The sequence below is a fragment of the Saccostrea cucullata genome, unplaced genomic scaffold (assembly GCF_032062105.1).
Source record: "Saccostrea cucullata isolate Sc308-1 unplaced genomic scaffold, CSIRO_AGI_Scuc_v1 ctg3755, whole genome shotgun sequence".
In the NCBI taxonomy this organism is placed as follows: Eukaryota; Metazoa; Mollusca; class Bivalvia; order Ostreida; family Ostreidae; genus Saccostrea; species Saccostrea cuccullata.
Genome location: NW_026932352.1, coordinates 1 through 51498, shown reverse-complemented (window position 1 = coordinate 51498; position 51498 = coordinate 1). Strand labels below are relative to the sequence as shown.

The 51498-nt window shown below is 33.4% G+C and overlaps 2 protein-coding genes across 2 annotated transcripts; one reads left to right on the top strand and one right to left on the bottom strand.

Annotated features, from left to right (window-relative positions):
- Positions 1-4812: 4812 nt before the first annotated feature.
- On the bottom strand, positions 4813-18279 carry LOC134234931 (UDP-xylose and UDP-N-acetylglucosamine transporter-like). The gene is made up of 10 exons (XM_062716974.1): positions 18161-18279; positions 15787-15900; positions 15286-15388; positions 14851-14900; positions 14604-14709; positions 13966-14032; positions 9991-10100; positions 9225-9300; positions 8653-8725; positions 4813-5169 (listed from the first exon to the last, which is right to left on the bottom strand). The coding sequence occupies exons 1-10, from the start codon at positions 18235-18237 to the stop codon at positions 4938-4940; spliced, it is 1008 nt and encodes a 335-aa protein (XP_062572958.1). The 5' UTR covers positions 18238-18279; the 3' UTR covers positions 4813-4937.
- A 17514-nt stretch (positions 18280-35793) lies between these two features.
- On the top strand, positions 35794-51397 carry LOC134234930 (cyclin-dependent kinase 16-like; the record flags this gene model as incomplete). The annotated part of the gene is made up of 6 exons (XM_062716973.1): positions 35794-36284; positions 38680-38801; positions 39654-39731; positions 46937-47053; positions 50584-50640; positions 51283-51397. Coding segments are annotated over exons 1-6 (754 nt in total), but the record flags the coding sequence as incomplete, so codon positions are not given.
- Between the last annotated feature and the right edge of the window lie 101 nt (positions 51398-51498).

Sequence of the window (51498 nt, the reverse complement as noted above, 5' to 3'; positions counted from 1 at the left end):
AAACAAGAATCATTCTTAATTTTTACGAGTGAAAGCAAGATTTCATTCACCAATGCAATTTTTATTTGTAAAAATATACACAATCTTTATTTATTTTATTGAAATACAATGAGATAAAAATTCATTTTTTTATAACATGTTTGCAATACAGATAATTAATTAATTATAATCAAGCTGAAATTTTTTGCATCGAAATGGCTTCCTTATTGCGATGGTAATTTAGCGGTAAACATCAGAAGACCGAAAGTTAAAGGCAGAGATTTTAAGCACCGCCTTCAAAAATTCCTGGCCTGGGTGTCCCTGTCAATCAAGTGCGTGAAGGTCCATCATTGGATGCTGGAACTTGATTGACAGTTTCTTACTTGTCCCTGTGTATACCCTGTACACATTGATCGGGAATCGTGGTGACCCTCTAATTAACTTTGACCCTTTGATGTTTACGGAACATGGTTTTATTGAAACTGTATTACTATTAAAATTTTTACATTGATGATATATAATTAAATATACCTGTAATATTTGAAAAGATAATAATATAATATATGCATTTTTTTTATTTACCTTTGGTTCATAAATTTTTTTTCTCAAATGAAATTTCGATATTATTTTTAATATGCTAAATGGTAAACCTGAGGTGGAAATGTTATTGATAAAGTACAGAGCAGCACTGTGTGAAATAATTAAATAAAAAAAGAATGTTTCTGATCATGGGTCACTTACATTTTCTTTTTTTATTCAGATAAGAATTTACAAGCAATCTTTTTAGCATGCTTAATGGTGACAAAGCCTTATTAAGGACAGGAACTTAGGATAAACCTATACAGTGCAGACAGTTTTTGTGAAATGTAGCTCTCTTTTCATTAATTAATTAATAGATGGGATCCTGTGGATGAATGAATTAAGTCTAATTTGGTTGTTACAGAAGTTGTTTCTTTTTTAATTACACTCACACCTAAAACAATCTTTGTTTTAATATTTGAATTTATAGTATGATATCATAATAATTTTTTTAATGGGTAGGGGTGTTTTCAAACAGTCAAAAATAAATCAATATATAATTGAAAATTCTTTTTACTACTAATTTTAAAATTCTCAAAATCCCCAAAACAGGTAAAGTTTGACACTTGGGATATATCACTGTGTATTAAATCACTTCCTGTGTATAGTGATTAGGAGACAGATGACCACAGGTAGACTGCTAGCCCCCAAGGCATTCACACCTGTACAAAATAAGCCACTCCCTCACCTGGAATTTACCACCCGATAAAAAATCTCTGCCTTTAATTTGATGGTGGCCACGCATGTCAAACAAGGTGAAAGAGATATACAAAGGGACTAGAAGCTAACTGTCAATCAATTTCAAGTACCCAATGATGAACCTTAATTTATTTGATTGACAGGGGGATACAGACCAGGTAAATCTGAAAGCGGTGCTTATTATCTCGGGCTTTAAAGGTACTTGGACACAGATTTGAAGTTAATTTTTTCTGCATAATATCATGAATTATATATTTTGAGTTAAAATTTGTGAAAGTGCAAGGATGTGTCAATCAAACCCGCCAAAAAAATTAAAATTTTAATAACTTTTAAATGAAATAAGATTTTTAATTAATTTTTGTGTGAATTGCTATTAAAATATATGTCGTAATATTATAGAGAAAAAATTAACTTCAAATCTGTGTCCAAGTACCTTTAAGTAAAATATCCAAATATGGAACAGATGTGTCCGACTCTGTGGTATCTTATACCTAAAGTTCACTAGAATATATCATATCGACATACATGTAAGAATGGAAATTACCATTATTAATTGACAATAATTGGTTGATATATCTAAATGTTGAGTGGAAGGCCACAGCAAGTGTTTTCTTTTTTTCCCACATCAGATTTTATACAAATTCTGCTTCATATAAAAACAAAAATAGGTCTGCTAGAAACGGGACGCAATTGGTACCAATGGGAATTCCAATTGATTGTTGGAAGACCGGGTCTCCAAAAAACGACATATAGTCAGCAACTCAAGCATTTTTTCGATGTCAACTTCAGAGTAGTTGTGCATCTAATCAACTGGAAAACATTAACCCCTTCTGTGGGTGATAAGGATATATTGGTACGTGAGTAAAGAAAGTCGACAATAGAAAAATTAATCGAAGTCATCACTTTTATCACAATGTTTTGTTGTTAAGGTACCATTAGTTTTTTTTAAGTGAAATATCCAATGACGTTTAAAAGCCTGTAATTTTATTCGTGTGGTATGAATTACTTATACAGCGAAGTTATTTCACTGGTCCCAGTGACTTCGCTATAACCAAACTTTACTGTACTGTGAAATCACTAATATTTCGAGGTTTCCGAGGCATGAAGGGACTCAGGAATTTATGTTCATCATGAAATGTAATTTTTCACAGATATTATTTGTCCCACAAAAACATTGTCTTTTCTCAAATCACAAAAATTTGCCCCCATGAAAATATGTGATTTTACAATGACTCGCGTCAAATGTTGTCTTTCAGTAACAAGTCAATTGTGTCAGTGTCTTGAAGCTTGTATAAAAAAAAAATAATAAATATGGAAACTTATGTATATGTATTATCAAGACTTTTATTATGTTTTCAATTTCAAACATATTCAAAATATAAATAATTCAAAGTAAGTATCTAGTTTATTGGGGGTATATGGTGAACGTAAGATTACAGGAAAAACACGTACAAGAAAAGGAAATTCTTGTTTAAACACCCATTTGTCATTCATATGAGTTTTCATATGTTTTAATCAACCCATAGATTTCTCCAAACAAAACAATGGGACTATGATAAAAATAATTGTATGTTACATCCTTTATAAAAAGACAAAGAAAACATTTTAAAATTTTTGTGTCATTTTTTTTTCTTCAAAAAATTCATTAAGGGGTTTTAGATAGAGACTTGAAGAAAATGATACACAAGACTAGAAGAAAATAATACACAAAACATACATAGATCTGTTAATATAGTCCAACCTTGACATCTGGAACCCAATGGATAGAATGAAAAGTTTGAGATACAGTAGTAGACTTGAGATATTCAGATTAAATGTATATCTGCATGTAAATGAGAAGTGGAGACATTCAACCCATTTTGTCTTATCCATGGTATTCCAGATATCCAAGGTTATCGATAACAAAGTTCAATTGTCTCCTTACTTTAATCAAGGTTTTTTTCTTACAATTTATTTTTCTAAAGATGAAAAGTTCTACAATTATGCCAGTAAACACACTAAGCTTTGAAAAAAAGTGCAATTTCTTGTCATTAAATTATTTACTGAGTGAATTGTGAATGACTTATCAATACCCTGAAAAAAAACATGCTAACATATACAGTGTGGCCAAAAGGGACTCCAGAATATAAAGTTATAATATTGCATGAGTAATCAATAAAAATGAAAAATTAATTTTAAAAACACTGACCCTGAATCAAAATCTATGATAAAAAAGATTTAACCTCCTTTTCTAAAAATGTTTTTTCATTAAAAATTTACATAAATGATTGTCAAACAATAGCCCGCAGCACATGCTTAGTGCCCTTGAACACTTAATAATTGTAATACGCCATTTTATGTAAACATTTGCTGCTCTACGTTCTTGCAGAAGTCCATGAATCTGGACAGTATTTAAGCCCATAATTGATTAAACTGAAGAACTATATGCGGTATATTGCATATATTTACCCCCACAAAAGTCAAATTTTGAAAACTTCCTGAAATGTGCTGAATTCAATAAATTGTATTCACAATTTTTGTTTTTATGACATCACAAACTAGTCCGATTTTATATCCTTTTTCAGAAAGAGGACAAAATGGACAAAATTTCAACAATTTTAGCTTTAAAATTTATAGAGCGCAAGTTTGTTCAGGAACAATATTGACATATTTCATTGATATTATCATTCTACACATTATATCCAAATATTGATCCAGAACACACATGCGCTCGGTGACTTTTACTCAAAATATAGACGAAATATGTAAATTTTTCTGTAAAATTCATAAAAAAACTGAAATTTACGTCATGTTTGTGACGTCATTACGTACATATGGCGTCATTACTTATGAAAATATTCAGTAATTTGAAGTCAGCATATACTCCCCTGTTTAAGAACTTAATTAAATATATCTCCATCAAAGTTTGATTTGGGGGGCAAATATTGGTTATTACCGAATAAAGTTCTTTAAGCCTTAATTTTAAATATTTTACCCCTAATAAAATATGCTAACTCTAACCTAACCCAAATTCCCAGGGTGGTGTGAGACTAACCCTAATCAGTCAAATAGTGTATGAGGATATTCTAATCTCATATAATATTGATGCAAAACTAATTCTAATCAGTTGACTAATTTAGCAAAAACAAAAGCGTATCTGATCTCTCAGGTTGGCTCAAGACATTTACAATGTAATTCTTATCAGTGTAGTGCAAGACTAACCAATAATACTGGATTTATGTAAATTTTACGTCATAGTGCAATGAATTTTTTAAAGGAGCCTCAAGAATTACTTGTGATAAAGCAAACTGTAAATGATACCCACATATAGATCTAGCCTAGCTATAAAAATGATTAAAATTGGTCAAAATCATATAAGCTTTACCTCTCTAAACACATGTACATTCAGTCATGTATACCTAATGCTACACAAGGTGAAAAGAAATTAAAACAAAGGGACAAAATCATTAAACCTTTCCATTTCTATGTACATTCATTTTTGTATAATATATTGTACTTCATTTGAAATAAATAAAAAAAAAAATCTGACAAGCTTTTGACTTCTTAATTCATTCATTAATACAAACCCATAAATTATTCCCAAGTGAAAAAAAAATCAAATTCAAAACTACTAGACAAAATAAAACAATTTATCCACTCATAAATACATTCAATGACACATTAATTTTAAATACTAATACTTATTCGGTCTTCTTCTTTGGCATTAGCCCCGGTATATGGACAATTTCCGTAAATAACATGACCCCAATAAAGGTTAAAATAGTTCCAATCCAGTGAAGTGAAGTAAAAGGATTGTTGAAGTAAAAAATGGAGAGAATCAAACTGACAAACTTCCTTAAGGTGACGATTAAGGTGACTGTTAAGGCCGTACACTCCGTCGTCAAGATAAACACACTCCGTATACAGATGTATCTGATTGGTCGTCAAGGAATAAACAAGACTCACTTAAATCTGACAGTAACAAACATTTTGTGACTTTTTTAAAATAACTACCAGTTTCAATTATTAAGTACCCCTGGTATTACACTGGTTGCACATATATTTTTCAGATCAATATGACAAAAGAAACAAGAGGCCCATGGGCCACATCGCTCACCTGAGTAACTTGGGTGATGCAGTTCTTTACCAGATTCCCCCTCTTGCTATACCTATCATGCCCCACTACCCCCTTCCCTTTTATGATTTTAAACTTAAGAATCTACACTACCCCAGGATGCTTCCATATAAGTTTCAGCTTTTCTGGCCCAGTGGTTCTTGAAAAGAAGATTTTTAAAGATTTGTTCTATATATTTCTATGTAAAACTTGGATTCCCTATTGTGGCCCCGCCCTACCCCAGGGGTCATGATTTTAACAATTTAATATCTACACTACCCAAGGATGTTTCCACATAAGTTTCAGCTTTCCTGGCCCAGTGGTTCTTGAGAAGAAGATTTTTAAAGATTTGTTCTATATATTTCTATGTAAAACTTGGATTCCCTATTGTGGCCCCGCCCTACCCCTGGGGGACATGGTTTTAACAATTTAATACCTACACTACCCAAGGATACTTCCACATAAGTTTCAGCTTTCCTGGCCCAGTGGTTCTTGAGAAGAAGATTTTTAAAGATTTGTTCTATATATTTCTATGTAAAACTTCTATTCCCTATTGTGGCCCCGCCCTACCCCTGGGGGACATGGTTTTAACAATTTAATATCTACACTACCCAAAGAACCTTCCACATAAGTTTCAGCTTTCCTGGCCCAGTGGTTCTTGAGAAGAAGATTTTTAAAGATTTGTTCTATATATTTCTTTGTAAAACTTGGATTTCCTATTGTGGCCCTGTCCAAACCCTAGGGGTCATGATTTTAACAATTTAATATCTACACTACCCAAGGATGCGTCCACATAAGTTTCAGCTTTCCTGGCCCAGTGGTTCTTGAGAAGAAGATTTTTAAAGATTTGTTCTATATATTTCTATGTAAAACTTCTATTCCCTATTGTGGCCCCGCCCTACCCCCGGGGGTCATGATGTTAACAATTTAATATCTACACTACCCAAGGATGCTTCCATAAAAGTTTCAGCTTTCCTGGTCCAGTAGTTCTTGAGAGGAAGGTTTTTAAAGATTTGTTCTATATATTTCTTTGTAAAACTTGGATTTCCTATTGTGGCCCCGCCCTACCCTTGGGGGTCATGATTTTAACAATTTAATATCTACACTACCCAAGGATGCGTCCACATAAGTTTCAGCTTTCCTGGCCGAGTGGTTCTTGAGAAGAAGATTTTTAAAGATTTGTTCTATATATTTCTTTGTAAAACTTGGATTTCCTATTGTGGCCCCGCCCTACCCCTGGGGGTCTTGATTTTAAAGGGGGAGGAAATAAGCACCTCCTTCAAAATTACCTGGTCTTAGAACCCCTGTCAATCATCTGAAAATAAGCTTGGGATTGGATACTTTGATTTGATTGACATTTAGTTTGCTGCTGTTGTGTATATCTTGTGTACCTTGTCTGGAGATCGTACCAACCATCGAATTAACTTTCAGGCTTTTGATGCCTACCGCACATGCCAACGTGATAAAGAAGCAATCAAATTGTTCTTTTCTTTTTTAATACATAAGAATATGCCATAAATATAATCAATCTATCAAATAATTAAATAAATGACAAGAAAAATCATGACTTTATAATATATATTATAAATTTAATTTTAAAAGGGAGGATTTCATATCACGATTACAATCGATGATTTTTTATTTTTGTGTCAGAACATGAAGGTACAATTATTCCTCGATTAATTAACAAAATGAACCGACCTGCGTTTGAAGCTAGTATCATGAAATAAATAAAATTATTTTTTAAAACAAGTATGTCAACATTGTAACCTTGTTTATGAGTCAAGCGAATTTATATTTATAAGACAAACCTGTACATGCTGTACGTGTCGCTTTCCCTCAAGACATGGTGACGAAGTTACGATTTAAAAATAAGTTTAAGTTTATAACTGAAGAGAAATGACTCGGAATATAACATCTTGCTTTGTTTGATGTTTGAAATTAATAATGAATCCCAAAAGAAAAAAAAAACGATGCAGATGATTCCATTCCCGTTTCATAGCTGTCGGGGAATCAACCCCGGTCCAAAGCCCTGCCATTTTAACCGACCATGCGTTATGGGAAAATCAAGTAGGCTTTATCTTAAAAAGATTTTTATTTAGACAATGATATTTCTACTTCAACATTTTATTCTCAAAATATCGTTTCTAAGTTTCATTGTTATTTACCGAGAGACTGTTTTATGATTCACTTTCTTCTTTCGTTTTGCGTAGAAGATGTGTAATTTGAATTACTTCCCTTTTTGTCGCCAGATTACAACGACAGATTTTGGTGCTAAATGTATTTTCGTTATAACACTTCATTAAGAAACACACTGTATATAAAAAATGCCGAATTATTAAAAGTATCAATTATTTTCAAAGAAAAAAATTGAGAAGGATTCTGTCTGCAACAAGAAATGCTTTATTTCACATTTCAATTCATGAGCTAAACATGAAAAAAAAAACGTCCTCGGTTTACGAAGTCGTAGGAAAACACATACAGGTAATACACTCAGGGGCTCAGGTACCACCCTGTGTATATAGGTAGTATACACAAGTCAGCGTCATTCCCTCAGGGCTTCTCAGCCGCTTCTATTAAGCTACACTCCACACCAAACTTACCTGAGGAAAACCATACGGTTGAAAACCTCGGCCTTTAACAATTTAATATCTACACTACCCAAGGATGCTTCCACATAAGTTTCAGCTTTCCTGGCCCAGTGGTTCTTGAGAAGATTTTTTAGTGACCCCACCCTATTTTTGTCTTTTCTTGATTATCTCCCCTTGTAAGGGGACTTGGACCTTCATTTTAACAACTTAAACTCCCCTTCACGGTTCACCCAAGGATGCTTTGTACCAAGTTTGGTTAAAATTGGCCCATTGGTCCTTGAGAAGAAGTCGAAAATGTGAAAAGTTTACAGACGGACGGACGGACGGCTAGACGGACGGACAGCTAGACGGACGACGGACAAAATGTGATCAGAAAAGCTCACTTGAGCCTTCGGCTCAGGTGAGCTAAAAAGGTACTCTAACTTAATCTCTAAAAAAGAATGAGTTGTTTTTTTTTTTTCAAGGTAATTTGCAGATTCATTTGCAAAAGCACAATTGCATGAGTACACACACAGTTCCTAAATTTATATTTTATTAACACTTGCCTGATAATAAAGACTAAAGCTTCTACATTTTGCTCTGGTTCAATATGAACATAAATTTTATCTGTACTATTAATGATGTCTTTCAAATCAAACATTTCTTATTCTGCTATTAACTGGATTTTTTCTCAAAGTGCAGTTTATTTTGATGAGAATTTTCAAAGGATACTGGGTAAGTATATTGCCTGCAAGAAAGAGCCACATCTGAGGGACAGAAAATCCCAGGCCTAAACTGACTGGGGCTGAAAAAAGAATCAGAAATATTTAAAATATTAGTCAATACAATGAATACACTTTAAATTATTTTATGACAGAATTCGTTTTAATATGAACTTTCTATAACTGATTCTTTAGCCAAAAGCAAAGGGAAGTAATTCATGTCAGTCAGATGGATCTGAATGCCTGTTGTCAAAAAATACAGTCAGAAGAGCACCTGACAAGGGGTGTTTCAGGGGACTCAGGTTCTAGTCCTGGTCTGGTCCATCAGACCTTTCCCTCACCGATTACAGATTAATAACATAGTGGTCTATTTTTCTTCCACTTATATATCTGATAAATAAAGGTTATTCAAATATCTTCATTTACATGTACATAGAATGAAACAAATTAAAAGAGCCTTTTTTATGATGTGTTGTTGGGTCAAGTTTTAGGTTTTCTCTCTGTTTTTCACACTGCATTTATTGAATGGAGTATCACAGAGAAAAACACAAGAGTTCAGATGATGCACCATTCTTGACTTACTTGTTTGATTAAAAAGTGACACATGATGAGAAATATCAGAAGCTAGAAACACAAATCCTGGTAGAGGAAGGAAGTGCTGAAAAAAAATAAATCTTTGCTGTTTAAAATCAACAGAGCACAGGGAGGCAACTGGTGTTAGTTTAAACAATAACAGAAATTATGTCATATAAATGAATAGTGGCAAATCTAATGTTGTTAGTACATCCTCAACAGATAAGGACAATGCACATTAATTTTACTCTAAATTCCCATCTACTGCTTTCAGGATATTAAACATTATTTTACACTGATTTCTGTAAAATTTAGCCCAAACATTTATTAGCGAGTCCAGCTCTCTTTCTATTGACAATTCCCATTTTATAAAAATTTATAAAAATATTTATATACATTAAAAGAAATCATGGGTTATAATTTTCAAAAATTGACCAGTACAGTGCAAGAAGACAGAGAAATAATAAACTGTTTTAATATTTGCAGTTCTTTGCAGGACCTATAATGCTATTGAATTCAAAACATTTTTCTGTAAACTTGTCCATCTTGTGAGTTAGGTGAGAAGTTTTTTTTCAACAATATCCACTTTCAATTTCTATAACTTTGTTGATAGTCTTTCAGAACTTTTAAAGTTGATCCCAAAGAATGACTAGGGATTAAAGGCTCTGAGTTATTCAGGAGGTTTCTACTTACATTATAGAAGAGAGATTCTTTGGGGTGTTTTCCGTACTTACATTATAGAAGAGAGATTCTTTGGGGTGTTTTCTGTACTTACATTATAGAAGAGAGATTCTTTGGGGTGTTTTCCGTACTGGCCATAAATCTTCTCCTGGAGGATCCCCATTCCTGCCGTCAGGAACAGGGCCACAGTCAACATCACAAGACCTGTCAACATAAAATAAGTAAATGTCAACATTACAAGACCTGTCAATATAAAATAAGTAAACGTCAACATCACAAGACCTGTCAACATAAAATAAGTAAATGTCAACATCACCAGACCTGTCAATATAAAATAAGTAAATGTCAACATCACAAGACCTGTCAACATAAAATAAGTAAATGTCAACATCACCAGACCTGTCATCATAAAATAAGTAAATGTCAACATCACCAGACCTGTCATCATAAAATAAGTAAATGTCAACATCACCAGACCTGTCATCATAATATAAGTAAATGTTAACATCACAAGATCTGTCAATCAAAAATAAGTAAATGTCAACATCACATAGTGAAAAATAAGTAAATGTCAACATTACAAGATCTGTCATTGAAAAATAAGTAAATGTCAACATCACAAGATCTGTCAATGAAAAATAAGTTAATGTCAACATCACAAGACCTGTAAAAATAGGACCACTGTCAACATCACAAAACTAGTACAAGAAAAAAAAACAAAGGCATTAACAACAAGACCTGTTCAACAATGAATCAAAAGGGCCACTGTCTACAACACAAGATAACAGTTCACGATACTAAATCCTTATATAGAGTCCACAACACCAGATACTTGCCTAGACTCCACATGATCTTAACTTAACATCGAATTCTTACAGACCTAAACCGTGCTACTACACCACTCGAACGGTACGGTTCGGTACGCTTTGTGCACGGAACGGTATGCTTTGTGAACGGAACGGTTCGTTTTGTGAACGGTACGGTACGCTTTCTGCACGGAACGGTTCGCTTTGTGCACGGAACGGTACGCTTTGTGGACGGTACGTTTCGTTTCTTGCACGGAACGGTTCATTTTGTGAACGGTACGCTTTGGGAAACGGTATGCAAATGAAGTGGGCGGAGCCTGTTAGCTTTAATTCTTGATTGGCTGCTAAAAATTAATTCATTTTAAATGACTTTTGAAGTACTTAATGCACTTTGGCATTATGTATAGATATGTATTAATATACATAGAACTCGTAAATATTTCCGTGCTTATTTTTTACGCTTGCTGGACCTTCATTTTAAAAAGGAAAAAAAATTAAATGAAATATTTCTTCACTTTAAAATAAAGTTGTAACATAATTAAAAGGAATTAATATATACCGGGTATATACTTGTTTTATACATATAACGCTACGCACATAAATAAATTATTTTTAATTGATTGATTTATAGAAATAAATATGACTATCCCTGCTTCAATTTTATTCCTTGTAATTAGATAATTATGTACATTGTTTTTCATTTTTAAAATTGTAGATCTATTGTTTAAACGTTTGCTTCAGAAGAGGAATATCAGTAAACAAAATAAATACGATAATCAGCAGCAGAAAAACAAAATCAATACAATAACTTCCGAGTGCTTTCTGATGTAACAGAAAACATTCTTTTCACAGACAAGTACATGTATTTATGTTTTCAATAATCCTTTCAATGTAATAAGCAATTATTTTAATAAGTTTTTCTTTATTTTATTAAGTTATTTATTCTTGTAAAGTCTGTAAAAACGATGTTGTGAATGAGAGAGAGAGAGGGGGGATAAGGAGAGAGAGATGCAACCCCTTAATACATTATCTGTAAAAAAATTAATAACTTGTATTTATTCTCATTCTTCGTTTTATTTACATCGCCAAAGTCACAATTAATCAGTCTATGATTCTATTTAATCAACCCATTTACAACTGTTATGCAATGAATAATCCGTTCTCTGTACATGCATGCTGCACGCATGAAATCCTCGTGCATCCCTGTCAATCAAAATGGCATGACGCTAGGTGACTCTGAAAGTCTGTTTACGCAGGAAGAATTTCTCCTGTGATTTGAAACATTCTTCTGGTCAGTTCTTAGTTTACACCTGTTTAAAAAAAATATTGGGTCACAGCCGGAGGGGCGGGGGCGCCGTGTGTTTAACACACCTTTCAAATTATTTAGTTCGGACCACATCAAAGGTATTTAATCACTCAACTGACATCCAGCAAACTCATCTTCCAGGTTTCACCACAACACTGATTACAAATTTACTTCCTAAATTATCCTTTTTCAGACAAAAATAAATAAGCATGTATCCCTAAATTTTAATTTTCTTTCTTTTTTTTTTTTTTTATATTTTTTTTAAATTTTTTTTTTTTACAAAAGCACAATTTAAAGTCATAAAATTGTATAACTATCGCCTTCTAGAGAAGGGGGAGGGTAACAAACATAACTCGTATGGCTTGAAAGAGGATTGATATCTTTTTTAATTTCATTTTATTTAGTAAATTATCTTTTTTCAGACACTAATGAGGATGTTTCTTTTATTTACAACGTACCATTTTGCAGACTTATAAAGAACTTTTAACCAGCTAATTCGTATTGCTTTCTAGAAAGGGGATGGAGGTACAGTGTAACAAACCTTATAATATCTTTTTTTTTTCATTTTTCATGAGATGTATTTCAGAATGAAGTTATATTTATACTGCAGTTTGCACATTTTATTTGCAAGAAATTCGGCTGGCGATTTTTGTATGCAGCGTGAAATTGATCACAGTTTTATTAGTAAGATTATCATCCTTGTCAGTTCAGTAGAAATCTTCACGTTTACCGCATGTAATATTTTCATCCATATTTTACATGATTACAGATTTTCAGTGTAAGTATAACTGCACCAATGATTCGCCTATGGTAAAAATCTTATCAGAATTAATGTAAGAGTCTAATACTGTTCTTTTTTAAATTTTACTTTAGACAGTTTATATATGTTTTAAAATTCTTACAAAATAATTCATAAGTAAAATCAAGCATCTGATATGTACTACATATAAACATACTTACGACAAAAACAATCTTGTATCCGATAAGATTTAATAATTTAAATGAGCAAAATTAAAATCAAAAGTAGAGACAACCAGGGAATTAATTCATGAAAGCGTGCTCTATCTTAGTGGTATTATAGTCTATTGAACCTATTTTTATGTCAAATAAAATTATAGGATTATGAAACATGAATGTACATGTACACATTAAAAAAGGATTTTTTCCCCGGGCACGAGCACGATTATATTGAATTTTGAGGCATCTAATAATATTAGTTTAAATATCTGTATAGTTAAATTACGAATATTTAAATACAACTAATATTTCAAAGGAAATTGATTTAATTTGCTAATATAAAGAAAAAGAAAGACTTCAAAGACGCCGACATTGTTCGAGGTCCACTGTGCCCCGTACGTGTTTTGCGGGAAAACTCGTGGCCTGTACTGTACCTTTGACCACAAACACAACCAGTTGATCTAATTTATAGCAAGTAAGAAATCGTCTCACACTCTGTCTAGTTGTTTTAAAGCTGAAGTTTGCTTCGAGTAGTTTCCTTATTTTTACAGTTGAAGGTCCAGACGCATGATACTTGATAATGGTGTTTCGATCAGGCAGACACAACCTCCGTCCTCCTTTCACAGGCGCCGTAGCGAGAAATAAACCAAAATGACTTATTTGGTCATTACACGATTCAAAAATCATTGGGGGCGTGGTTTGCATAATTAACCAAAGAACGGTACGGTTCGCTTTGTGCACGGTACAATACACTTTGTGCACGGAACGGTTCGCTTTGTGCACGGAATGGTACGCTTTGTGAACGGAACGGTTCGCTTTGTGCACGGAACGGTACGCTTTGTTCACGGTACGGTACGGTTTCTGCACGGAACGGTACGGTTCGTTTCTGAGGTGTAGTAGCACGGTTTAGGGTCTGTACCTAAAGTCCACAAAATCAAATTCTTATCTAAAGTCCACAAAATCAAATTCTTACCTAAAGTCCACAAAATCAAATTCTTACCTAAAGTCCACAACACCAGATCCTTGAATACATTTTCAGCCTCTGTCTCGGGGTCTTTAGATAACTCCTACAATATAAGTCTCCAATGAATTTGACCTTTTTGAACAGTATTGAAACAAAAATATCCAGATAGTGTACAATTGCTTATTTTTGTACTGTCAAATTTTAGTGGTTTGAGGGTACAGTATTCATTTGTGGGGATCTAATTTGGTGGTCAGAAAGTTCTATATGAAATAATTTTTCTGCCTTTAAACAGCTGGCAAAGTAAAATATAAATACAAGACCTTCTTACGTTGTCTGAATTATTGACGTGTAAATCACGCAGACCTGAATGCAGGCATATTTTTCATGAAGTGTGTGTTATAAACAGTATTATATACATAATTTATATTATTATAAATGACTGTGTGGCATTGTTAAAAAAAATATTAAATTTGTTTATTAACTTAAATGGAATTACTATTTTGCAAAGCTAAGTAAATTTAAGGCTAGTCTTTGTGGATTCTTTCAATTCTTTCAAAAGATCATACATTAGGTGAGTGATTTCAACATCTGTAATCCACAGTGACATTGTTTCTAACAATTGGCAGCACACTATTTTACTTCTGGAATATACACTGGTTCTATTAATAGCTTACCTTATCTTCGTGTACATATTTGACCTCTTGTTGAGCTGAGGTTATTGTACAAATGGCAATACCTGCCGTAACCAAGGCAACAGACAAATATTTAGCTCTTGAATACCTATGAAAAAATATCAATTGAATAGATCAAAAACTGTTCCATTATGTAAATAATATATCTTTTTCAATAATTTTATAAATGATAGCTTTTTATTCTTACTGCCTTCTTTATACTTATCTAGAGCTATACTAATTTACATACTTTCTTTTCAGGATAAGTACACCTAGCATCAAACTGGGGATCATGGAACCCTGGAAAACATGTCAACTCGTTCAATTAAGTCAGTGAAAAATATGCTTATCTTTAATACTTGACAATTTCCCACAAAATTTACTTTTTCCTCATTATTACAAAACATGGTATAATTCACCATATTCATTCATCCAATACATTTTAGAATTTATACCCAAGATGCATGTAACCAGTTTAATAAATAATGTCTTAATTATGCTCTGAATTAGATTTTTATAGCTATAATATATAGACACACAAAACATGTGGAATACATAACATTTTAAACTTTTTCCATAAAAACTTATTTCCATTAATTTCTATAAAACGAAGTTAAAAAATCTCACTAATCCAGATCTTAGGCTTCAGATGCAACTAATTATTTTGATAAATATAATAACTTACTGCTCTGAATATCATTTGTAGAGGTATAGAAACACGGAACATATAGGCTGCATTGTTTGCCACTTGGACTAGGAAAAAGTACACCACCATGCCAAAATACTGCCTGTATAATATAATACAATAATATAATGAAAACTGTACACTCTGTTACTCAGTACACAGTAAAATATTCCAGAAGGCTATTGAATTCAAATTCAACATTTCGTAATCAGTTCCTGACCAGTCTCTTTTTCTTTTTCAAAATCATTTTAAAGTTCCACATATTCCTTTCACACAGCGCATTTATAAACATTTAGTGATTTACATACATATATATCATCATCAGTTACTATATTATTTTAGCTGAACACAACTTCTCAACAATCACAATTACCTTATAAAGTAAAAGAGTATCATGGCTGTATTTTTTTTTTTCATTTAAATAAATATCATAATTTTCTCATTCGTGGTATCATCTAAACCACCTGGTCTTTGATGATTGGAAAGAACAGGGCCACTAACCTGAGAGGTATCTTGGGGGTAACTGTGAAAAACTTGGAAGTAGTTATGAGGCCCTCACAGGAAATGAATAAGAACTGTGAGAATGTTATCAGATTCCCAGAAGTTGGAAAAGCACTGAAAAAACATAAAGTTCTGCAACTCAAAAGCACTCAAAACAAAATCTTCACTGGATTTTACAACAGATTCCCTTTGATAATTATTATTGATAAAATTACTTTGAAACTAAACAATTCATTTTGAAAAGGATTTCAGATATACAGTTGCACAATTTGATATATTCATTTATTAGTTAAGAGCTCTGGCACAATGTCTTGAGTAAGTTCTAAAATTTTGGGGCTATTAATGAGTGCTTCTTGAATGAAATTATAAAGGTCAGTTTTGGTCAACAGGATAATTGATTGGTAATAGTTCCACACGTTGTGACTCTTTGTTTATTTTTACAAGAATGTTTTTGTAAAAAGACTGTATTTAAAAAGCACTTTTTATCAAGCTATTTTGAATACCTTAATAAAGTATAGCTATTTCAATCTATATAGCTTAATCAAGAGATTGTGCTTGACCTGGTTTTTCAGGGTAATGAAAATTATTTTTGATGCACTGTATTAAATAGATGTTTTCTTTTAATTCACATTATTTTCCTCACACCTTTATACACCAGTACGATACATCAGAAAACCTGATCTGTTCTTTTTGAACAGGTTGGGACCAATCGCCCAAATGGGATATAATAGTCTGTTTGGGACATAATATCCCAAATGGGCTATAAATACGCATCAGTACACTTAAAAAGGAATAACATTTGGTTGACAAGTTTTCTTGTATGCCCATTGTTAAGGAGATTGATCCCTCAGAAGTTCCTTAGCTTCTTGGGGATCAATCTTAAAAACAGTAGGGTTGCAGAAAAACTTACTTACCAAAAGTTATTCCTTTTTAAGTGTTTTGATGCGGAATTATGATATATATTGCCAAAATAAAAAATTTCAATTTTTGCACTGTAAATTTATAGCCCATTTGGGATATTATATCCCAAACGGGCTATTATATCCTATTTGGGCGATTGGTCACAACCACAGGTGCTTGAGGACAGGACCCCCCCCCCCCCCCCCCCCCCCGCAATATAGACCCCCCGGGCCTGTTAGACTTTTTTCACATAAATTATATATGGATGACACATTTGTGATATAATCTATCCTATCCATTCGGAAAATTTGCTTAAATAAACATTTTATAAAAATTTCTACCCCACTCTCTATATATAAATTAACAAGGTTGCCAACTTCGTTTGCAAACCGAGAGGCACAGCCGAGAATTTTGGTTGAATGGTCTCATAAATCTAAACAAAGCCCTAAAATCAACAACTCATATTGTAAATTGAATAATCTTTTCATTAACCACCAACTCTCATGAAGGTTAAGGCACTTTAACAGTCGTTATGGTCAGTTTTCCAAAAGGATGTCAGGCTACAGTCAGCGTTTCAGCTTAATGAACGGAAGTGACGAGGAGACGACTTTTTACCGAAATACACAGTTCTGCAGAAAGTCTGAAACACTGTTTTGAAATAAACATTTGAAGAAATTTGGTTGATTTACATTTTAAAAAATGTCTTTCAAATGTATTGGAAGAAGAGAGTTCTAAACTGCTGATGTAAATGAAATATTTTTAATTATTTTTAAATACCTGATTTGCATGTATCGGTTTTGAGAGTTATGCCCTTTTAAAAATACAATTTATTAAAATACCTTCTTTTCCGTAAATATTTCGTGTAAAATCTACAAAACATTTGAAAATAATATCTTTATGAAGAATTCGTTCAAAAACACAAGAATATATCCATTGTTGATTTCTTACACGCATACTTGGTTATATGGGGTACATGGGTAATTAGTCCTCTCCTCATCACTTCCGTTCGATAAGCTTTTTACGGAGTTGGCAACCTTGTTGATTTTTATATACAATGTAGGGCAGATTTTATAGAACGTTTGTTTTAGGTAATTCTTCGATTTGTTGGTATAGATCTTATCACAAATATGTCAATGAAAGATTATTTCTGAGAAAAAAGTCGAAAAAGCCCATGGGTCTATTTCGAAGGGGGGGGGGGGGGTCCTGTCCTCAAGCACCTGTGGTCACACCTGTTGAAAGAAGTTCATCAGGTCCCGCACAATCTCTTGATTAAGCTATATAGCTTGATTTAGCTATATATAGCTTCATTTTAAAAGCTCTTCGGAATAGCTTGATTAAGCTATTTTATCAGACTTTTTTCTCAAATGTGTTATTTTTTAAGCATGTGCTTAATCAAGAGATTGTGCTGGACCAGTTCATTGGACAAAACAAAATGGCTCAGAGCCACCAGTGGCTGTAATTTGCTTATCATTACCTAATTAAATACTCAAGGAATATCATGTTACAACAGCATCCTATGAAGACGAACGCTATAGCTATTGCTGGATTCATTTTTATCAGTTTAAAGCAATCCACTGGTGTTTTTTTGAATCGTCGGCTTAAAAATGTTTTACTTCCGGTGTGTAATTTCGGTTAACTCGAACATCAACCAATTCGTACTTTAGATGGATATTGAACTTTTAAAGAAGATTGGCAAGGAAGTTAAGCGGAATGCTTATAGGCCTACAATAAAGGTGAAAAATTAAATCTCAAATCTTTTATATTTCATCAATCGATACCTCAAAAGGGGGGATCCAACTTCTTCCAGTCCCATTTTTCATTAATATTTTCAGAACATTTTCTATATAGGCCTAATAAAATCTTTAAAGAAGTTGGGGTCACCCACCCACCCAACCGACCGTGAACCCCCCCCCCTCTCTCTCTCTCTCTCTCTAAAATCACACAGCAGTGTATTTGTGGAATTTCAATTTAATTTTCTTTTGCACTATTATTCATTAATTAAAGGATATCTAAAAATCTGATATTTTTCAAAGTGAATTTGTATATCATAAAAATGATTTTGAGAACAATTAGACCTATTAAAAATCCATAATTTTCAATAATGATAAAATTTTGAACTGGGAAACGAAAATGGACTATTAAGTGAATATTCATTAATAATATGTAATTTAATTAAATAAATCCTCATTTTAATTAAAAATATAAGTAAATTAACTTACTAATTTAATAAGATTTTAGTGTGTTTATAATCATCTTAAATAGCGAGCGTCAAGTGTCTAAGCAACTTATAGAACACGAGTTAGTCCATGTACAAATTAGCTCGATTCTCTAACCCCTTATATCACCAAGAAAATAAAATACTTGATTATTGTTTTTAATAACATCTTAAATGATTGCATGAAATTAAACTTGAATTATTTAATCAATAAGGATTTTTGTGATAAAATCAAAAAATAATTGAGTGAAAAAGTATTCTTAATGTTTGATGTGTTGAGGTAAGCGGCCAACTTTAGAACACAATGGAAGATGGAAGATGACCGAAATTGTCTAAGCCTTTGGTAAGGAATTATTTGATACTAAACCAGTTAATTGTTTTGTGGGAAATAAGCAGCAATTTGATTGTGTATCTGTGTTTATTTTATGCACATTGTGTGAAAACAAAGAGCCTGATTTTTTTAAGTACTCTCAGAAGATCTGCAAAGTTGTCAAGGTCTGTGCTAGAAACTTAGTAAATATTTACTTTTTGGATTCTTTAAACAGACAATTTTACTGATTTAATTTTTAATCAACTTATGTCCTATGTTATTCTTATTGTTCAAATTTGCAGTATGAATGATTAGCTAGGTGGTCTGAAAAAAATCAGGAATGGTCATGACAAGAGCTTTAGTGCTGTCTACAAAAAATATTAAAGCTATATATGGCGTATCTGAGGTAAAAAAAAAAATACGAGATTAAGCAGAGATTTACGCGATATTTGTTATAAATTTACATTCAAATTAAAATTTTCACCTATCTTGAACATAAATATCCCCTCGTTTCTATTACTTAAATTGACTTAAAAATAAGTCTGTTATTTATTTCCGAGTCGGAAATAATTCTATTATTGTTCTAAAGTCTGTGATAACTTTGAAACGCAATTGATTTAAATTGTGTAATTTACAGGAAAGTCTTCTCTTTATATAAAGTAACAAAACAAATAGAAAGATCTTTTTAATTTAAGATAGTCAGAACTTATCAAAAATACGCCATATATCACTTTAAGTTTGGTAAATGAACATAGACATTCTTAGACAACCAAATTTCCGAAATATTGGTTGTTAACAAAGTTGTGAACTTGCCTCTGAATCGGACTCTGAGACAGAGGATATTTATGATGTCACAGCCTTCCCCAAATTTTCTAAAATCCCATGATGACAGCATTGTATCAAAATATTACATCAGATCAGTGTAATAAAGTCTTCGTCGAATCTTTTTTTCAGCACATGCCCTTCGGGCAGGTGTAACCACCAATTATGCTTGTCCAAACAAATATTTACATGCCCAGAACTTGATCAAATTATTTTACTCTTTCTTGCCTTTGCATGCCAAGGAAATTATCCAAAATCCATTCTATTGATCTATTGTCCATTAATATCGTTTTCAACCTGTATACTTTTTGCATCTCCTTTGCAAAAGAGTTCCTTGGCAGAAATCTTTTTTTCGCTGTCAGTCATTTGGAATGACTGCCATGCGAGGTTTGTCAGTCCAGACAGATTTCTATCAGTCCAAAAAAAATTCAATAAAAAGATGAAAACTGTATTTGAATTTTAATATCAAGACATTGTGCACCAAGCGTCAATAAACAATGCACACTTCATGCAGATTTCGATCGTCAAATAACAACTTTCTTTTAATTCTCGTTGGGGTCCATTTTCCTCACAAGTTTTTATTAATCTACTTTTCATGTAGTTTGATTTTCTCACCTGGCTTACCTTAGCACCGTCAACAAACTAGTTTACCAATGATAGTTTGGTACTTGTGTTCATCGAAAAAGCCATTACAAGATACAGAAAAGCGTTTGAAAGATTACGATCTGTCAGTTATAGGGAATTTGTACAAAATTTGGTCGGATTGTCGAAGTTCCTCTGTCAACACTTACTTGTCATGAATGTTTTTATCGGTTTTGCGGACAGGACCGAAAGATTTCAAGAACTCTGCCTTGGAAATCACGGCAGAATAAACTGTCCTTAAAATTTTGTGCTTCTTTAAGATCTATAGATGGAAAATCAAACACTTTTAAGTACATTTAATGTTATAGGTCTTATTTAATGTGATTATACAGTCGAGGCTAATATGGCTCAGAATTTACATGCCCTTCAGGCTTGTTAGTGTACAGTTTCCACATGCCTGCTTCCAATTTTACCAGGTCACGGGCTTTGGACTCCCGGGATTTTTCAAAGACTAGTAATATAAAAATTTATATTATAATTAATATTAATGATATGATTTTTAATTAGCACATATTTGTCTTCTAGAATTTGTTTGAAAGTATGTAAATTTGATCATAATACTGATGATAATAGACATGATAGAGAAGAAATTTCTCAGACCTTTATAATGGACGGTCAACTATTAAAATTTTGAAAGTCTTACTGTCTAGAGATAAAAAAAGATTGTGCATTCTTCTGACAGAACATGAATTTTCAACATTGTACTCTGTGTGCTGGGGTTGGTTGATAAAAGTTAGTGTTGAAAGAGCCAAGACAAAAAAAATCATTTTATACTTAGAAAATGGTTATGTTTCTTCTTTATAATTTACCTGTTTTCAGTTGTTTATTGTAGATTTATTTTATTTTTCAATTATGCTCAATTATTATTGTGTTAATAATCAATCATTGATTATAAAATATTGATTCCCATCTCTACAGTTTAGTGATATGTCAAGAACTGAATCAATTTAAGCTGTGTACACATTTACACCGCATTCAATGCTTGTGTAGTATGTGTTATGCAGTGCCTGTTATGTGGAAATGTATAATGGATGTGACATGTCTTTTATAAACAGAAAACTGCATATAAAGTTTTTAAAAAGCACCATTACAAAAAACACTTTTTACTTCATTTGTAAATATTGTTTCTATGAAGTATTTTTATGACAGATATAGGAGATATATATATAATATATATGTATTCTATGTTGTTTGCTTGGTGTGATTTCTAATGTCTAAATCCGGCATCAGAATTTGAGGATCAGTGGGATTTTGCATATATCACTTTACTGTCCGATCCCCCTCCTACTGCAGGAGAATGGAGGATGGGCTTAATCAGACTTTTTCCTAAGTCTATCTCTCCCAGTTGCTAGACTCTCCGTATTCCTTAATGACAGGCTCAGCAACATCCACCACCACCCCTCCCCCTAGCAAATATAAAATATTTGACCGGCGCGCCTGCAATCTACTACTGAATTCCCAGTTAAGAAAGTCACCAATGTTCACAATTTTGTGATAGATATTCCTATTTGACAGAGTTTATTTACTAGGACTAACAAGCAACTCGATCTGTACAATTTCTTTTTAAAGAATGAGGGGAAAATATGAAACAATCCATCCATTAACCAAAATCTGTTGTTAAGAAATGTCCTTTTAACATTATTTCTGAAAGCAGTAAACTTTTTTTTGTACTTAAAAAAGATATAAATTATAATCAATACTGTATTTTAACTTTTTCATCTCTTGTCTTTAGTGGTTCTGAATGAAATTGTTTTAAATGCAACCTTGTTATTTGAACTCCTACTATTCCAATTTATTTGAAAAATGTTGCATTTATACTTAGCTATTGCACAATTATAGTTTGGATGCTGCAGGCATGTTTTCTAGTTCAGTTATCAGATTGAATATTGGGGACACGCCTTGCTTCCAAATGATTATATTTATCAAAGTAATTACTTGCATTGATGCAAAATTCAGTCAAGTGTGAAAGCTTCCATTGTAAGCTTTCTTAACTGCTTGTGATCAAGAAATTCATATAAGTAAGGATTATTGAACAAAACAAAAATAGGGGAAATCTTACATAAATGAAAAGGATATAGACCTTTTATAGCTTTATTTAATGAGAAGACAATCTCTCTAGTTGTTGAATGCATATTTGATACAGATTACAGTGAAATTGATGTGACTTCCAGTGTTCGTATTATGAAGATAATGAACAATTTCAGAAGTCTACTGAAACTTTATATATATTGTAAGCAGAGCAAAGGCAGACCTCCAAAAAACATCAGAGGTGGGATCAGGTGCCATGGAGGAGTAAGCATCCATTGACTCCAACTGTGTGTATCTTGTCATGATCAGGAGATCGGAAAAATCTTTGGACAATACATGTGATTCTAAAGAAATTTACATTATTGATTTACTTATAGTAGAAAGAGGGTATAATTTGATATCCATTTGTTTTCTCTGGGAAATAAAGTTTTTTTTTATAGACTTGTTTGATTCCTGTGTTAGTGATAAAAGAGAGCAGTATCCTTAATTAAAAGTGATCTATATTAATTAACATACAGAAATAGATCAAGGATTAAGACTAAAGTATTGCCCTGCATGGCAGCACCAATGTAAGCTATCATCTGTACAAACTGTACATGACTATGATACTTGTATACCACTGCCTAATGAAGATCCGTCATCAGCCGACACTGCTCTAGAGAAGTGAAAAGTGCAAGGTCAAAAAATCTCCTAGCTTCAGTAAACAGTTCGGAAGAGCCAGCTTACCAGGTCTGATATTGTATGGATTATTTTGGGTCATTCAAAACCAGAAATGCAAATTGATATCGCACATCTCTAGAATATAAATTCTGTGTTGCATAAAATGTTTTTGTTCCTCTTCAAAAGAGAGAGAGAGAGCTTGTTTTGACGTTTCAAGGTGTCAGTGCATGACTTTTTAATGGGACGAGGTGACAATTAACTTTGACGGGAAATGATCCGCATGTTTGATTAGCAGACAAATTAGAAGACGATGGAGGTCTTCACGAGAATTGATCGGCGGGCACACGTGACCTATTTTCAGTTTTTTTTATCCATCAGACAATACACAGTCTGAAGATAGACGAAGAATGCAGTGTGCATATTTAAGTTGGTTGAGGGATTTGAAATCAATATTGCTCAAGCATCTTTGACAGTGCAGTTTGGAAAGAAATGGTGTCCTATTTTTTGAAGGGTATACCATGACTTGGAGACAATTTGTGATAATATAGCTTGAAATAAGATATTTTTAAATCAACATCATTATTATCATAAAGAAACTTCCCAATTCCTAAATTTTTTTTCTTGGATTACAAGTTTCAAATTGAGTAGGATTTAAAATGACATTCCTTGCAGAATTGATTTTTTTTAATGCACTTTAAAATAAACTTAGAAAAGTATTGGTTGAAGAAAGGTGTCATACATATATAAAACAGGAAGGTACATTACATGGTCGTACTTTTGCGTAACATGAGTTACATGACATTTTCTATCTGTTCTCTGTCCCACAAACTTGGATAGTTCATTGACAAGCACTGAACATTGATTTGAATGCAGAGGATTTGTCTTTCTGATATGATATACTGGTGGGTGATATATTCCACATTAATCAAGGCTATATAAATTTTTATATTCAAGGTCAGATTAGCCAAGATGGTTTGAGGGACTAATGATTTTAAGTGGAGAATTAACCTTAAAAAATGTAATCTACATGTTATTGTTTACAGTAACACTGAACATATAGAAATCTGGAAAGGGGGTCCAAGAATAATTGATACTAAAAAGGAATTTTATTCACAGTTTAAAATATTCAAATTTTTCACTTTCGAAATGAAGAGGTCATTTATGTACATATCCTCATTACCAAAAACCTTTTTCATAGCTTTCAATAATTTTGAAATGAAGAGGTCTATTTATTTATTATTTGGAGAGGTTGTTTTTTTAGAAATTACCAGTCCCGGTTCATGCTGCTGATGCAAATCCAATAATTTATTTTTCTTAAATGATAAAATTTGAAGCAGGAAATTCCAATCATTTAAAATGGTTAAAATTGCAGCTTTCCGCCTCCATTAACTGAAAAACCTGCTTCAAAATAAACACAGGAAATACTTTTATCATTTTCTTGTATATATATGTTTGTTGATTTAATTAGCACAATAATTAATAACCCTGACCTTGGAGCCCCTTTAAATGAGCTCCCTCTATTAATCTGTTCCCCCGCAGTCACTAAACGTTCAGCCTTTTCATAGAGTCTTGTGTCAAAGAGACCTTTAATTCTGGCACATGTTGTAACCTATCAAGAAAAAAGATGAAATCAATTACCAACAAGATCAGTCAGCTGATGTGTGCGGAGTGGAAGTAATGCTGGGCAAATCCAGGAACAGGAAACGGACGGGTATATTGTAATTTGTCCAAATGTGGAAGCGATTGATGTGATTCAGTTTTCTCTTTTCAAATCAAGGGATTCTTTTATTACAGTGTTGTTAAATTGTGAGCTGATCTATTTTTGAGGATTTACTTTTTGCTGTTGCTGCACACTGTTGTGTTCTTTGCAGTAAGTTTAAAAATCTTCACTTATGTAATTTTTACCTGCACTGAAAAATTCTTGCTCATCTTTTCCTTTGGATAGGTTCAGTGATTACAATGTTAATCCTATATATGCCCCAAAATACACACTAATGCCCATGTTTGTTAGCAAATTATAGTTTAATACTTTGATGCTTTCTTTACAAACCACCCCTGCCAAAAAGGGGCTTTGTCCTCCCTGATCCTTGACCATTGCCTGCTGAGTCATTCTGACCACTAATTTACTCTCTCCTCAAGGTCACAGTGCTTTCTCTCAGTGGGGCTTGTGGTCAAGGAAATAAAATTGCACATGATATATTCAGTAACATGGAAGTGGTACCTGGTCTGTATAGGTCAGTGAAGCAAATAGGCATCAGGGGTCGTATTAGTGTGTGTACATGCTTTTAATGAGTTGTGCATGCTGAATATAATTATGATTTACTGCATGTGTGGTCTTAAACTCATTGTACAGTGCACCACTCTCAGCTGGGCCCAGGTGCAGTTTGTTTTCTGTGTTGGTCAGTGTGGTTTCAGGGGTAGGGGTCAGAAACTAAGACACAGGGATTTGATGGCTGGTTTTGTGGACATCAATCCTAACTTAATATCATCACCTGGGTCCCTGAAGAGCTGGACAAATAGATTATGTGGACAAATGAATAAACATTTCTATTTCCTGTGTTCTCTAGGGTGTTTGAAAGTGAAATGAATTTTATAAGTGAAAATGGATTTGTTGAATGGAAATCAATTTTTATCCTGTTTGAATCCTTTTGATGAAATCCTTCTGGAGACAATTAAGGTATGATTGTATTAAATCAGGGTCTGTCAGGAATTTAATATCCTGCGGAAAAAAACTTTTTTTACTTTAAATTCATATGATACAGCATAAATCCTTATAAGGATTTTCTTTCCTTAATTCACATATTTTTCTTAAAATGCTGAATCTGCATGTGTATCAGTTGTGTTACTCGATTTATGTCCTTATGTTTTTAAACTTAATTTAAATAGTGCATGGGTCAAGAAGATTGAGGGGATAAAGCTAAAAATATGTTTAATTTGCAACATTTTCCTGGAATTACTTTTAATGATATATTTTGTGTAGGAGGATAAATCTAGCAGCAATTCAAAGAAGTATATCACACACACATGACAAGATAATTACTGTAAACTGAAATCTCGGAGTTCTATCTGATTATGGTACATCTGATTTCAGAGGGGGTCAGGAACAAAGCAGATGGGGGCATTCCTTGATCTTTGTTGTTATACTGAATCAGATGGCTGCTTTATCTGGGTATTACACAATGCTGGGGTTAGATATATCATGTATATACTCTGTTGTAGTGGCTAGGGTCACATAGCTACAGAGGCTGTATCAGACATATATACTCAGGATCAGGGATGTATTAGATTGCAGGGCTGATATTCATGATATTAATTCTTAATTCCAAATTGCTGCAGTTCAGTTGAGTTGCAGATGCAGGGGTTTTGTCAGATGTGGGTTATTTTGTTGTGTAATAAGGGGGCGTGGTGCTGTTAAACTATACAAAGACATTGAATCCAGACAATTAACAATAAACAGTAGGGCTCAGAAAATGGAGCATTGTAACAGTTTTTAATTTTTTATGAAAACATCTGCATTTATTTCCCTTATTTTTGATGGATGTTTGAGATTTATCCTTGAATAAATGAATGGCTTTTGTGGTCAGAATAAAATCCTGTATTATATGATATACAGTGAATGAGCAGTGATACATTATCCAGCATTTTATGATTGATTGACCAGGCTTTATTTAAGGTCCTTGAAATATCAATATAAGTTGTAGAATTTATTCACAAGGAATATAGAGTACATGTCAATGTACCCCAGTACTCATGGAGACAGTCCAGCAAATTAGTAGGAAGTGGAACACTGGCTTTTTACGACCTAAAACTAATCAAAGGATCATAACGTTCATATTATAGTATATATAGTATATATTAACCATATCTATTGTGTACATTTTTATAGGTATTTCATTGCCAAAGTTATGTTCTTTTTCACCAATAAAACCTTCCAGACTTATATGAGAATCAATAGTTTGGGATGTAAAATGTTGGGCCTTATGATGGTAACAATCTTAAGTCGCCAGAGTCCTAGAGCGGGCTGTGAAATTTCAATCACAGCGAAGTGAGAATTACAGGATTATTTTCATCAGTAACAGAATATTGGATTCTGAGATTGACAAATACATATATGTTCTTGATGAGATTTCTCTTCCTGCTCTCGGGGTGCACAAGAAATTATATTTCGTATGTAATATCTGTTTTGGAGAGGTCTTAACTACAAAAAAATATTAATTAACTGATACACAAACAGTCAGGACGCGAAAAGCAGGATCTATAAATCCCTTACATGTTGACGGATGACAGAGAATGATGATGTAATTGTTATATTGTCATTTTGTTTCATGCTGTTGATATTGTGATTTATTTTTTTCAGAAATGGTACCCAAATTTCGAATAGGAGTGACTTCTTACAACACAGGTAAGAATCTGATTCATTTAAGTCATTATAAGAGTTATCTCCCTCTTCACCTTTGAGCCATACATCTATATAAATTTGTATTTTTTCTTATCAAAGAGAGGTATTTACATTCATTCTGATATTGAAAAGGTAAAATATATTAATATTTTAGCAAATCACTGTTCTTTTTGTACATGTAGCATATAAGTATAAAAACATGTTACTTTATGATTTGATATTTGACATTTATTATTAAGTGTATTGACAGATTTCAGTATTTCTTGAAAACCAGTCATTAATTATTTTTTTGCAGAAGTCCCATGTTTCCCAGTGGTCTGGTAACCTTGGAAACGTAAGACAATGATCAAGCGTCTGAAGAGGCGCCTGTCTCTTACGTTCCGGGGGGAGTCCAGCATCGAGGACGGCTTCGCGGAACTGTCCATCGACGAGGGAACCAACGGGGTGAAGGAAAACGGAGCAGGTAAGGAAATACTGAAAAGATAGACTATGGAAGGTCAAGGACTTTTAAAATAAAATGAGGTCAAGGTCAGTTGATTCTATAAAAAAAATCTACTATGAGGTCAGGGTAAGTTGATTTTATATATAATTAGAGTATTTTACTACTCTGAGTTAAGAAATTAAGAAATTTTTAGAAAGGAGTTATTATTGAGTGTGTCCATATATATGTTGAAGACAGAACTTAGGGAATGCAGCTCTGTGAGTGTAGGAAATGGACTGTTGTGCAAATAACAAATAATGTTTGAAGGAGTTGTAGGAAAGAGAGGTAAGTCATTTGAAGACAAATAGAAAGTTAAAACGTATGAAAGACCTTCGGAATATGAACCCTAGGAGATAGCATTACCTTCAATGTTGACAGCTGATATGAATACCAAGAGAAAATCAACAGACAAGAGGAAAAACTTGACATTAAATTGTGCAGTTTGACTCCATAGAAAGATCAGAAATGTGGTGCATCATTTATTTCCATCAGGAGCATAAAAAAAATTGGTAGTGAAAAGCGGGATGTCAAGACAATCAGCAGAATTAGGCGACTGAGGCTGGAAATTACAGCAGTAATCGGAGAAGCTAGATTTCCTCTGAGTGTCATTGTAATGCGAGGATTGTAAAAGACAGAGAGATTATTGTATTGATGTTCCAACTAAGAACTTCCTGCATGCAAATCCTGAATATGACTTGTGGTGATGACATGTAATAGAACTTTGAGTGTCAAGAGACTCTGGGTTTTTATATCCCCTCGCAATGAAGTTTGAAGGTATTAAGTAATGTGCTTGTGGGTGGGTGGGTGAGTGCACAGAAGTTACACAAGTGATATTTATATCAAAACTATTGTCTTCTTTTGCAAGGGGATGCTCTGATCTGCTGTGCTTTTTTTTCATATTTCTAAGTCAAATAGAGAGGAGCATATTTTGTTTGATCTGTGGTACCCTTTATACTTGCTTTGAACGTTAAACTTCATTGCTTCAATCTAATGTTGAAAGGTAACTTGCACTCTTTTTAACATCAAGATCCAATCTCTGACTAGAGTTTATGATAATCTTTACCAATCCTGTAATTTTTTAGTAGCAAAAAGAAAATGTTCCTAATTGGGTACTGTTATTATAGATTAAACCTTTGCAATTAGGAGTCTTGTAATTTTTTTTTTTGGTAGTTAAAAGAAAATTTCCATAATTGAGTATTGGTATTTTTCTGCAGAAAATGTTATGGCCTGTCTCCTCAGGGCTAATTGATATAAAATCAAAGAGTAGATACACCATACCAGTAAAATTACTAAATAGAATCCGAATCCTGACAGATTAATAAACTTACTTTAATCTGAAAATTTCATTTTTAAGCTTTAAAAAGAAAAAAAAATGGACGTAGAAACCTTTTGGATGGTTTTGTTACAGGATTGATGGCTATATGTACTTCAAAGATGGTGCTGTGGTTAGACAATTCTGGGTTCAGCAATATAGCCTTAAAAAGTGTTCTGAACTATTTTTCTCACGGAGAAAAGCAGAGGGTCATCTGTCTACTTTTCCATAGTTTCTGACAGAATGTGTCTCTAGAAAATACAGCGTTAAGACAATAACAGAAACTTTTACCTAATGTAATATAAAGCCATTGTTAGCTCTCAGTATGGCCTCTCACTCTCCTCAGCAGAAAGACGGGAATTCTTATAATTACATTGAGCTCTTATTTCAACCATTAGTGAACTTTCTGCCTAAGCTAGCCCTGTAAAAGAAAGCAGTTCTTAATGTAAATTGTCAGTTTTAATTAAGTTACATTGATTTCTACAGAAAATTGTATTATGTAATTTCACAAACGCTGAAAACTGATACAAGGCAATTAAACTTAATCAGTTGGAGCCTTGCTGCTCATTTTCGTTAATTTGTTTTTGTTGAAATGCAGCGCTTTTTCTTCAATGGATAATTTTCAAACGCTTATGTTTTATTACCAGTTACATTTTCTTCCCTTCCCTCTATAAGTGAGTACTTGTGCTAAACAGTTTATGTCTTAAAATTAATGTGTTTCTGTTAAAAACCTCAAGTGATCTTTACAAACTATCTTAAATTTTAATTGATTTCTTTTTCACAAACTGTGATTAAAAGTTAATTAAAGAAGAAAATCATTACCGTACGACATTGATATTTTCCAGTTTAAATATCATAATGTTAGATAATCATTGAATGAATCAGATAATAAATTTAAAAAAAAAAAAAAAACGGGATAAAAGATTTTTGCAGAGTTGCTTGAAGAGAAAGAATGAAAGATAACTCTTGCTAAGATTAGAGTTTTCAGTGGTAGGAGTTGTCTCCCTTAGCATTGTTTGCTCAGATGAAATGTTAACCTTCTTTGTGGTCGTTTGTGTCATTGAGTTTCAGGATGATGTCAATATCTCTGAGTTTATTGACCTGCTTTCTGGTTATGTAACTGTCTGTATGTAGGCTGATGATATCTTAGTTAGATCCCACTCATCCTCAGTCTGTCAAGTCCTGAAGTCTCACAGCTGGAAAGCACTGCAGTACTGACTTACAGAACTTTGACATCTTAGTGTTCAACAAAGACTTCTAAAAGATTATTCATCAGTATATCATAATAAATATTTTTTTAAGCAATGCAGATCAGTTGGTTCTCCCAGTTATTGATTTTCAGTTGATAAAAATTTCTGTGAGGGTTTGTATTTACTCTTTGAAGGTGTGTTTTTGGAGAACAGTGATCTCTGAGTGTGGTTGTGTTAGTAATTCATCTATCATTAATTAAAATAATGTGTGTACTATTTACTTAAAACCTGTACTATTTCCAAATCCAATTAATTTGCAGAAAGAGTATTAAAGTATCTGTAGAGTGTGTTGTGTGCCTAATGAGATGGATTTTTCTGACCGGATTTTTCTGACCAAATGTTGTGCGAGTCCCTGTGGGGTACCCCTGAGATTGAATTTGATGATTGCCTTATCACTTCCTGTTGATACAGCATCTGGTCTGTTATCAGGGTCAGAGTGGTTAATCTCAGCACAGAGCTTCATTCACAAAGAGTGGCGTAGTGTAAAACAGGGAATCGCAATGGAACTCAACGTGTACTCAGTGACCGGGAAATTGTGTTAATAAATACAAAATATTTAATCAATTGGTTCATGAAATTTTGAAGAGGCTTTGGAAGAAAAAATTTTGGAACGAAATGTTCCTAATTCTCTTGATGATGTGATGAAATTACAAAAAACTCTATAAAAATCATTAAAGTTTGAATCTTTAGTAGGATGGATTTCTTTAAATGAATTTTGATCCTTTAAAAATAATCAATGAATCATTATACTTTATTATTATCAAAATTTGGTGGTTAAAAAATAATTTCACAATAAAGTTTTATAAATTTTGCTATGAGTATTATAGAAAATTTAGTGGTTATAAAAATATTCAACTTTTAAACTGCATGCCATTGTAAAGTTTTGTTTGAAATTGTTTATTCTGATCATTATTGTTATTAGACAATCCTGTGAAGTGACTATAATGGACCCTAAGGTTTGTTTGATTGGCATCAGTTATCTGTTATAGATAAGACTTCTGAGTTAGGCCCCTATCATGTCCCGTCTTTACACTATGCCAGATGTTAAGGTGCTGCCCTAGATGTCTAATTTGTTTGTGAATTACTGGATCACCTGCAGCCAACAGTGTTTTCAAGCTTCAGTATGACCTGGACTTCCTCATTTTGACTTTGATTGAAAGTAGTTGCCATGGTGATGAGGAGATGTTTTTGAGGGTGATTTTTATGGGGAGGTAATTTGAATTGGATTAACACTCTGTATTAGAAGAAAAAGGAAGTGAATGTTGAAATGTTGTTCCACCTGGACTAATGCTTACTTCAGATGTGTGATTGACAAGCCCCTGGCAGTAGGTGTTTTACATTTTGAATGGTAATGTCTTATTTTTTTGCATAGATTATGGAGGTGTTAAGTTTGTGTAAATACAGGTGTCAAACCTCATGTAATTTGTGCAATAACATTCGGCCATTTAAATAACTTCCCAATTGCATTTTTTTTTCTTGCTTTTAAGTTTTCATTTTTTACAAATTTTTAGGGCAAGACTAAAAGTCAGTATCACAACTTCTTTGCACTGAAATAATTTTTTATCTTGCAAGATGCACATTTATCAAAAATTTTCAAATGCACCTAGGAATCAATGTGAACCTGAAGAAGCTTAGAAAACAAGGGCTGCTGACTGTGGGGAAAGATTGTGTCAGTTTTTGTACCATTTAAATCATTATATGCTGGGAACTGGAGCCAGTGTTTCTCGTTACATCATCAAAGATGCCCCGAAGATCAATGTAAACTCCTAGAATCTGAATTAAGAGTTGTCGATACCTCTTGTGTGGTACAATATTTAATATTTGTAAAGTACAGGCGCAGATATGAAGTTGTCTTGATAAGTGTGGTTAATAGCCAAACTTTAAGGGGTTGATACTATATCGTAAAACGGCCCCAAATTGTGAGCTGTGCCTTGGTGCATCAGAGCTAATAAACCTGTTCCTAGTGATATGCCAAAGATACGTGGATTAAATAGTCAGATTTCTCAGGGTAGGAATTCAACATGGAGATTTTAGTGATTTTTTAAATTTTAATTCATAGTTCTAAATTGTTCATCAATGGAAAGAAATGTGTAATATCTTATAGCTGAGTTTGTGTGCAAAGCAGTAGTATGTGAGACTTGAATTGTGCTGTGTTAATTAATATCTATATGTATTTATGGATATACAATGGTAATGCTGAAAAATTATTCTCTCTCTCTCTCTCTCTCTCCCTGGTCTCTCTCAGTTGGTGATAGTTAAATATCTGTATTTATTTCACCATAGTTATATGTTACTGATTTTCCAATTACTCTCTGGCCATTTTATACAATGAAGAGGTATTTGTATCAGGATCATATCTAGTTGTGTTGAGGTACAGTTTTACTTCTTTGTCCTAATCAATCTAATGATGAGTTTAATGGTAAGGTTAAAAATCTTTTAATGCTGAAAGATTAATTGATCAGTACCAACTATAAATAAACTGTTGATTTCTGGTAATTATAATAGGAAGGATTCAGGGTGTGCTGATGAAACCATTTGTCAACTGAAGTTAAACTGCCGTTTATATGTGATTATGATCTTATAATGAGTATTTGGTTTCATGCATCTTTATCCCACAGGTATTTCGAATATCTATCACAATTAGGCAGTTTTAATGTTAGATTCCTCTCAGTAGATCTGAATTGTCCGTAATTGAAGTGGTAAAATCAGTTTTTAATTGCTTTCTATGTTTTCATTTTTTCCCCAACGGAGCAGTTATTTTGCTTTAAAAAAACGTTAATTGTAGAATTAGCATCAGATCACATGACTAAGGTTTCCGAAGTCCAGCTTTGTTTTAACGTAATTGGTTGTAACAATTTGTCATGCAGTCTCTCTCGCTAGATAGGGCTTTTCGTTCAATGATTGGATTCTTGTAAATGTGACACAACAACGTTGCGTTTGTTTTCCGGAAGTTAGTCCTAAGTTGTTCTGTATCATACGGAAACTAGATATTCAAGTGCACTTAATATGGAGTACTCACATTGGAAAATAAGTTCACAGACGACTAAAAATATTTATACTCAAGTGTTTTGTGTTTTGTTTGGATAAGATGCTTTTCTTTTATAAACGGCATGTTGTGACAGTGTCTTTATTAATATTCTCTTCCTTGGTCTGGTTGGCAGATGAGTATGTATGTATTTATTTTTTTTATATTAAGCATTAGTACATTTACCATAGCACTGTTTTTTTGTAGAGCTAAATTAACAAAATTTAAATATGAGAAGCTCTATTTACAAAAAAGTATGAAATGTATTGCATATTTCATCTTTTTTCTTAGCGGCAAAAATAATTTAGAAATGTAAATGATATTGTAAAAGCAAATGTGTCAAAGTGAATTTTAAATCCCATTTTGAAGTGAAGTAGAGATCAATCATTTTCACAGATTTGAGGAAGAAAATCATCTTGCATTTTATACCTTCACAATCTTTCTGAAAAATGGAGAACTGAGATTGAAAGATTTAGTTGCATAATTTCAGTGTCAGGGGGTTAGAAGTGATATATATTGCTCCATGTAGTAACGACTTGAACTTATTTTCTAAAATATGTCAAGGTGTTTGTTATAAGATTTGATTGATTTAGGAACCCAGTGAATGGGTCTAATGTTAATGATACTTCAACATGTCAGACTTTCTAAAAAAAATTGTAGAGGATATATAGGTCTAGAGAATATTCTGGTTGGGGCTAGTGGTGGTACATGTACTGAATTTTCACTTGTTTTCTCTTTAGCCACTGGAGGCATCTTTAGACAATCACATTAAAGAGAGGCAATTATACTAGAGTTCTTATTTGGGTCTTGGACATATAAGCCCGTTATTATGGGAAACCCCAAATATCTGTTTCATTAAAATGTAAAGTTAAAGAATGTTGTAAAGATTCTGCCAAAGTTTCATTAACTTTTATTTAAAGATGAAGGAGGAGTTTCAGATAAGAGATTGGTACCCTGATTAGCTCATATGAAAGAAAAGAAAGAATGGCAGTATCCATCTTTGCCATGGGAGTGCTCAAATATGAGTTCAGTCAAAATGTAAAATAGGAGGTGCACAAAATGTCATTAAGCAATACAGATTTGATGTCTTGAAAGTTTCATTAACTTGCATGCAGTGGATAATGATGGCTAAACCCTAAATTTAATGGAGGAACCTGCAGATAAACATGTCACTAAATACTTCCCAGTTTTCAAGCTGGTGGGGGTGTTGTCGGGGGGGGGGGGGGGGTTGAAATAATTTTAACATCAACAAAGGCACCTAGAGGAAATCCATGAGACTATATAGAGGATGTACAGTTTTATTTCCCAGTCTTCTTTCTCTTCCTGGTTCATCACTGGGAGTCTGAGAACAGCTGGTGATGGTATGGTGTGGGGATACCTCCAGACCATTTGTGATTTAACAGCAGCTGGGGGGGGATCCTCTGTGAAATATGAGGAGTTAATCTTGCTCATTAGTGGCCATAATGTACAAAATCTGACATAAGTCCTAGCCAGCAGCCCTTGTGTGCACTTCAAAAACTCAATCATTCTAAAGATTAAATATGGTGTAGAGTTTTCTTGATAGGAAAATTTAATTTCTAGTGGTTGAAGGGTGTGAAATTCATTTTAGCATATTTTACTTTATGATTTTTTTTTCCTCTTTGATTTATAGATTTAAAGAGAATGATGCTTCATTATTTTAAATCATCTCCTCTTCTGTTTTAGTTTCTAATCAAACTACATACCAGTGGTCAGATTTAAATCAGAAGATATATAAACTTTTTATGATCTTGATCACAAAAAAATTATCACTGAAAAGATAACTAATTCTTAACTGCAGGAACGTTACCATTATAAGTCATCATTTTTTGCTTCTTTTGTTATTCAAAAGATGGTTTAAAGGACTAGGTTCATTTACAGGGGTAATTGACTCACTGCCTTTTGCTAATCCTCTTCAATGATTGGTCATAAATATTCTTTACAGTGATAGAAACTAAGGAATCCCATTGATTAAGAGACCAAAAAGAAGCTTATTAGTGATTGAGATGAAAATTCTGTGTTGAGGGGGAGGATTTACAGAGACATGGGACGTAGTCTCTAGTCTTACGAACATTTTAAGTGACTGCCATTTTACAAGGAGTGTGGAAGCATGCAGTCTTTAGTCTAAGGAATGTTTTAAGTGACTGCCATCTTACAAAGAGTGTGCAAGCATGAATGTGAAAGCACTGCAACATCACTTTGACAATAACTTAGCAAACAATTCATGTCAGCATCACAGAAAAGTTATAAATCTGCAAAAATTGGACAAAAAACGGCCGCTAAGTCAATCTCTGTCTTGGATTAGTCGGATTAAACAGCGACTCTGGGGACGCGAGGGAAATCCGACAGGAGGTCAGTCAGGCAGGCGGAGATCTCCAGCAAAGGAGGAAGAAAAGGACCAAAAGTGTTCTACACTCCCGCGAAATGTGCGGCTAGGTATGTTATAGCTCTGAGAGACAAAGTAGACCAAAAATGGTACACACTTAGATGAAATGTGTGGCCAGATAAAGTATATATTTGAGATCACAGTAGAAGGACATTGAACACATTTGATTTGGTAAGTATTCTTGATTTTTGTCATGTGGTGGAAAAAACTACAGGCAGACATGGATAATGTTATGTGAAAAGACTGGGTCAAAGAAAATAAATGTTTTTTCATCAGATAACCTATTAATTTAAATTGACTCTGATATTTTCATGTGCAAGCTTTAAATATTTTTTGGTTGTAAAATCTGGAAATTGCTTGCAGGTCTATGTTCCTTCAAAAGTTGACAGTTTATAGGTCATAATTTCTAGATCAATTTTTTTGAGCTGACAGGTATATTATGGTAATCATTAATAAAAAAAAAATTGTTGGCTAGAAGAAATTATTAAGTTTCAAATTGCACATTCATGTTAAAAAAAAAGAGAAAAAAATTAACACCCTACATACTTACAACCCTTAGGTTTTATTTTTAAGCATTTACATGTATTTGAGTCAACAAGCATATTTTTCTTAGGTTTGTCTGAGTGTCATTGCTTGATATTTATAATGATATGACAAACAGTTTTAGAAAGTGGTGACTGCACCTTGAGTAATTTTATTTGATTAGAGATGAATCAACAGATATAATACAGTTACTTTATACCAAGCAAATTATTGTCATTAAGTACAAGTCTAGACAATATTTTCTGCACCTTTCAAATAAGCATTTATATTATTTAAGTGACAAATTGCACTATCTGAAATACGATATTCATGTCAAAGCCCTTGCAGGCATTGGTTTTTCATCAAACTAGCCATATATTAGTTCTCACATAAATTGCCTAATATACATATATGATTCTTGTAAGCTAGTACATATAACCAAAAAAAAGTTGTACATCGTTCTTTATTCATTTAAAAGAAATTTGGTTGTATGGACATTAATGCGCTTGTACATGTAAATGAAAGCGGACTCTCTGTAAGTTTAACATATGATGCAGATGTAATTAAGTGGAAAGGTTTTCTATTGGGGAAAAATCGGATAGACTGCAGCGTAGCTGGGTCATTGAATATCAATAAAACAAGGATTGTAATGTTTACTCTTCCAATAAACCAGATAATTGATTTCATTCAGCAGTTTTCCTGTTCATATAAATTAATATTGCTGGGTGTGTAATAGCCATGGCTAAAAGTGCAAGGTGTATTCATATTGCAATATGAGATGTAAAATCCATTTGGAATAGTGTTCATTTTCCAAAAATCAAATTAAACATGTGAAAGATCCACATATTTTGATTCTATTCAGAGAATATTTATTGATGTTTCAAAGATTCAAGAGTAGAATTCTGCAATACTCAAAAATAAAGAATTTTTAAATGAAATAAAATAATAACACTTTTTGTATACAGGCAGCCATAGAGGTATATAACTTTAAATTCTTAGGATGCCAATTTTATGCCATTATAAAACAAAAATTAAAAAAAAAATGTCAGTATAAAATAAAGCTCTACAAAAATAAACTCAGCATATTTTTTTAGGGATGCACTTAGCAGATATATTCATATTTTTAATGTAAGATAAAGCTATAAAGGTGAAGATCTTTTTATATTTGCCTCTGACAGTTGAGCAGAGTGTATGCTGCCCCGCTGAGCGGGGTAATTTAATAAAGCTCCTAGTCCTAGCTATACCTCAGGCTGTTTGATCCAGATAAAAACCAATCTCAAAACATGTGCTTCAAAAAATTTTTTTTTTGCCTCATCCCCTTACCCCTCTTCTTTATCTATACTGGGGCCCCAGGGAGGGGAATTTCTAAATTGGAAATTTTTTTTTAAGATTTTCAAATAATGAAGCTTTTTGGCAGCTGTTTTTTTTTTGGGGGGGGGTATATATATATATATTTATGTTTGATGTCCAGAAAAATTGTTTTAAAAAATAATGAAAACAGTTGCACTATGCTGCAGCCATACAAAATCTCTTCGTTTTAATCTTCTTGAGGTGAATATCCTATTTCTAGGTCAGCAGTTTATAAACATCATGCATCAGATACATGTTTCAAACTGTGCAATCACCAGGAGAAATCAAACTGTCAGAGATTTACAGCATTGTCAAAAGCATAAGAAGCCATATGGAATTGATATGTTTACATAATGGCTCTAATATATTAGATGTAGCATTTATTGGATTCCTAGCTTATGAAATTTTTCAAGTAGCTTATTGAAATCCCCAAGAGTTAATCAGAAAAAAAATGTAGAGAAATACCGATTGACTGACTATTTCAATGTTTTTTGCAAAGATTTAATGATAGGCATGATCTGAAAACATGATATTGTTTGAGATTGTGATAGATCTGTCATTTTTTTTTTTCAGGAATTGTTCATGAAAACCCGCGAATTCTCTCAGATGGAGAGAGTGAAGAAATCTCAGGAACGTCCAGCGAGGACTTTGTCTCACCGGTCAAATTACGCAACCGACCGCGACGAACCAATGAAGTACGTACATTATAGAGAGTGATCTGTTAGAAAAAATGAGAGTACTTGTAAATTGCGATACATGTATCATTTGGGGAGAGGGGCACTCTGTTGAATACACTGAAGATTAAATTGCTATGTATGAATGTTAACCTTTAGTTTCTATACCAATGATACCAATTCAAATGAAGTTGTTGTAGATCTCTTCTGTGTTAGCTCCCTCGACCTAGCTGATACACTTCTCATAAACTGAGGCACCGTCAGATGGGTGTATATTAACCCTTGGATTTTGTTAAACCCAATTGTAACACTTGAAACTCATGGTTGACATGTATTATTCCTTCCATGCTCTTAGATATTTTGCATTTATTCCTTGTTTTTATATGCATTTTCTGTTTGTAAATTATGTATTGACTTGCATTTTTCATGATACTGTTCTCCTGTTTTGGAAAAAATGTGAAAAATTTTATAATTCTATCGCAACAGAGTAGCAAGGCAGTGTGAGATGTATGTCTACACTTTTCAGACCTCTACAGCGAATACATTTACTGTTCAGAGATCTGCTCCTTATATAGGGGTTGTAGGGGGTAGCATCGATGAACGTGAAATATGGCAGAATATGCCTTTTTACGTGTAGTGTTCAGCTTTAAATATCAGCTATATGCCAGGCTTAGAACTTACTATTTAGATAATCCCCCCTCCCCCCCCCCCCAAAAAAAAAAATCATATAAATATCGTGTTTCACTAAGAAAGAATTCATGTTGGAATGATTTTAAATTAAGGTTAAATAAAATATTAATGAAAAGATATCATGTTATATCTAACAACCATTCTCATTTTCCAACAATAAATTAGAATTTTGGTCTTTTTCAGTCACCGGGAGTAGAAGGTCGCCATGACTACATTTCTCCAGTTAAATTACGCAACAGACCACGCCCCAGTACTAGCGACGTAAGTATTAGTACTAGTCGCCCCAGTACTAGTGACATGAGTATTAGTACTAGTACCCAGCACAAGTAATTCAAGTAACGGTATATTCATATATATATAGGTACCCATCATAAGTAATGTTATAATACTTATTAAGCTGATATGTAAGTTAGGTGGCACCCATCTTGTGAGAATACCGTATATCAGGATTTTTCCGCGTCATGTTTTTTCCGCGAAGCAGAACCTAAATCAATATATTAAATTTACGCGAATCAAATTTTCACTATTTCAAAGTCCCAGTGATTATATTATTAACAATTGTTTAAGCCTGTAAAGGAAATTGATGTAAAATGTAATGTCATTGAGCTTGAGTTACTTCATACGGGTGAAAAATAGATCGATCGACCTTCACCTCGTCAATTTCGGAAGACCTACACACCTGCATTGCGTACTAGCTCTCGAATCCACAGATATTGTTTTATAAGATTTAAACAATCATTCAGATTTAAACAGTTCATTTAATGTTCCAAACTGACTAGCAGCTCAGGTATAATTAGTTTTAATAGCTTCTCGCAAGGAACGTGACCAATATAATTAGCTGGCTTGTCAATTAGTAAACAAACAATAAGGGCTTCTACCTATTACCGGTATCTTGCGCTTGTCCTCTGATCCCGCTATTTCTAGCCTCTATGATATAAGCATTAAGAAATAATTCTACTACAAGAAGAAAACTGTATTAAATTTACGCTGTTTTATTTTCCGCGATTCAGAACTCGTTGCGAACAAAGCGGAAATTGGATACACACGGAAAAATCCTGATATACGGTATATCCTGATACTGAACAGAGGTAATGTGAGTACACTTGAACTGGTTTCTGTCAGATAATTTGAGTACTCATAAACTGGTACCTAACTTACGCAATGTGATTACATTTATACTATAGACCACAAATATGACTGTCCTAGATATTAGTACTGAGTACACTCTGGGTCATAAAAATGATTCATATTTTTGTCATGGTTTTAAATGTTTTTGCCTTCAAACATCAAAGCTATATTCATTATAGTGTTTCCCACATGGCTAAATTTCTTTATTTTTTGCATCCTAAATTGACCTTAGGAATATTCGTTTCAGTAAAATATTGATAGTCAGGAGGGTAAATAATTTTGTTCTGGTGTTTTTCTACAAAAAATAGCTTCTACAGACCCTTTAGTATCATGCTAAAATAGCTAAGTAATGTTTTATTAATTTAGAATTTTTTATTGTTGAAACTAATTAGCGAGCTAGGCTACATTTTTACACAGCTTAGATAATACGTTGTGTGCAAGTCATGTGGGCTAGAACTACAGACATTTTAAATTCCTACATTTCCTGCTTAAGGGATATATCCAATCGCAACTTCTCGGGCCTTTCCTGCTGATTAAAAAACGACCTCGAATGTATATGGTAGACGCCATGACAACCCTCCCTTTTCACAATCTTTGAAATAAATGCATGGATACCTTTTATTTGTGGAATATGGAGTTGAACTTTATACAATGTAATGATATTACTTAAAATATACTATAGAAGGGACTTCTAACTCTGTCTATCCTATATTTGAATAAACAGGAAATGTATAAAATTTTTACATCCGGTGATGTTAATACATTGGAGGTTGTTTTTCCGACCTCTGACGGAAAGACCCGAGATGATGCGATTGGGGATATATAGGATAAATCTCCTTGTTAGGTCTTTGATGCGTTTTAGTGAGTGGTACTTCAGAACTGATGCCAGATTGAAACATCTGACCTTGACCATGTTAACTGGAATTTTACTTGTGTATCACACATATAAATTTATTCTTGTTTCCTGTTTTGAACAGAGATGATGTAGGAAGCACTCAATGATACATTTGTGAATTTATCATTTTAATTAAAACAGGAAGTACCGTAAAAAGAAAACAAAAACAAATTAATGGAATACTATTAATTATTAAGTATTTTGTTTATTTCATGTTCATTTATAAATTGAGCATTGCAATATCATTCCAACAGGTATTGATGTAGGCATAGATGTTGTGGTTTATCACACTCAGTCAGATACTAATTAAGCAGCTCTTCTCGGATCCACCTGATCAACTGAAAAAAATCTCCATTTAAATCAATTATTTACATGGTAAGGGTGGAGGCATTATGCTGAAGTATTATTCCTTTCATTTTTGGGTGGAGCAGTATAGGGGTTTAAACTTCCTTAAACCGTGAAGTTCCTCAATAATCTAAATCCTTTGAGAGTTTGAAGGTTAAGTGAAAGCTTCTCATCTGGAGAAGAGGTGACGCCACTCAGATGTGAATTAATTTCTGGGCAAGATGAAGAAAAATGAAACAGTCACAAAGGAAAACTACTCACAATTTCTCCTCATTATGTAAACTCTTGTTCTAGAGGCCAGAGAATGACCCCTTAATTAAGTCAAGGTCATGCATTCTGAAACAGCTGATTTGAAAAACACATTGCCCATTGAAAATCCTTCAAGAGAGGTTGAAAGTTGTTTAAAAAAATTAAGGAAACACATGTTGTATTATTTTCATCAAATTTCATTGGGGCCTTCATTTATGTTGTCTACAGAAGACGAAAAAAAAGTTTTGTGTTGTTGAATTCTCTTAAACCTGTTTGAAGTTTGTCAGTGCACATTAACACTGTGTATTGTGCATGCAATCTGACAGTTATTGAATCAGACAGGCAGGCCAATTTTATCCATCTGGAGAGAAAAAATGGAAACATTTTTCTCAAATGCTTAGTAAAACTTTCTTGCCATTTCATGCAGTGTCACATTTGTGAAGTGTTGATTTAGTCACAGATAGAATTTTCAGTTTTTTGGACCTATTATTACAAAGGAATTTTTTGATGAACAGTGACATTGAGCATAATGTGTAGAAACACATACGGGTTGTGGTTATAATTCGATAATCAGGGTCCATCTATACAGTAGGCTGGGGGACTTTAATGTAGATGTCAACAGAACTGTTTTTGCTGCCGTTCATTACATCAAGGATTGGCAAGGTGATAAAGCCTAAAGTAGAGGAAAGTTTTAAAATATCATTAGGATTGGACTGATTAAGACTCAGGTTATTTACGTGGACAAATGACGACAAATCAGGAACGCAGTTCCCAAGACATCAGAATTTTACTCTGTGAGTGGACATCTGTCGTCGTCATCTCGGTGTTGTCTTTGTTTTTAGATATCTGTGTCTGATGGATGTTTATTCGTCATCAGTGTACAGGTTAATAAACTCTGCACCTTAATCGTCATGAGACCAGTATATTAAGGGTGGATCTCTAAGCTTCTTAATCAGTTCAGAAGTTCTGTTGCATGATTTCTGACTTCTGTAGATAGGTTGTTATACTGAATTCAGTGGACACAGACTTCAGTGGACAATAGAATCTCTGGGTATTCTTGCTGCGCATTATCTTCATCTGAGACCATTTGACCCAGCTTATAAGGTTGACCAGGACTCAAGAAGTGTGACAAGTCCTTCAGTATCCAATTATAGCAGTAGAACAGTGTGACTGGTTCCTGGAACTCTTGGGAATTGGGGCAGCAGCTTTGACATATCCTATATGAAACCACCTGTTGTTAAAATTGTTTGTCTTTGCAAAAGCAGTCCAATTCGGTACTTATAAAGACAGTTTTCCATAAATGTCATATAATTCTTCATACAGGAAACAAAATTAATTTGTAGACTTGATATTAGTGCAGTTTAAGGGGATTGAACTATGTGCAAGTGTTAATTTAAATTGTTGGAATAAAAATCATATATGTCCATGCTCAGCAGCAGTATAATTACGTCTACTTTGTATAAAACAGCAGGTGTCAGTATCGTGAGAATTACACTGGAGAAAAAGGTTGGTCTTTTGTTTGTGCTTCAGATGCTGATGACAGAACTTCATTGTCAGGTTTGGATCAGCAGGGTTGATCTATATGGGGAGATACATCGTTATTAGAGGAGTTCTCACAGGAAGTGACCTATTATAACAATACGACAGATACCTGAAGACTCGCTAATTGTCAGGGAATCCGCTTATAGAGGATACTTATTGGAGATGCAGTGTTTGTGGAAAAAGATTTAAGCACTGAAATTGGTTTTTTTGTTATTTTACCAACAGTAGATATATTTTGAATTAGTTTTGTAGAAGATCTACAAGGAAACGTTATCGAAATTCTGATTTCAAAAGAAATTCTCTCGAAGGATTCCTTAATTTTCCTACTTGGTGTGCGAAGGGCATCTAAGTACTGGATTTGGCTTAGTTTTGATAAAGTGAGGACAATTTCTGCTTCCTAGTAGTACTGTTTTGTGGTCCTGCAAGCCATTGCAAAGTCAGTGTCAAAGAAGCGATATATCTATTCACACCTGGGGATGATGTACTAGAATGTTATGTGTAAAGACAAGGAAGTTATAAGACTGCGATGCATTAAATTAAAAAATCATCAAAAGTGATCTTCCCTTGCTGCGTTATCAGACAATACAAATAATGAAATAAAAAATTACAGTTGGATGCAGAGGGAATTTAGAAACTGTGATCTGGAAGGGGAAAAAATTTCACACCCTTAGTGCCAATTTGTTAGACAAAGAGGGCCGTGGCTTTTGGCAGACGAGAAATTTTTTTTAGCTTCTTAATTCCACATCTTGCATTGGTAAACTAAATAAAATGGAAAGGATGTGTTTCTAAGCTTAGACAAGGGTTTGCTATTCTTGAGTTTTAAAATCTGATACAAAACACACTTTCCATGTGTTCCATAAAGTCAGAAAGAGGGCGAAAATAGAAAAAAAGGAAACTGGTGTTCTTTTGACTTGTTTGTTGGAAAGCTGTTTCTGACTTCTAAGATTGTAATAATGACTTCATTGTATTAGTGGGAATTGATGAAATATGTGTACAATTCCATCATGAGACTGGCTCGCTCAGAAATGCCGATTCTTCAGCAGAAATCGGGAAACGGGAATTCAAATGGTTCTCGGAAGAACTCGCTGGTTCAGTGTTTTACTCAGGGAAATGAGTCCGAGTCTGATATAGACTCGGATGAGGATGCAGAATTACAAAGAGTTCAGAAGGTATGAGTTCTCTGTTGTGATATAAGCAAGGATTCAGCTAAATTGTATCTGATAATGATAAAGATGTATTGCCATTAATTTTAATCAAAAAGGTTCTACATTTTATGAAGTCCGTATGAAGGCAAAATCCACAGTCACAAGAGTTCACTTTGTGTAATTCTTAAGCATACAGAGTTTGCATGTACTTCAATCTATTTAAAAAAATTGGTTGGAAGTCATTAGATTACATAATTAAGTATGTTTCATTCAGATTTTGTCAGCTTGTTTATGGTTAAAAGCGCATTTTTGGAATAATTGTGACAAGTGTAACATTGTTTCATGTTGGATAAGTGGGAGAGGGAGGTATATTCCTGTATATTTACATTTGCAAATGTTTTCCTTTATATAACACTACTAAAAGCAATGTGTATCTATAACTGTATAAATACAGGTACGGGGTCAAAAGGTCATAGATGTGTGTATGGATAATCTTCGACGTAATTTCTTAGTGACGTCATAAAGGCTCGATGCGCGTTCAGTGGATTGTATGCATGCCGTTGGGTTTGAAAAATAATACATTTCACACGTTAAAAGTCACAATCAGGCAAATATAAAGTATGAGTAAGTCACAAATGTAAATATAAGTAATAAGGTTTAATTTTTAAACATCTATCGGGCTATAAATACGGGGTGGAACGAGATTGAATTCATCATAAAGCCCTCTTTATGGAATTTAATCTCGTGACCAACCCGTATTTATATCCCGATGGATGTCTTAAAATGATACCTTATTTCTTAAATACACATAAACATATTAAAACACTCAGTTGATCATTTCCACAATTTTTGTGATTTTCATTCTTCTTTTCAAACCCTTGACAAAAGTCGCTTTGTAAAAGTCAGACTAGAAAGCAACTATTTCATTTTGTTCCTGGTCCAAGACTGGGAACCAATCAGGAAACAGCCTCTATAGATTGTTAGTGTTATATACTGAAAGAGCATAAGAATGTTGTCAAATCCCATTGCTCAAGAGAATTTTATATGGTCTCTTGACATGACAATGACCCTGTCTGGGTACATCACCATGATGATACTGTTTCTATGAATATCCCCTTCTTGAGCTTGGTTTTTGCTAGAGTACCGTGACATGAACCCCTTGAGACATTCTGATGTCTGTACCTTCAGAGGATCCTTTTTAAAGCTCCACTATTGACTTTTGAGATACAATTTTGCTGTTTACAATATGAGGGAGACCTCTGACATAGCTAGATGGCACCACTGCAGTTTTTTTGACAACCATGACCAACACTTTGCTTTCTCTCTCCAAAACAATTCTGGGCATAAATTTGACCCTGGATCTACCTTCGTCAAGAATGTTTCTCTATTTTACTTAAAAAAACTTGCTGAAGAACTTCTGGCATGAACCATTTGTTAGGAGGAAGTGTCTGTATAAACAGTAGGCTCACTTCTAGGACAGATGAAGTAAACTCCCAGCCTGAGGCAGGCAGTAATTAACTACCCAGGGTCAAATATGTTCCGTTGTTATTTTCTTCATCAAATTCAAGAAGCACATGCAGATTTACCTGAATTCTGATATAAAAAATTATTTTAGGTACAGTATGATATAAAATCTTTGTTTAGTTATTTTATAAATATTTCCCAAAAAGAGGGTGGGAGGGGGGTACTCAGGGTAGTGTTGCTTTGATTTTGATGTTGGATAGAAAAAAAATGTAAAGTTGATGTTAGATAAAATGTGTATACATAATTAAGTATGTATAACATTAGTTACATTATTGGTTGTAAATAATCTGCCTCCAATATAATATGCTCAAAAGTATAAGCTGATATTGGATTTGGCTCCGCAGCTTTTATTGACCTATGTGTCATGTGACATTTCTATATCTTCCTAACAGAGCTGATAAATGCCATTATGTAACAGAATGAAAACAAATCCCAGGCCTATATTTGACAGTGTACTGTTTCATATTTCATATCTCTCCTTGGGTATATCCAATACCAGAAGCAATATCTTACATAATGCTCAGAATGAGATTATAATTATTTTTGTTTGTCAAAGCTTACATCCAGATTTAACTTTTTCTCTCTGTTGACTTGCAGAGGTCTACGTGGGATAACCAGGTCCTTTTTTTTCATTACAGGAGGTGGCCAAACGCCTGTCCTTGCCGGCAGACATGCGACTTCCTGGACATTTTTTGGCTCGTCAGAGTCTCAGTCCCGAGAGCATGCTCAGTAGGCGCTCACGGAGAAAATCTCTGGTAAGTCATTATTTTCATAAAATGCTGTACATTTATTGAATGAGTTTGAGGCAACATGCCTCTTGTTGAACCCAAGGCCCAGATTGTTTTGCCTGAGGCTATAAAGCAACAATTTTGGTTTGGGTCCTGCAAAATGCATTCAACATAAGAATGAAATCATTAATAGTTAATACCTATCACTTTGAATTATGTCGTATTTGAATTTTGAACCTGATGAACAGCATGCAAATCAATTGGAAAATGTAATAAGATTGGGCCCCAATATGTGATCAAAGTTTTCATAGGAGCTGAATTATTGCCATAGTGACTGGTTAGTGTTGTGGCAAATGGGCCTCCTGTTTAGTACCGGGTATTTTACTGCATAACATACTACATTGATCTCTGAGTATCTCATTCTTGCAAGTCAAATTTTTATAGCCATTTGACAAAGATGGTTCTAAAATATTATAGTAGAAATAAGGTCAAATCTTGCCATTTCAAACCTAAAGGGAGGGAGAAAACAACTTTGCGATATCTAGGGATTTGACATATCAAGGGTGATTTTTTTTTAAGATTTAGTGGTTTTGGCAAATTGCTTTGATATAATTCCATGATATTCGAGATATTGGCATTCAAGATATTGAAGTTTAACTGTATAGATTGTAAAGACATATAATAAGTGATGCTCTAAAATTTAATGTTTTTTAAATCAACAAAAAATTAAGAGATTTTGGATCAATTCTAGCCTATGAGTTTAATAAACAAAAGCATATTATATAAATAATTTTTTTATGTCACTTTAAATAAAATTTCAATTTCTTAGGACAGACCAATATGACAAATGAGAATTGCATTTTATGCACATGATGCAGTAGGTGTTTTCCGACCCATTTATTAATGTGGAATTAGAAGAATTGCTTAAAACAACATTGTGCAGTCCTCTGCTGCAGAAATCTTAAACTTGAATTCAATTTTTATCATGTTTATTAAGGCTAGATGTCTACTTCTTAGCATCTATTAGAAACTACATGTCTTTTTTGTAAAATCTTTACTCTTTCCATGTGATTATTTCAATGTTGTCGACATGAAAATTACTGCAGAAAAAATCCAATTATTCTTATTTTAAAAGCTCAATGCTGACTTACTGGGAGTCATAATTTTGGAGTTTGTCTGACATTGATTCCATGAATTGACGAATTACAAGACATCATCTGATTGTCTGTCTGTTTTATGTGGGTCATTAGACTGATCTGTCAGACGGGAAAAAACACAATCATTATTGTAACCAGGTTATTGAACAAACAAGTCAACAAATTTCTTTTTTATATATTTATAAGTAATTCGACATATCAATCCAATTATGGAAGGAAATAAACCTTATTTTTTCGAGAAAAAAACACCAAACAGAAAAACAACTGTATAAATTATGTTGTCATACCATATATAACATAATTTATACCTTTTAGGTATTTCTATGAGACTAATTACTATTTTTATGGACAGTAAACTCATTTTTTTTTTTTGGGGGGGGGGGTCTTTTTAAGTACCTCAATTTATCGATATTGTATTGGTAATGTTGATAATTTTCAGAGGCTTTCAAAGTATCAATTGTTCTCTTAGGGTTTCGCTTTTCAAATGGATGAGAATTCTAATACTTGTACTTAAAATAAACTTATAATGTTGTAGCAGTTAACATTTTATCTTCCCAAAAAACTTGCTGAAAGTTTCTGGAATCTCACCGCAGCATTAACTATCTGACATAATCATAGATTTATATCTACAAGGTCACACACATGACAAGTTCAAGGTCATGCTCATCTTTCACAGAATAGAGATATAAAGGTGAGAAATGAAGTTTTAAAAATATGAGGGTAAGAAATGCAGACTGCACTTTCTCGTAATTACTCAAGGTCACAAGAATATGCCAGATCAGTCAGATAAATTATTTTCCTCTTGGCAATGCTATGACAACTGCTATCCTACAAAATCTTTTGAGCAAATATATTGTCCTATGATTTGAAATCTTTTTATCCCCTGGTAAGGAGTTGAAAGGGGATATAGTAACATGCCTTTTTGTGTGTGTTAGTTTGTCTTATGCGAAACAAAAGTCACTGTCAGTGATGTAATTTGCAGTGGGACCATTATCTATTAATGTGCTGCTTTGATTCATTTATAGATATTCTCTTTGCAATGGGATACTTTGGTTTGCTGTGCCCTTTTTCTTCATTTCTATTTTCTTCGGCAAAAAAAAGCACTTTTAATAAATTAGATTGGATGCCCAGTATACACCCTTTCCTATTGAGGCCCCATCTTTCACTTCAAACAGCACAGACAGCGATACCCTCATTTAATGTACTCCAGTTTAATTAGTAATAAAGGAGGCTCTATTTATAACAACACAGAGACAATGATTTATTTAACCAGTCAGGTGTCAGACAAAAAGTCAAAAGTACAAAAAAAGATGGAGAAATCACCCCAAAAATACATAGAAACGTTCTGCTCAATTTCCTCTGCGAGCTTCAACAGCCAGCTTCTCCAATTTAACTGTTCACTCATTTTATTTTAGATGGAGCTCACTTAAAGGTGCTTTAGAATTTCAAACAATTCATTTGCCTTGAATTGATTTATGTGATTTAAACTTAAATGATAAAAAGCGCAAGCTTAAACTCTGGGTTAAAGTAATCAGCTGCTTCAAGTGAAAATCTGGCATTAAGAAATGCATCCTTGTGAAGAGAACTGTTAGATCCACCTAAAGAATCTAAAGAATATTCAACACAGAAATCTTGGATATCTGTGCTTTTCATGAACAAAAATATTTCAATATAAAAAGAAAAAAGCTATTTCAGGGAATATGTCTTCTCTCGCTAGAAGAGCATGTATAGGAGGTGTGGGGGTGTAACGGGTAGATGTGGGGAGGGGGTCATTGGGGGATTGGACATTTTCAGAAGGGCGAATGGGGCCATAGGTAGTTGTGGAATAGCATTTCATTGCAAAAGCCTTCAAGCTTAGTGGTATATCAGTGGGAAATGAAAGTTTTTCAAGCAGAATATATGAATTTATGACCTTGACCTCAAAATCAACAGGGGTATACCTTTAGCCACAAGTAAGTTGTAAATATAAGAATTTCACTGCAAAAGGCTTCTTAAGATATTATAAGGAAATTAAAGTGTAACAGAAAGATGGATAGACAGACACCCAAATTATAATCCCCCACTTTCAGTGGAAGTGGGGGACAATAAACAAAAAAGCTTTGACAATTTTTAATGTTAAATTAAATGTTAAATTGCAGGAACTCTTTTATGTCCATTCAAGAATAAGAGTAAAAACAGACTTTAAAAATTGTTCAAAAATTGGACAGTACATGTATGTGTTGATGCACAGTTCACATTTTGAGAGTCAACACAATGGTTTTTTTTTCCCTATTTCTCAAGCTTAATATAATAAACTGCTTCAACTGAAAACGAAAATTTCAATAACTGTCACAGGTTATTAGATTAGACATGTACATTTATTTATCTGAATTTGATTTACACAATGGCTTTTCATTGCAGTCTGAAATTGGTTTCGGGAAGATAGAATCGTATACCAAGCTAGACAAACTGGGAGAGGTGAGTAAACAAAGGAAGATAACTCTGTAAACCTCGTCACTTTCATTACAATTCTAAACTGTGTTAACTTTTTTGTCATAATCATATCAAATAATGATTTAGACTTTGTACTATACCATTGAGTCATTATGATCAGTATTAGATGCTATTTTTGAAGTGTCCCTTTTATAGTACTGATGATTTTTATGTCACTAACATAAGAAATCCTGTTTGGTTTTTTTTTATCCTCCTTAAAAAAAAGCTCAAGTTATCTAAAAACCTGAACTGATTCATGTTCATGAAAAACTAGTGCTGTAAGTGTTTTATATCACATTAAATTTTATATATGTGTATATAGGGAGATTGAGAAATTTAGATTTCCTGTTTTACTTAAATAAGTGCTATGAAAACATTTGAAAAAGGCAACAAAATATGATTCCTCTTGACATAAGTACTGTAGCTTATGCAATTTCATCCTATCTTGTTTGAATCTATACGTATGCATCCTTAGCAGCATCCCCCAATCCTCTGAATCAATTCTTCAATATATCTATATAAAGAGAACAGGAGGATTAAGTAAATTCTGTAAAATTCCTAGTACGCAGAGTGATTAATGTATGACTAATATATATTTAAATGTTACTACTCTGTACCACATTTCAGGGTACCTATGCCACTGTGTTCAAAGGAAAAAGTCGGCTAACAGACAATTTGGTTGCTCTAAAAGAAATCCGCCTGGAGCATGAAGAGGGCGCTCCCTGTACAGCCATACGGGAAGGTAAGGGAACCAGTCAAGTCATGTGGTACCTTAATTGGGAAGCACTTGTCAAGTCACAAAGAACCCAAGGTCCATAATCATGGTCCATGTTACCCAGGGTC

Coding starts and splice junctions, on each gene's coding strand:
- LOC134234931 (XM_062716974.1), bottom strand. CDS start 18,237: ATGAATCCAGCAATAGCTATAGCGTTCGTCTTCATAGGATGCTGTTGT. Junction 14,710..14,850: donor GTACTTATCCTGAAAAGAAA/GTATGTAAATTA, acceptor ATTTTTTCATAG/GTATTCAAGAGCTAAATATT. Junction 14,033..14,603: donor AATATGTACACGAAGATAAG/GTAAGCTATTAA, acceptor CTTATATTGTAG/GAGTTATCTAAAGACCCCGA.